This window comes from Talpa occidentalis, unplaced genomic scaffold (assembly GCF_014898055.3).
Source record: "Talpa occidentalis isolate TD23 unplaced genomic scaffold, MPIMG_talOcc4v2.1 talOcc4.15, whole genome shotgun sequence".
In the NCBI taxonomy this organism is placed as follows: Eukaryota; Metazoa; Chordata; class Mammalia; order Eulipotyphla; family Talpidae; genus Talpa; species Talpa occidentalis.
Genome location: NW_023601543.1, coordinates 33,065,931 through 33,131,533, shown reverse-complemented (window position 1 = coordinate 33,131,533; position 65,603 = coordinate 33,065,931). Strand labels below are relative to the sequence as shown.

The window sequence follows — 65,603 nt, the reverse complement described above, 5'->3', positions numbered from 1 at the left end:
GCTTCTTGTATATCAATTTCAGCTCCTTCTTCTCATTTGGGAAGTTTCTCTCAATTATATCCATGATATTTCTCTGTTCCTACATCTCTCTCCTCTCCTTCTGGAATTCCTATAACTCTTATATTTCCTTTCCTCATGGAGTCAGATAGTTCCCGAAGTCTTTCTTCTTCATTCTTTCCTTCGTACTTTCTCTTTCCTTTTCTGTTTTTGGTTCTTTTTATTTCTGTGTCTTCAAGATTACTTATTCGTTCTTCCATTTCATCTATTCTGCTTTAATTGCTTTTCCCAGAGTTCTTTAGTTCCTCCATTAATTCTTTGATCTCCTGCATTTCTCTTACTTCCCTCTTTAGGGACTCAATTTCCTTTTTCTGATCTATCACTTTTTTAATCATGGCAATTTTAAATTCTCTTTCTGGAAGCTCAGAAGTTCTTCAAGTCGCTGTCGTTGCCAATCTGGGAGTGGTTTTCTTTTTGTGGTGTGGCTTCTTTCTGAGGAGTTTTTAGGTTGCGTTGGTTCTTCTATTCTACTCCCTACTGTCTGTTTCTAATTTGTCGTATGCGTTGGGACACTGTGTTGCTCGGACTGACTGACATCTTTGGGTGAACTTCTCCGCTCCCCTCTGGCTCTTCCAGGAGCCATCTCTGTCTTCTGGGGGAGCTTTCTGCTGGTTTTAGGCAGTTTTTACTGAAGAAATGTCCTGTTCTCAAATGGCGAAGCGGGATGCAGTCCCTGCGCCTCCGGTTTCAGGCACACTCTTCTGCGCACCCGGTCTGCCCCGGACGTGGGTGCCTGCTCCCTCGGTGGGCTCAGACTGCTGGTCGGAAGGGGCCTGGCGTGGAATAACTTCCGGCTGGCCACTGGGTCCTCCAGAAACCTTCTGCCCTTTTCAAGCAGACTTAAGAAATGTCCTGTTTTATAGGGTGTTAGTGACTTTTTTTTCCCTGGTCGCTAGGTGGCGCCAGAGATCTCTCCTATTGTCCTTGGGGAGCTGTTTTTCGCCTCCCCCCACCCCGTGGGACAGAGAACAGAGCGGGAATGGTAGGGTACACCTCAACAGCTTTGGGGTGCTGTGTCTGCCTTGTGCCCCACCGTCGTGGAGAAACCACGCCCCGAATTTTCGTGCCCCGGGTCTCAGTTCAAAGCCCTCAGGTCCAGGACGCGGGCTGTAGCCCAGTTCAGTGGCGCGGGAATGGCGCCTTTTGCACCGCTCCCGTGCCTGGGCGCCTGGTTCCTGCTTACTCAGGGAGGGACCTTCACCTCAGTGAGGACCTCCGTGCGTCTCCCCCGCAAGCCTAGGTCGTCTCCCCGCAAGCCTAGGTCGCAGGCGCGGGGACCTGGGCAGCCGCGATCCGGTCTGCACTTGCTTTTCAAGCGCGCCAGGCGCGCCGCGTTTCCCGCGCAGGCTACCGGCAGCCCGGGCTGTGTGCGCGTCTCCCGGGGTCTTTGTTCTTCTCTAATGGCGCCCGGAGCCGTTCGCTCACCGCCGCGGCGGATCCTGCAGGGTTCGCCTCAGCTCCCGTTCACGGGGTGGTGGCTGCAATAGTTCCTTTCCGCTCACAGTCCCGCTTGCTGCGTCGTTTGTTCTTGTTGGTTGTTTTGGTTTGTTGTTTCCTCCTCTCTGCCGGTCGGAGAGTGCCGCCTCTGTGGGCGGGGGAGGGGAGCAGGGTTCTGCGCTTCCCTCCCTTCTCGTCCTCTTTTATGGCCACTTTCTTCTTCGGGCAGTTCGCTGGCGTCACCCGTTTATCTTCCGTGTCCCAGTTCTCACTGGACCTGCCGCTTTTTCCTCCCTATTCACTTTTTTTAATGGGAGATCTTACTCGCAGCGTCTCCTCGCCGCCATGTTGCTCCGCCCCCTCTCTCCTAGGAAGTCTTAAGAACCACTCTAGGCCCAACAGAACTTATGTGGACTTCTCCTGTTTGGAAATGTGGGCCCCAAGTGTCCCAGACTCATGAGCTGGGGCCTTCTCTTCTCTTTTTGTCATAGGAACCCTGTTCAGTCATCAAAACCCTCTCTAAGAAGCAGCAACGGTCCATCATTGAAAGTCTTCGTTGGCTGTTGGCTGCCATTGACAATAAATACGAAGAGCTGCACACACCACAGCAGCAGCCACTCACGTCGAGCATCTCAACCTCTAAGAGCATGAAAAAATCTGGTGAAAGATGCTCGTCAGATAGGTACTGTACTGCCTCAGCTATGTATACTGATAAGAATAGAGGCACGAGTCAGTTTTCAACATAAGCAGGGAGCTCTGGGAGGTACTGGGAGTCTATAGTGCTGAGCAACACTGTCAAGATGCATTGGCCCAAATGGGACTTGGGCAGTGACCACAAACATTCCAACATTGTTAAGTACGCCTCCCTCTCCCTACTTTCAGCACAATATGAGTGGCCATGTCAGTGGGGTGAGTTGTAGAAACATAAAGCTATTGGTATTAGCGCCTCTGCAAAACAAGGTTCTTACTCCCTGGCTTATACAAGGAAAAAGGAAGCGTGAGTCCCTCGAGGAGCTTATTCATAATATTCTATAGATTAATGTCCTGGAGCCACACCACATTCCCTGCTTCCAGTTCTCTGATCCTTCCAATAAGATGGGAGAGTAAAGGAAGATGGAAAAGAGATAGCAGGAGGTGACCACGGTTTTGAACAGTAAAAGATCTAAATGTCCTCTTTTCTGTTCTCCCTTTCATTGTGCAAAGGCATATGGTGCAGACTGGGTAATAGCTGCATTCAATCAAGGAGCTCGAAGTATGTCTTCTCACTCTGACTCTGTCCTTTCTATCTTCCCCAGCTTCTCCGCTAGGTTTCGGCGATTCAAAGGGAAAACACATCGTGCAGGTCAACACTCAGTCGAAGCTAAACCCCTAAAGCCAATCCTACAGGTAAACAGCTAGTGGTGGTAAAACTGCACAGGGACCACTCTGTGGCACCACCTGACTTTTTCCTCCTCCATCTCCTTGTTGTACAGAAAGAAGGTTTCAGATCAAACAAAAAGAATATATCCGTAACATTTGCATTGGATGAACTCATGGAGGAAGGTGAATGTAGTAGAGGAAAAGGTGTTTCCAACACTGTGGAGTTTTGCCACAATCAGAGTGGTGGTAACTTGCCAATCCCAGCTCCACATGCTGTGGATGATGATCTTTTCAAAGGTAATGATGGGTCAGTGGTTAGCAGGGAAGAAAAGATATATAGGCCTTCCCTCACAATTTATTTATTTTTTTAAGATTTATTTTTAATTTTATTTATGCATACAAGAACTGGGGTATAGGCCAGAGGTGAGGGGGTGGTGGGAGGATTCACCAGAGACAGAGTGGGAAGCAGAACAGGCAGACTGACTGAAATACACTGCTGAGGGGAGCAGCGGGTGAGACAGGAGAGGTCTGCTGTGCCATGTGGGTAGCTCCCTGGCTGGGGATGGAACTCGTGCTGCAGAGCCTGGTAGTAGCTTGATAGTGCTGAGACTCAACCCCTTGTGCTACCAGGCCATCTCTCACAATTTATAAAGGAGTATTATTTTGAGTTTGAAACTCTTTACTCGTACTGTGGCTGATGATCAGGACACAGTGTAGAAGAAGCAGAAGTGCAGGAAGAGTGCTTGGGAAACACTTTTTGGTAACCCAGTATGATGTCCCAGCAATGGGTGACCCAAGATCTTTAGATGACGATAGGGTAATGATAAAGGTTATGATTTCCAGTGTGAAAGCACAAATTCCCACAAGCTCTATGGAGTGTAGTTTAGTTGTCCCTCCTATTTTCCGAGAGATACTTTAAAATTGTGGAAACCTTTTAAGCCAAGCATCTCATAATCTTGAACTATATGCTAAGATAATGACACAAATACAAAGAAAAAGGATGTTCATGGTTGTTCAATCACAGCGTTGTGTATAATAGCTAAAACTTAGAAACAATCTAAATGTTCAAGAATGGGGAATAACTAAATAAATACGGTGCATCCACACAATCAAATAATATGCAGACCTGAAAAGAGCTGATGGTTAGCTATATTTACAGACAGGGAAAGTTATCCACAAGCTGGTATTTTACTAGAGAAAATAGCCAACCAGAGTACAACTTGAACAGCAAGATGTGGCTACATGCATAACATATCTAGAGGAAAATCACCAAAACATTAGCAGTTGTGATTTCTAGATGATTGGTGAGATTCTAGATGATTTTGAGAAAAGGCTTTTCTTCAGATTTTGTTCTATTTTTTATTTTACACAATTCTCATTTCTCCCAATACAATAAAGGCCACTCCTCAGTGTTCCTTAGGACCCCAGTCCCCAAGACCGTGGGCTGTTAATAGTATGTCACCTGATCTTCTAGGTGTCTGACCCTTCCATCCACCCCAGGAGCCTTGTGTTGTTCCACCAGAATGGAGGGGTCTGGACTTGGCGAGGGTCACTGAGGAGGAGAAAGATAGTGATGTGGGCATGGGAGATGAGGATGAGAGCTGAATAGAAGTAATCTAGCTAATAAGAGGGAAGGAAGTGTTTTTCTAGGTGTCAGAAACTTTCCCTAAATATCTGCTCAAAACTCAAATCCATGTCTTATTTCTATCACCTCAGAACCCAGGACAAAAATGATGGTGGATACCTGGGACGCGGAGGATATGTTATTAGAAAGTCCCCTTGAAGAAAGCTTTGGATCCTATGGCTAGTATGTCTTAAATGAAGCAGCAATGTGGAAGGGCAAAAGCGAAAAAGTATAGAGCCAGGGGGAAAAGGGTGGGTGCCTTGTGGGGTGCAGTCTACACCTCTTTAGAAAATCACCAACACCTTCTAAACCTGAAGTTATCTAGGCAGGACAGGTGCTTAGCTTTGCTTGCAGTGACTGGCTATTTTCTTTCTCTTGTTAGACTTAGCAGATTACTAAAGAGAAAATGAAGTCAAAGTAACATCTAATATCCTCCCTGAGTAACTGGCCTCCTCTCCAGATCCAGCAGGCCACTCAGTTTTTTTTATTTTGATTTGCCACATCTCAACAGTGCCCATGCAACACCACCTACTGTGATATCACATCCCTGAGAACTGCTACTGTTCCTCAACCGACATTCTAGCCATACACATGAATCTTACCACCAATTCCTGTGTGGGCATCACATAGATCCTGTGCCCATAGGAAAAATTAGCTGGTCTCTATGAGAATGAAGACAACGTTTACGTCATTACACCTAGATACACCTGATGACGTCGGTGATCAACATGTCCATCACCATCTGAAATTGAGCCTTGAAAATATGGGATCAACATAGAACTATGTTTTTCCTTAAGGTTCTTAGGCATTAGAAGGCTGGAAAAAAATAAATAGAACTCTTCTGCTGAGAATTATGCTCTATTGAATCACTTTCAGTCATGCCTCCAAATATTTTAATTCCCAGACACTGTCTGGGAATCCAAGCAACAATTTCTTGTCCCTTCGGGATCAACAAGGGCTGGTTCTGCTAAGACTTTGGTTAGGCATGTGTAAGGGGGCCGGAAGACACGGAGCAGGTTATCTATGACCCGAGCAGACGGGGTAAAGGAGGAGAGAGTCCTGGAGCCCTCGGTGGCTTTTGCAGGCTTTTATTAGGATTTACCAGGTACATGGCAGGCAGGGGTGCTGGGGGGCCGGGAGGCTGGCAGGCCTCCCAGCCCCCAGGAAGTCTTCACTCTGGGCTCTCCGGCCTTCTCTGGTAGTCTCTGCTTCTCTTTCGCTCTCTCTTTCACTCTCGTTCTCTCTGCTTCTCTGCTCTCTGTTCTCGTGGTTCTGCTGGCATCCCTGTGACGCCGCCCTTATAAGCACCGTCTCTCAGCCCAGGTGTACCCACTTACGCATGCCCATACCCTACTCCAGGTGCCCGCCATCAGGCATGCATTCAGGACCACAAGGGTCCATCATCAATCCTAATGGTGGGAGGGCAGAAAAGCCTGAAAATCACTTACCCTACAGCATGCAAAACCTGTAGACGTGTGAACACATTCAACCCTCCATCCCAAGGGTGACACTGGGTGGGAGTGGTGGCACTTATTTACTATGATACGACTATTACTTGCACCATCAGCTCCACAACCACCGTTGATTGAATGCCTTCTGGATGGGCAGACACAGCACTCAGGTCACACTCACCTGATTCACAACCGCCTTTGGGGGTAGGGAATGTACCTGACTGAATTTCACAGCTGAGGGAACTAAAGGGCACCAGAAGTTAAATCATTTGTCCAAGGTCCCATAACCTGGAAGAAGAGAGCAGGAAATTGATCTGACTCTAGAGCTACTTTAGGCCAGAAAGATTTACATATGCTTTTCTCAAACTCCACCCAGAAAGAAAAGCTATCTCCAGGAAAAATGCTGGAGCTTAGCCATGCCCATGTCAGGAAAATTACACTGATAGAAATAAGCGTGTCAATAGTAGTAGCAGACAAGGTTGACTGAGCACTTCCATTCTGCCAGGTGTCAGGCTAAGTGCTTTACATACATTATTGTCTTTCCTCTTCATGAGCCTACAAGGTCGGTTCTATTATCATCATCTTACAGAGGCAGTAAGTGATGTTTGGAGAGGGTATATTATGTATGCCCCCAGGATGCAGCAGAACTGATTTTCAAATGAAGGTCCAACTCCATAACTCATGCTCTTAACTCCTACCCTATATGGTCTTGCCTGACTATGTAAACCAACTAGCCCATAATTGTTTCTGAGGGATAGAAACTTTACACAGAAAGTTCAGTCTTAAAACCCCATCTGGAGGGCCTGATACTGGCTAAGGCTGCATGACTTGCTGTTATATATTGCACATGGCCTTATCTCCAAGGGAACCCCCCCATACATTTTGTGGGTCTTTGATGAGATTCTGAGTGAGGCTCATCTTATTAGCCATGAAGCTGGAAGGGGGCTTAAAACATCAGTTGTAACCCTGGTTGTGAAATGTATGAGGAATTTGCGGTACAGAATGTTTAAGTGACTTGCCCAAGACTGTACAAATAATCATGACAGGATACTCCTCAAATACAGATCCGCATGTCCCAGTCAGTGCTCCACTTTCCCTGTCCAAAAATACTACATTCTCCGAGGTCTTCTCTGGCCACTCTCCATCTACCTGCTTTCCACCATGTTGGGGAAGCATCCCAGACCAGGCAGGTTCACTGTGGATTTGGGCAGATGGAAGATAGTCCTGGAGCCGTCAATAGATTTGACAGGCCTTTTAATGCTGAAGCAGGGAAACAGGTACAACAGGCAGACCAGTGGGCAGACAGGCTGGGCAGGAAGGCCAGGCAGGGAGGCCAGGTGTCAGGTAGCAACCAAACCCCCCAGCTCCCACAATCTACACTCTCTCTCTTCTCTCTGGCATTCTCTCTCAGTCCCCCTCTATCTCATCTCATCTTGCTCCAGAGTGATGCCAACGTGAATGTGAGAGCTGAGGAGTTCCTTTAATCCCTTGCTTCTAGGCCCAGGTTTCTGCATTTATATATGCACACACCCCAGGCACTGGCTTCTTGACGCAGGTGTCCACAATCACAGGCCCCATGCTCACACCTCTCCGCCCCAGATATCTGTGCATGCCCTGTGCTCATGCTCCTAAATGCCTCTTGCACCAACGTGATATCATGTGTGGACAATGAAACCTAGGAGGAAAGCAAGATTGCAGGTGCAGGCCATAGAGGCCAGCAATGGGAAGGCAGACAAAAAGCCTGGGCCACTCCATTTTCCCTACATGCCAATTTGCCCAATCAATAATATTGGAAAATTCTGCTGACAATTATTCTCACCCAGCAAGTGTCTCTACTGAAGAAGCATTTTATCATGCAGGAGACTTGTAGGGGCAGGACTGGACACGGTGCAGGTTTTCTGATCCCATGCAGACCGGGTAAAGGAGGAGTCAGAGTCCTCAGTAGTTTTGCAAGTTTTTTATTTGGGGTTCACCAGGCATATGGCAGGCAGGGGTGCTGGCTGGGGGGCTGGGAGGCTGGCAGGCCTCCCAGTCCCCAGCAAGTCTTTACTCTATCTGGGCTCTCTAGCGTTCGTTCTGCTGCTTCTCGGCTTCTCTTTCGGTTTCTGCTTTGGCTGCTACTGCTGCTACTGGTGCTGCTGCTGGCGTCCCCGTGACGCCACCCTTAAAAAGCAGTCTTAGCTCAGCTGAATCCCATCTACCTATGCCCACACCCTATTCCAGGTGCCCGCCATCGGGCATGCATTCAGGACAAGGATCCATCATCTATCCTGATGGCGGAAGGGCAGAAAAGCCTGATATTTTCTTTACCCTACAAGACTGTAAACCCTGGTTCGTAGGAAGCATGGATCATCCACATTTCTCTTTACGGCACGTGTGTTTATGAGGCAAGCACTTTCTCAGTCAAGAGGGAAGGGGAAGTGTGGCTAGAAGGGGGTGGGAGTACTGCCTGTGAATGTGGGCAGGGTGGGGAATTTAACAAATACGAATTTCAGTTGTGTCCAATGTATGTGTTCCTGGGTGTCAGTCATATTTACCTACATAGACTCTACCCATCACAAGGTTATTTAAAGTCTATTCCCCCCAATATAGCCAGCATACTCTTATTTCTATAAAGGAAAAAATTCTATTTTAAAATTGAATCTTAATGTGGTTCCTGCAGGCTGTTACTTCAAACCCCTTTGCAAGCTGGGTGACTTCCCAGCAAAGCAGGAATAAGAGTACCTACCTCACAGGCTTGTTGGGAGGATCAAAAGAGACAATCTTATATAAAACCCCTAAGCATAGGGTCTGGCACATAACAAAGTAGCTCATTAAATGTTAGCTACTACTATTATGACTAGGGGAGGGGCTTAGTCAGATCATTAGACAGCTAGGAACCTCCCCTTTCTGGGAGAGGGATCCTTTTTTCTACAGAGAATAACCCGGAGATAAATGTCTTCAATTCTAAAGCACAAAGAACAGAGAATGTAGAGTGACTATAACCACTGCCAAACATTGCCTCCCGTATCCCATCTTTGAGGATCCGAAATCTGCCAAAGAGGTCTTAAAAAGCCATGTGTCAGCCCAGGAACCAAGATCAAGGGCCGCTTCTTGAGTTTGGAGGGTGCTGGGGAAGGCAATAAAGAGAATGTGACCCCTTGTTGACCCATGAGTTGAATCCGGGCAATTGGAGGCTTTTCACCGCTTCCCTGGTTCTTGGAATGTGTGTTTCCCTTGCTTTCCTGGCTCCCAGAAGCTGCCCAAGGATACATCCCTGAGATAAAAAATGCTGTTGGGACCATCTGGATAGTGTACATGATTAAAGGCAGTAAAGGTTATATATAAACTTTTAATACTTAGTGGGTAGTACAGAAAACTCTCGTCTTACAGCTGCCCCAGACAAAGCCTCATAAGTAAGTTCCCTTGGTTATTAAAATTGCCGCTTACCAATATGGAGTGGCCTGCCTTTCTCTTGTCTTTCCTTGTATGGGGTGGGAGGGAGGGCATGGGGGAGGGGGAGTTTCAGGTTATACCTGCGGATGCTCCGGAGGTGGTGACCCAAGAGAGGAAAATGTAGAGGCAGGGGAACACAGAGCAGGTATCTATGACCCAAGCAGACAGGGTAAGGAGGAGGGAGTCCTGGAGCCCTCGGTGGCTTTTGCAGGCTTTTATTGGGATTTAGCAGGTACACGGCAGGCAGGGGTGCTGGGGGGCCGGGAGGCTGGCAGGCCTCCCAGCCCCAGCAAGTCTTCACTCTTTCTGGGCTCTCCGGCCTTCTCTGGCGGTCTCTGCTTCTCTTTCGCTCTCGCTCTCATTCTCTCTGCTTCTCTGCTCCTGCTGTTCCGTTCTTTCATTCTCTTTGCTTCTGCTGGCGTCCCGGTGATGCCGCCCTCCCATCTACCTCTGCCCACACCCTACTCCGGGTGCCCGCCATCAGGCATGCATTCAGGACCGCAGGTTTCCCTCATCTATCCTGATGGCAGGAGGGTAGAAAAGCCTGATGCTTTTTTTTTTTTTTTACCTTACCCTACAGTGTTCTTTCAGCAAGTGATTGCCTAGGGGTCTCTCTCCCTCCGTTGTCAATGTCTTGACCTCCCTACTCCAGGACTTTCAGAGCCTGGTTCCTGTCCAAGACAGTACAGGCCTACGACTGGGTCCCATCACTCCACAAGTCCCATGTGGCTCTGGGTACTTGTCCATTTGATCTACAAGACAGGGCTGGGCTTCTGTAGGGGCAGGAATGGACACAGTGCAGGTTTTCTAGGATCCCATGCAGACCGGGTAAAGGAGGAGTAAGAGTCCTCGGTGGTTTTTGCAGGTCTTTTATCGGGATTTACCCGGTACACAGCAGGCTGGGGGACCAGGAGGCTGGCAGTCTTCCCAGTGCCCAGCAAATCCTCACTCTATCTGGGCTCTCCGGTGATCTCGGCTTCTCTTCGGCTTCTCCTGCTGCTCTGCTTCTACTGGCGTCCCCGTGACGCCGCCCTTAAAAAAAGCACAGTCTCAGCCCAGGTGAATCCCATCTACCTCTGCCCACCCCCTACTCCAGGTGCCCGCCATCAGGCATGCATTCAGGACAAGGATCCATCATCTATCCTGATGGCGGGAGGGCAGAAAAGGCTGACATTTTCTTTACCCTACAGCTTCTGACTAGAGAATTCAATATGATAGGTAGAGGGGTCCCTCTGCTCTCAATGGTTTTCAATTCCTGAGGTCTGGTCACCACTCTTGATCTGTTTTTTTCTACCCATCAGAGGCACACTACCCACAGGGCTGGTATCCTGTATGACCTGCAGAACACGGGTTAATTGGTACATGGGAAGGATTAAGGAAGAACAAGTTAAGGAAGAACAAATCTAGGGCAGGAGCATGGACCCCAGCAGTAAGTAGCCAGTCCAGCCATGAATTCCCTAGAGATTTGAGCGTTTGGTGCTTAAGCCATACCACTTGTATTTTGAATATCACTCTTCCTTCCTGGCAACCTACTAGAATCAAGGCAGTGGCTGCCGGCGAGACCTCAAGTGCACTGAACACAAGGGCACTCTTCTCAGGAAAAACCTGCCAACTAGCGTTCTCCGCTATAAAATGTCCGTGGCCACAGGTGGGGTAGGGGCCACGCCTAGACTCACTGCTTTGTCACTCACCCCTGTCAACTCTCTGCTAGATAGCCCAAACACGGTTCTCTAACAGGAAGGGGTGGAGAGAATGAGAGCTATCACACGACTTTCCAGGACTTGAAATCATCCCCTCGTCCCACTTCATTTTTCGAGTCACCTAAAAACCTGTAGCTCTGGCACTCCTGACCTATGCCTTAGCCCTTTGCCTAGAATGATCCATCTTCCCACTCCCTTTGTCTTTTCTGTCACAGCAATCTGTGTGGAAAATACAGGTGGGGCTATAATGCCAGGCCAGAGAGAAAGCAGCAGGAACTTCCTGTGGTTGGCAGGGAGATGGTATCAGCTGAGAGTTGTGGGAGTCGGGGAGGCTTGGACTTCTGCCCCTGTGCCCATGAAGTGCCCGGCTAAAGTCCAGGGAGCCCAGGAGTCTCTGCTGTCGGGTGGTGGGCAGGGCGATATTAACAACACACTCAAACTGCCTTGAGATGATGACTCAGGAATCCCACGCGATCCCACACTCATGCTAGTCGCCACTTCCAGAAACAAAAATAGACTTCTGGGGCTAAGAGACAGCAGTCCTTTTATACCTGCTCAGAAAAATGAGCCCAGTGCTAAGAACCATCATGCTGTTCCATACAATGGAATGTTACATAGCCATTAAAGACAACAGTTATATGCACAATGCAAGTGGGAACCAAAATGTGAGATAACTTTAAGTGAAAACAGCATCATACATGTGCTGATCGGAACTATGGGAATCATACTTGGAAAAGTTCATCCCTAAAGAACCTACAAAAATGAAGAGTGCCATAGTCCTACCAGATTCAACTCCCCTCCCCCAACACCTTTTGCTTTAAAACATTTGTTTTTCATTGCCATCCTGATCACACTAAGTTGCAGAGACACTTGTGTTTTAGCTGACACAGGAGTTAACCCCACAGATCATCTGACTCAGGAGTAAAGAAGAACTGAGTGCTAAGGGATTGGTGCTTTCAAGGTGGCTGGAGCTTTCCTTTACCCCTTCCCATCTCCAGTTCAGCACTATGATGAGAAATTCCTCTCAAACATCCAGTTAATCAAATAACACGAAAGTGGCACTTTAAGAAAACAGGTATTTGGGGACTCCACATAGATTCACTGCAGAAACTTAGTCCTTGGCCCTGCAAGGGCCCGAAACCCAAGGCCTTTCCTGCAACCATGCTCCACCTGATCCTTCGTCAGGTCAAGAAGCATCCTAGCTTGGTCCCCTCTTTGTCTTTATTGGAGGCGGTTATGGAGCAGTGCTGTATGTCATGCTACTGGTTTTCTTCAATCTAGATGTCAGTTGGGACAGAAAGAATAAACCTAGACCCTGGGAACAAACTGGGACCCAAAAGTTCAGTGCAAGTTCTACTCGGTGAATGTAGATGACAGCAAACTGAAGAAAGAAGGCCCAGACTGCTAAATGAAGTATCTCACTATAAAGATGCTTAAAATGAAGGTCTTCCAGAAGCCATGTGAACTGTTTTCCACTTAACCAGGAAATACTTCCCCTCTAAATGCATGAAATCATGCTGGTATATTGTGTTGGAGGTTACACTGATTAATAAATATCTGAAACTCAAAAACAAAACCATATTTGGACATTTTTTAAGTCAGGCTGCTGTGTTTTGAATGAGGCTAGCTTATACCAAGAGAAAAGAATTGTTTTTTTGATAGGCTGCCAGAAATTCCTTATTATAGAAGAACCAATACATACTACCCTCTACCCCTTGTCACGTTGTTTTGGTGACCAATGTTATTCCTGGTGCCCTGGCCTCAACACCTGCCCAGACCTGGGCTTCCAGAATTAACTTTCAATCGGTATGTTTAGTTTTCAAGTATTCTGTTTAGATTTTTTTAAGTTTGTATTTTGAAGTAATTTTAGACTTACAGATGAATTGTAAATTAGCGCAGATAGCTCCTGTATATCCTTCACCCAGCTTTCCCAAACACTAACCCCTCACATAACTCAGTCACTAACATCAACACAATACTATTTACTAAACTACAGACTTGAGTCCACTTTCACCAATATTTCTTCTAAGGTCCTTTTCCTGCTCAGGATCCAGTCCAGGATCCCATGCAGCATTTATGGTATGCACAGTTAAAAAAAAAAAAAAAGATCACCCCAGAAACAAGTTTCCTTTTAGGAGGTAGAAAGAGCAAGCCAGTAGATGCTTTGGGAAATTTTTAGTCCTGAGCTATTCTACCCTAAAAAGAATTCCACCTCTCCTGTATCAAAGCTCTTAATTCATGACACCTCATCGTGGTTATTTTCAGAAAACACGTCTTACATCAACACTTCTCACAGTAGTACAAAGGGATTTGACAAGTAGGTTATTATAGCAACCAATATTATGGAAGTGACAAAATGAGAGAGATGGCCTTCCTCATCTGTTTTCTGTTTCCTTTTCTTCAAACTGACTTTAACATAGATGCCAAGAAGCACATAACACAGTGATGGAGAAAGGACTCTTTCCTATGCACATTTGGTTTTGTTTGCCTGAAATGAAGTATTGAACTCTTATAGAAAGCAAACGGATAGGGTTATTTTTGCTAGTTCATCTCAAGCGTGGGAAAGGAAAGCAGGCTATGACATCCATTTCTTCCTTCAACAAATAATCAGATTATTAAAAAATGTCTCCCATTTAACTTGCACCAAGTACAGGCCAGGCAGTTTGCAAAGTGCTTTAGTAATATTTTTTTTTTAAAGTTTTTTATTTATTTGTTTGTTTGTTTATACATGCACTGGGTACAGTCAGAAGCGCGGGAGGGTGAGAGAATTCACCAGAGCCAGAGCGGGGAGCAGAGCAGGCAGAAGGACCGAAGTACACTGCTGAGGGGAGCAGCGGGCGGCAGGAGAGGTCTGCGCGCCATGTGGGACCCTCCTCCGGTGGCCGGGGAGCAGCCGGGGATCGAACCGGCGCTGCAGAGGCCGCGGGCAGCTTCGCAACCCAGCGCTCAACCGCTGCGCCACCGGGGAGGCCCTGCTTTAGTAATATTGTTTCACTAAATCAGTCACAACAATCCCATCAGGTCAGTGCTTTTATTATCTTTTAGAGGGAGAGGGCCAGGGTACAGAGGGTTGATGAGTTTCAGGAAATTTCCCAAGGTCACACAGCATGTAAGCGATAGAACCAGGATTCGAGGCCAGGTCAGCCTGGTTCCAAAGCTGGTCCTCTTGGCCAGTATGCTATACTGCCTCTCAGAGCACTTGCCCCATTTCAGACATTGTGCTGGGTGCCAGACAGCTACAACAGTGAGTAGGATAACAGCTCTATCCCTTCAAGCCTTACAATCTAGTTGGAGGAGAGAGATCCTTAAACAGCTAAGTATACAGCCCTCTTTTTCTCAAGTATGCCTTGGATTGGTTTTAACTTAAGGTGATCAGTAAATGTAATTTGTGAATGCCAGCATCTTTAATATTTTTTAATTTTTTTTTATTTTTTACATCATTGTTCATTTTAAAACAATATTTGCTTCCTCCCCACCCCCTCAGGTGTAGTCCCCATAGAATATCCTTCACCAATGCACCTGTGCACCATCAACATGGTCCCCTGTGCTCCTTCCTCCCCCCTCTGATCACCTCTCCCTCCTCCTCCCCTGCAGGATATCTCTGGTTTATAATCATCTGTTTTTGCTTTGTTGTGGTTTGTACTGTTATTATTTTTTTACACTGATGTCTTATTTGGTTCCCCTATATTCCTGTTATAAGTGAAACCATCCGATATTTTTCTTTTTCCTTCTGACTTATTTCACTGAGCATAATTCCTTCTGGCTCCATCCACATTGCTGCAAATGGCATGAGTTTATCTTTTTGATTGCTGAATAATATTCCATTGTGTATATATACCACATCTTCTTGATCCAGTCATCTATTTTGGGGCACTTGTGTTGTTTCCAGGTTTCACCTATTGTAAATAGTGCTGCAATAAACATAGGGGTACAGGTGTTCATTTGAATCAATGTGTTTATGTCCTTTGGGTAGATCCCTAGGAGTGGAATTGCTGGGTCATATGGTAGCTCCATTTTTAGTAGACTGTGTAACCTCCAGACAGCTTTCCATAGTGGTTGGACCAGTTTGCACTCCAACCAGTAATGTAGGCGAGTTCCTTTTGCCAACATCTGTAAATATTTAGATTCCTGTTTTAAGTCCTCAAAACCGAGGCCTCTCCCTCCATATAGCCTCAGGATCCTACCAGTTAGGAATGGACTCGGGATATTGACATGTTCTCCATCATGTGGCTCTGGGCTAGATATTGGCATTGCCACCCACTTAGTATCCTTTGAGGAGAAGCAATAGGAAATAATATGGAAATACATATAATAATGGAATGAAATCAGTTGCTGGAAAGTTTTTAAGTCTGGGACATAATATTAACATTCCACTTCAGCTATCTTTTCGCACTTGCATTAACTAGTGAGGGCAGAGGGAGCACCAAATCGTTCATGACTGCACTACTGTTATACAAACTTGAAATATATGACGATCCCGTAAATTGTAAATTGGTAATATGATTTTGAAGATGAGGGGTAAAAAAGGCTTAAAAATGTCAACCAAAGAAAATCATTCTCTTTTCCTGCCCAACCCCCAAACAATCCAGTGCCCTAACCCTGTGGTTCTCAACATTGGCTGTACATTGGCATCACTGGAGAAACTTCAAAACTACCAAAAGCCTGTGCATCACTCCCAGAGATTGTGATGACTGAATTGCTCTGGGGTGTGGCCCATACATGTTGAACCATTTTTTTTTTTTCAAAATCCCAGATATTCCAACATGCAATCAAGACTGGGAACAACTACCAGAGGTTAAACTCCAAACCTGCAAGGAAGATGACAAAATTTGCACCCAGAGTTTTGCCAATTCTAAGATGAGCCTAATGAGAAGCCAGTTCTGGAAGACAGGCAGGAAGCAGACTGCAGACCAACTCCTAAAACTGTCCTACTTGGCTAGCGTTACTAGCAACCGGTTGTTTTTAAGCACCTCTCTCTACCACACTGGCTAAAATAATTGCAGAAGGACTGAGAAATGAAATGCTTTGAAGTATGAAAACTGGGCCTCCCCAGTGGCACAGAGGGTTGAGCACAGCACTGTGAACCTGTCCGCAGCCTCTGCTGCATGGGTTCGATTCCCGGCCAGCCAGGGAGAATCCCACATGGCGCAGCAGACCTCTCCTGTCTTACCCGCTGCTACCCTCAGCAGTGTTTCCGGTCGTCTGCCTGTTCTGCTCCCCGCTCTGTCTCTTGTGAATCCTCTCACCCTCCCGCACCTCTGGCCTGTACCCCAGTTCTTGTATAAAGAAATATTTTTTTGGGGCCTCCCCGGTGGCGCAGCGGTTGAGCGCTGGGTTGCGAAGCTGCCCGCGGCCTCTGCGGCGCCGGTTCGATCCCCGGCTGCTCCCCGGCCACCGGAGGAGGGTCCCACATGGCGTGCAGACTTCTCCTGCCGCCCGCTGCTCCCCTCAGCAGTGTACTTCGGTCCTTCTGCCTGCTCTGCTCCCCGCTCTGGCTCTGGTGAATTCTCTCACCCTCCCGCGCTTCTGACTGTACCCAGTGCATGTATAAACAAAACAAACAAACCAGCAAACAAATAAATAAAGCATGCCTCTATAAAAAAAAAAAAAAAAAAAGAAATATTTTTTTAAAAAGATTAACTTCAAAAAAAAAAAATAAAGTATGAAAACCTCTGAAAAGGACTGCAAAGATTTCTGCCTCCTCCTAGTCAAGTAATTTGGCCTATGTATTGCCCAACTAGTTTTTTCATTTGTAACTTGGTGTGTACTTTTTGTCATCCAGCCAAACACTGGACTTGGAGACAAAATCCCTTGACAGTGATTTTTATCCTTGGTTGCTCATTAGAGTCATTTGGGGAGCTTTGAAAACACTGCTACCAGAGCCACACCCCAAAGGAATAAAATCACCCTGAGGGAATGACACCCAGGAAGCTCTGTTCTAAAAGGTCCCCAGGTGACTCTGGTGCAACCGGAGAAGGGACCAATGGTTCTCAGAATTGACAGTGCATCAAAATCACCTGGAGGGCAAGTTAAAACAGATTGCTAGAGGGTTGGGGTGAAGTTTGAAATTCTGCATTTCTAACAAGCTCCTAGGTGATGCCAACGCTGCTGGGGTTGGAGGGGGGTGGGGCCCCTCTTTGAGGAGTAAAACCTCCCCTAGAGCACTCATCTGCAACCTTGGCAGCAGTTGAGAATCACCAGGGGGCATTTTTAAAATAATGATTGTAGGGTAAGGAAAAATGTCAGGCTTTTCTGCCCTCCCGCCATCAGGATGGATGATGGATCCTTGCGGTCCCGAATGCATGCCTGATGGCGGGCACCTGGAGTAGGGTGTGGGCATAAGTAGATGGGATTCACCTGGGCTGAGACTGTGCTTTTTTAAGGGCGGCGTCATGGGGATGCCAGTAGAAGCCGAGAAAAGCAGAAGAAGCCGAGAGAGAAGCAGAGAACGCCGGAAGCCCAGATAGAGTGAAGACTTGCTGGGGGCTGGGAGGCCTGCCAGCCTCCCGGCCCCCCAGCACCCCTGCCTGCCGTGTACTGGGTAACTCCCAATAAAAGACCTGCAAAAGCCACTGAGGACTCTGACTCCTCCTTTACCCGGTCTGCTGGATCAGAAAACCTGCACCGTGTCCAGCCCAGCCCTCTGCAATTGGCATAGCCGGCAGGATGATCATGCAGATGGGTATGGAGCCCTTCAAAGACCTGGAAGGACTGAGGAGTAAGACAGTGTTTGCCTGTGATGACGCTGGAGGCGTCATGGCGGCACAGGAGATGGACAAGGTCTGGGAGCTGCGGAACAAGACCTCAGCTGGAGGAGGAGACGCCCGAGAGGACCAGCCAACAACCCCTGAGGTAGCAGAATTGTCAGAGAAGAGAGGACCACGATTCAGAGCTCACCAGTGCTGATGCAGGGAGAGGCCAACGAACTTGGCCTAATGGACTTGGACTGATGGACTCGGACTGACAATCCCGCCTGAAGGCGGAGGACCTTGGCAGGTTATTTATTTATTTATTTATTTTAGAATCTGGGGGTGGCCAGTGGGCCTTGATGGCCAAAAGCAGCCTGTGTATGCCCAGCAGCCAGGTGGAGGAGAAAAGCCAACTGAGAAGGCAAAAGCTGGTGCTGACACTAAGTTGAGAAGCCCTGAGCGGCTGTTAAGCAGCCTGAGTATGCTGAAGACCTGTGAGTCTCGTAAAATCACCTGTGGGTGATGCCCTGCTCGTTGTCGAGTGAGGGTGAGGAGCTGAGGAACCCGTCCTTGGGGGACGGGTGGGAATGTGGCTTGGGGTGGAGCCCAAGCTGAATGTAGAGTTTGTATCTAAGGATCCCCGACCCATGTGCTTGTGCAGTGGGTTGGCCTGAGTGCAGGTGTCTGCGAGTCGCATGGTGGCTATGGAGGCCGAATGTTGGAGCGACTGCAGAAACCCTGAGGGGTGGCGATTACCCCCAACAGAATAGAATCGCCAGTCCCTGAGTGAGTGCATCCTGGGGGTGGATGCGGTGTGTGGCTTGTAGCCGAGACTACAGCCAGAGAAGGCCAGGAAGCCTGACGGCTCCTGGTGTGTTACAGTAGATGCCGTGAGTGGTTCCCCTCCCTCGTATGAGCAGTGCCTTCGCAGCAGATTTGGTAGCTAATCTGCTGGTACCAATAATTGTCTTTTGCACTAGGTTGGGGCCCTGCCTGGACTTATTTGTGTTCTGTTGTATTTTGTTGTTATATTGTGATGTATTTGCTTTTGTGGGCCATGGCTGCATTGTTTATGTTTGCTAAGAAAATTGTATATATGAAGACTATATGGCAGAAAACCCTGAGGGGGTGGACTGTAGGGTAAGGAAAAATGTCAGGCTTTTCTGCCCTCCCGCCATCAGGATGGATGATGGATCCTTGCGGTCCTGAATGCATGCCTGATGGCGGGCACCTGGAGTAGGGTGTGGGCATGGGTAGATGGGCTGAGAGTGGGCTTTTAAGGGCGGCGTCACGGGGACACCAGTAGAAGCGAAGAAGCCGAGAGAGAAGCCGAGAATGCCGGAGTCCAGATAGAGTGAAGATTTGCTGGGGGCTGGGAGGCCAGCCAGCCTCCCGGCCCCCCAGCACCCCTGCCTGCCATGTACTGGGTAAATCCCAATAAAAGACCTGCAGAAGCCACTGAGGACTCTGACTCCTCCTTTACCCGGTCTGCTGGATCAGAAAACCTGCACCGTGTCCAGTCTAGCCCTCTACAATGATGCTTAGAGCTTTCCCTAAATGAATGAAATTGGATCTGTCCAGGGTGGGTATCAGGATTTTAAAGGGCTCTTCAGGGGATGGTAATGTGCAGAGACTCACTGCCCTAGACATACATGTTTTATAGCTGGAAAAAATCATTCAGTACAAATTCTTAAATCTCCTGGAAATTCACAGCTACTTTAGCTATTACTGCTCCCCATACCCCAACCCCAATTTCCACTATTTTTCCTTAACCTTTACTATTGTATTAACAGTGTGACTAATTTAGGGTGATCAACTTCTTATGGCTGTTTGCTTTGGATGCTCTAAGTTTCAGCATTGAAATTTCCAGGTTTAGGACAGTTGGTCGTAATACTATTTTACAGCTCACAAAATGGGCTACAGTACCATTAGATTTTGCTACTGACATCCAGCATCCTGATGTTGGCTTCTAAATACCAATCATTAATGGAACTGGGGCTCCTTGGAAATAATACCAGGACAGGAGCAGGGAAATGGACCGTGGGTCTGAGAGTCTTTTGCCAGAATCTAAGGCAGTGCTAAAGAGACATGGAACGCATGTCAAATGGTCATGTGATACAAACTGCAGTAGTTCCCACTGACTTAGAAAACTGAAGAAATGTGAAGAAAATTTGGATATTATAATGAAAATGGCTGAACTGAATGTAGAACATCGAATTTAATAAAAACATTGAATTGAATGATATTAAAAAATTAGTTTGCTATTACCAGAAGTATGACATTAACCTCTTGGTCTGAACATTGGCAGTCAAGGGCAAAGGCTTAGGCTTTTACCTCTCCTTTTTGGTTCATTTCCTATGAGAAAAATTACTAAGTCAGGAAACAGTAATCGATGACTGCTGAAATCTGTAGGTGAGAGGTTATTAGGCACCAGGGTAGTCACCTGGTACCAAAGTAACCCTCCCCCTCCTGATTTCTTGTTAATTATAAGGAGAAAATTACATGAGGAGTTCTAAGGGCAATCACCTTAATCACTGCCTTTACTAAGAGTGGACAGCAGACACGACACACCTCTTGGTGGGATGTGACCAAAAGCATTGCTGTCAAAAAATGGTTTAATCTGAATCTAATAGTCTCTAAGACCCATCGGCCAGTTGAAAGGAAATTCAGTGGCTTGAAGTAGCTCAGTATCGCCATCATGCACAAAACCATCCTGGTTTGTCCAGGATTGAGGGGCATCCCAAGATGCAGGGTCAGCAGCGTCCCAGGTTGGTCAACCTAAAATCAGACAGATACATGATGTGGGGTAGACCTGGTCTCTAAAATGCAGTGGCATGAGATAAAAGTGGGGAGACTGTTCTAGAATAAAAGAGATACAATGACCAAATGCAACATGAAAACAGGCCATAAAAGACATTTAGGGGACAGCTGGAGAAATCTGTGTATAGATCAGTGTTCCTCAGTCAAGTCCATAAATGTAAATGAACTATGCCACGGCACTGTTTAATTAGGCTCCCTTTTCCCCCCTTTATTGAGGTAACATTGATTTACAACACTGTCCACTATTTTTTTTAAGATTTATTTTTATTTATAAAAGCACTGGGTACAGTCAGAAGCGCGGGAGGGTGAGAGAATTCACCAGAGCCAGAGGGGGGAGCAGAGCAGGCAGAAGGACCGAGGTACACTGCTGAGGGGAGCAGTGGGCGGCAGGAGAGGTCTGCACGCCATGTGGGACCCTCCTCTGGTGGCCGGGGAGCAGCCGGGAAACGAACCAGTGCTGCAGAGGCTGCGGGCAGCTTCGCAACCCAGCGCTCAACCGCTGTGCCACCGGGGAGGCCCCGACACTGTACACTATTGAGGAACATAGGTTCACACCTCCTCAGATGTGTGTCACCCAACCACCCCCACCATCAAAGTATAGTCCTTTACCCTAAGCCATTGGGCCTCCTCCACACTTTGTTTCCACTTCCACCCTCCCTCAATTCTGCAGTCATATTTCCAGGGTTTGTTTTAGTTTTGTTTTGTCAGTTCCTTTTTCTTCTATATATTCCACATGAGTGAAAGTGCCTGAGAAGCAAGACTCTCTTGATAAGGGCATGGTGCACTGATACACACTCTGGTGCAAGTTCCTTATCTCCCTGTGGATCCCAAGGCAGTCTGCAGAACACACTTCAGGAAGCATTTGGGCTATATATATAGATGACCTCACTGGAGGTACTGCTAATTCTCTTATGTGGGCTTATAGTTATGTAGAAAAATGTCCTTATGCTTAAAAGATGTATGCCTTGGTATCTAAAGGTGAAGTGTTAGATGCCACAACTTACTTTCACATGATTTATCAAAGAACATAAACACATAGAGGTAAAGCAAAATGGCAAAATGTTAACATTTGTTGAATCTTGGTGGTTGATGTACCAGTGTTCATTGAACTGCTCTTTCAACTTTCCTGTGTGAAAGTGTTCATAACAAAAATGACAGCATTGTTCTAAAATTCTTATTTTTTTTTAAGATTTATGTATTTATTTATACAAGCACTGGGTACAGTCAGAAGCACGGGAGGGTGAGCGAATTCACCAGAGCCAGAGCGGGAAACAGAACAGGCAGACTGACGATACACTGCTGAGGGGAGCAGCGGGCAGCAGGAGAGGTCTGCGCTCCATGTGGGACCCTCGCCCGGCGGCCGGGGATCAAACTGGCGCTGCAGAGGCTGCAGGCACCTTCGCAACCCAGCGCTCAACCACTGTGCCACCAGGGAGGCCCTAAAATTCTTATTTTGATTTGCACTTCCCTAATAATAAGATACTGAGCCTTTTTTAAATGTGCCTAGTGGCCACCTGTATGTCTTCTTTGGAGATCTGTCTATTCATATCTTCTGCCCATTTTTTTGATTGGGTAGTTTGTTCTTTTGTTGTTGAGTTCTATGAGTTCTTTATATATTTTGGATATTAATACCATGTTGAATGTGATATGCAAATATCTTCCTCACATCTGTGAGAATGGCCTGTAATAAAAAGACTAGAAACCACAAGTGTTGGCGAGGGCATGGAGAAAAAGGAACTCTTGTACACTGTTGGTGGGAATGTAACTTGGTGCAACCCCTATGAAAGACAGTGTGGATGTTCCACCCAAAATTAAAACTAGAACTACTATTAGTTGCAGTAATTCTACCTCTAGGTATGTATCTGAAGAATACAAAAACACTAATTTGAAAAGATATCTGCACTCCTATGTTCATTATAGCACTATTCACAATAGCCAAGACATGGGAAAAACAGAAGACTGGATAAAGAAGTGGTGATATATATATATATACTCAATGGAATACCACGCAGCTATTAAAAAAGATAAAATCTTTCCTTTTGGGACAACATCGATGGAGCTTGAGGTGATTATGGTAAGCAAACTAAGTCAGAAAGAGAAAGACAAATATAGGATGGTTTCATTCATATGTGGAATATAAAGAAACAAAGCAAACTAAAAATACAAAAACAATTCTTAGACTCTGACAATAAGATAGTGGTGACTAGAGGGTGTGGGGTTGAAGGAGTGAGGAATGGGTAGAGGGGGTCAATTTGATAATGGTGAGTGGTACTAGAACTTTGGTGGTAGGTGGAATGTGGTGTATATGTTTATCGAGGTATTGCACTATACTCCTGAAATTTATGTATTATTTTAAAACGATGATAATCAATTCTTAAAAAGTAAAAATCACCTTATTTGCAGGATGTTACACTAGCTGAATTATCAGGAAGCCAAATATCCATACTCACTCCTCTATTCACTAGACATTTCTTAAAAACAGAAAGATGAGGGCCTCCCCGGTGGCGCAGCGGTTGAGCGCTGGGTTGCGAAGCTGCCCGCAGACTCTGCAGCGCTGGTTCGATTCCCGGCTGCTCCCCGGCCACCAGAGGAGGGTCCCACATGGTGCGCAGACCTCTCCTGCCGCCCGCTGCTCCCCTCAGCAGTGTACTTCAGTCCTTCTGCCTGCTCTGCTCCCTGCTCTGGCTCTGGTGAATTCTCTCACCCTCCCGCGCTTCTGACTGTACCCAGTGCATGTATAAACGAAACAAACGAACAAACAAATAAATAAATAAAACATGCCTCTATAAAAAAAGAAAAAAAAAAACAGAAAGATGAGTAAAATTAGTGAGCAGAGGGAAGAAAAAGAACATTCCAAGTGGAGAAACAGACTGTGAAAAAGACCAGAAGGACATAAGAGAGCTGTCCTTTCGAGGGAAAGGAATTCTATGTGGACAGGGAAATGAGGTTGCCCAGATTATGAAGGGGGAATTTGGAAAGCAGGAGGTCAATGACAAACAGATTTTAAGCACTGGAGAAACAACACTAGAGTGGCATTTTAGAAAACTCACCCTGGCTATAGAGAATGGAATCGATGGGAGTAAAAGTAGATCCAAGCAGCATCCATTGGGAAGACAGTCCTTCCAGTAATAATTTGGTAAGAGACAACATACAATGGGTGGAAGTAGGAGGTATAGGAGAAGGACTCAGAAATAATTACCAGCTTTTGGAGGCTGAGTAGATTAGGATATTCATCAAGATTAGGAATATAGGAGGAAGAACAGTTTGGGGGAAAGAGATGAAGCATTCAACATCAGATATGTTGAGTTTAGAGTACCTAGGAGATACCCAGGTGGAGACCACCTCGTAGGCAGTTGGACTAGGAATGATAACACTGGTTTCCTGCTCAAATAACTAATATCGATAGATGGGATTGCCTTTTAGAGATATGGGGAACAAAGGAAGAGGAAAAAAAATTAAGAATTTTTAATATATAAAAACAATATAAGCCTGTTATTTAAAATGAAAAATAGACAAATGGGTATAAAAGCTATCTGCCCACCATACATCCACACTTTTAGCACTTTAGATGATTCCCTTCCAGTCTTTTTTAAAATGGGTATTTATATAGTAGTTTTAACAGCCATATTTTTCTTAGAAGGAAGCTTCTCTGTAAGTATTTATGATTGAAAAGAATTAAACATACTAGTTGACCTAATATTTTGTAAATCAGACAATACTTGCTGAATTGCATGTCCTTAGCCTGTTAAAACAGTCAAAACAAGTTAAACAGCTGGGCAAGTGTCCAAGAACAACTCTGGATTCAAAGAAATCATGGACCAGAGAATGCCAGTTTCAATATGCAGTTTATTATAGTATATACTGGACCATTATAGGGTTCTGGAGATTTCTGCCTCCACACCACACAGCACAATTACAGGCATTCGGTCTCTTCTTTGAATATCTACTTTCCCATAGGTTCTTTCCTATGATTAATCCTCCTTCCTCGAGTGAGAGTTAATTGGTGCTACTGCTCCTAGGAGTAACTACTTTTTTTTTTTTTTTTATTTATTTTATAGAGGCATGTTTTATTTATTTATTTTGTTTGTTTGTTTGTTTTGTTTATACATGCACTGGGTACAGTCAGAAGCACGGGAGGGTGAGAGAATTCACCAGAGCCAGAGCGGGGAGCAGAGCAGGCAGAAGGACCGAAGTACACTGCTGAGGGGAGCAGCGGGTGGCAGGAGAGGTCTGCGCACCATGTGGGATCCTCCGCCGGTGGCCGGGGAGCAGCTGGGGATCGAACCGGCGCCGCAGAGGCCGCGGGCAGCTTCGCAACCCAGCGCTCAACCGCTGCGCCACCGGGGAGGCCCGGAGTAACTACTTTTTAAAGGAGATTCTAGAAGCCTCAAAGTCTCAAAAGCCCAAAGGAATAAAGCTCTACTGTGCTCACAGAGTCACCTGCAATCACTTTATAGCTTATTCTGCCAATTTAAACAGCTAAACTTGTTTCTAGTTCCAACCCTTGGCTACCTCATGAACTGGGAACAGCTCTAGTAAAATCTCTGGGCAAATATGGAGATCCTAATCCATGCGAAAGTATTACCAGCTGGTGAGGAAAGCTCTGTTGTCAGCCCAGCACAGGCAGAGTCAGAAAGGTAAGACAATAAACTAGGACCAAGGGCACAATAAGTTGATAGCAAAAGAAAGAAGCCGTCTAGATCCAGGGCCAAGTAGTGGTGCAAACCAGGGAAACACACATGAAAGCAAGGGAACGTGAAAACTAAGATTAGAAACTCGCTTAAAATAGCCTACTATATTCTTTCTGCTCGTGATCCAAAGACTGGTTTCCCAGGCAATGCTCTCAGGGTCTGCAGAGTAGCAATATGCCAGACCTGGGATTTACTGAAACTTCAGCCTGAACAAAGAGCCTGAAGCCTTGTAGGAGGTTGCTTATCGAGTGAAGAGGAGCACCAGTTCACAGTGTGGAGTGTGGGGGAACAGATCCACAGGCACAGCTTGTCTCAGTATGAAAGGCTCGCCTAGAAGCTTCTTAGTAGAGTTTGAAGGACAGCACAGCCTGTAGAGACAGATCAAAATATCATTTCTGAGAAACCAAGGACAACGTATGGGAACACAATTTCTTAAATTGAAGCCCTTTCTCCATGTTCCCACAGTCTCCTCTGATGTGCTCTATAACAGCATCCTACTTAATATAACTACCTAGGTTCTTTTTCACCACCTTTCTTACTGGCGTATCATTTTTTGAGCAAAGAAATGAGGCAGAAATTGCTTGTTATTCATCTCTGTGTTCCCAGTGTGTGCCCCAGAATAGGGGTTCCATGGTGATTGGAGCAATGAGCTTATGTCATATACTTTTCTCTGTGATTTGCGCCCAGAAGATAAGAAATGAATATTACTGAGTTAAATGTATTCTGTTGAACTTTTTCAAAAGAGATTACTTTTTCCCCTTATTTCAAGGTAGCCACGCAAAAATGAGCGCAGAGGATGACCTGTAAACTTAATACTCAGAGAAGGATCGCCACCGCTAACTTTTCTGGACATGTACATTTAAGTGGGCTTTTAAAAATGGAGTCACGCTATACATATTGTACATGCTACCTTACAGTCAGTTTCATCAGTTAACAATATTCATTATGAGCATCTATATTATATGCAAAGCCACCTCGCCTTTATTGACAATGTGGTATTTCATTAAATAAACATAACATGGTGTAGGGTAGGTAAAAGGTATCAGGCTTTTCTGCCCTCCCGCCATTAGGATAGATGAGGGAACCCTGTGGTCCTGAATGCATGCCTGATGGCGGGCACCTGGAGTGGGTACACCTGGGCTGAGAGACTGGACTTTTAAGGGCGGCGTCACAGGGACGCCAGCAGCAGCAGAAGCCGAAAGAGAAGCCGAGAAAGAAGTAGCAGAAGCCGAGAGAGAAGCAGAGAAGGCCGGAGAGCCCAGATAGAGTGAAGACTTGCTGGGGGCTGGGAGACCTGCCAGCCTCCGGGCCCCCCAGCACCCCTGCCTGCCGTGTACCTGGTAATCCCATGAACAGAAAAACACTGTAAAAATTTCAATTCTCCCTAAATTAGTAAATTCAGTGTACTTCCAGTCACAGTCCCAAAAGGGTATTTTTGATAAGTTCATTCTAGATCTGTTAGAAAATACATGAAAACATTAAGAGTATAGATGCTTTGCTCCAACTCCACAGTGGGTATTTAATATATACACATATGTGCAAAGATATGTATACAAGGATATTCACAGCAACAGTGTGGTAACAGAGTAGAAAAAACAACCTTAAATTCATTAGCAATAGGGCCTCCCCTGGTGGCACAGGTGGTTGAGCGCAGTGCTGTGAAGCTGTCTGCAGCCTCTGCAGTGCAGGTTCGATCCCAGCCGGCTGGCGAGATACCTACATGGTACAGCAGACCTCTCCTGTCTCACCGGCTGCTCCCCTCAGCAGTGTATTTCAGTCAGTCTGCCTGTTCTGTTCCCCACTCTGTCTCTGGTGAATCCTCTCACCCTCCCACACATCTGGCCCGGTTCTTGTATGCATGAATAAATAAATCTTTAAAAAATGAATTAAAAAATTCATTAGCAATGGACAAGTTAAATGACATAAGTTAAAACTATATAACCTATTTAAAAAATGAGTAGACCTATACTTCTTTTGCAGATTCCATATCATCACAGAACAATCTCTACAATCAATCATTCAGTGGAAAGCATGGTACAGAACAGAGTTTATAGTCCATTTCTATTTGTTTAAAAAAATGAGAAAAGAATGGTATGCACACATACATGTACACACGTATTGTCACAGGATATCTCTGGTGGGCTATGTAAGAATCAGGTAAAAGTGGTGACATCTAAAGGATTACAGGTCAGGAATAAGATTCATTTTCGCTTCCTACTCTTTCATATTTGAATTTTTTCCTACCATATGCACATACTGTCTTTTCAAAATATATTTGTCTCGCCAAAAAAAATATATTTTTTGTTGAACTATCATTATTTTACATCTTTGCTCATTATTTTGCCTCTTTTAAAGCCATGTTTTTATACAATATGAATGTTAGCAAAATCCTTGGTTTATTGTTAATCATTGCATTTTAATTTATCGTTTCTCATAATGATTATTTTCATTTTACTCAAGAAGAAATATTAAAAAGTATGCAGTGAAGTCTCCTTCCCACCCATGACTCCTGTCCCTGCATTCTCCCCAATCAGACATAGCTACTGTTTGCAGTTTCTTATAGAACTTGCCAGTTTCTCTCTCACTCTGTATATATACATTTATATACATACACTCATACACACATAGATACATATATGTACATAGATGCATGTGTTCTTTTCCTTTTCCTTTTTTTAAACAAAGATACTTTACTGTTACATAAACAGTCCTGTACACCTTGCTGATTCCATTTAGTAACATACCTTACAATCAAAATTACAAGCCATAAAAAAAATAGTCTGGACATCCTTGAAATTAAATATTCTTCTGTTTCAAAGGGCACCATCAAGAAGCTAAAGAGAACTCACAGAATGGGAGAAAAATTTTACAAATCATGTATCTCATAAGGGACTTATATCTAGAATATATAAAGAAGTCTTAAAAATCAGTAATAAAAAGAAAACCCAATTAAAAGGTGGTTAAAGGATCTGAATAGACAATTCTCCATAAAGGATATACAAATAGCCAATGAGCACATGGAAACATGCTCAACATTGTTAGTCATTAGAGAAATGCAAATCAAAACCACAGAGATATATCACTTCACACACACTAAAATGGATACAAGGAAAAAAAAAACAGATAATAACAAATGTTGGTAAGAATGTGGAGAAAATGCACCCTCATACACTTGTGGGAAGAGGAAATTGGGCAATCTCATTGGAATAGTTTTCAGGAACAGTCTGGCAATTCTTTAAAAGGTTAAAACAGTGTTACCATATGACCCAACAATTTCACTACTGGGTATAGACAAAAGAAATGAAAACAGACGTCCACACAAAAACTTGTGCAACCAATTGGTAGATAAAAAAAATTTATGGTATACCCAAACAATAGAATATTATTTGAGGGGCCTCCCTGGTGGTGCAAGGGTTAAGTCTCAGAATTATCAAGCTATCACCAGCCACTGCAGCATGACGATCCCATCCTAGTCCAGGGAGCTAACCCACATGGCACAGCAGACCTCTACTATCTCACCTGCTGCTCCCCTCGGCAGTATATTTTAGTAGCTCTGCCTGTCCTGCTCCCCACTCTGTCTCTGGTGAATCATCTCACCCTCTCCTCGCATCTCTGGCCTACACCCCAGTTCTTGTATGCGTTAATAAATAAAAACAAATCTTTTAAAAAGAAGAATATTATTTGACCACAAAAGGAATCAATTACTGCTACATGCTACAACACAGATGAAGCTTGCAAAGAACATGCTAAATGAAAGAAGCCAGATGCAAAGAACCACATACTTTAAGATTCTATTTATACAGCCAAATCTATAGAGACAGAAAGTGGACTAGTAGTTGACAAGGGCCAGGGGCATTGTGGAAAAATGGAGAGTGACTGCTAAAAGGTGCAGGGTTTCTTCCTGGAGTGATAAAAATATTCTGTAATTAGATGATGAGGGCTACGTAAGCCTGAAAACATACCAAAACCCACCAAATTGTAACTTTAAGAGGGTGAATTTTTTATGTGAACTATATCTCAATAAAGCTGGTATTAAAATATAGCATACCAATCATCGGATAAATGGATAAAGATGCAGTATATATATACACAATGGAAAACATTTTTCAGCTCTAAAAAAGATGAAATCCTGCCATTTGCAACAACATGGATGAACCAACAGCGTATTATGCTTAGTGGAATAAATCAGATAGAGCAAAACAAACATATGATTTCATTCATATGTGCGTACATAAAGGGATTAAACAAAAATAAACCTTTAGACTCTAAAACCAAATTAGGTTGCCAGAAGGGAGGAGGGACATAGGGTGAGCCCAATCAGGTAAAAGAGGTCAACTGTATGAAGGACATAATTGGACTTTTACTGGTAAACTTAATGTAGTATATACAGATGCTTATTTATCATGATGCACAGCTGAAATCTATATAATGTTATAATGTAATGTTACTTCAATAAAAAATTTAAAAAACAAGATACCTTAGAAATCTTTCCATATCAGTACTGAGAGAACATCTTCATTCTTTTTTAAATCCAATTTTATGCCTTTGCCATTTGTTTATAAAACAACAGAATTTTTGGAGTACAATTTCATACCCCAACATATGCACAGGCTTCACTCTCTCTCTCTTCATTTTTAGAGAAGTATAGTATTCCACCGTAAAGATGTAGCAGTTAATTTAACTAGTTCTTCACTGGACGGATATTTAAGATATTTCATTTGCTATAAGTAACTGAATATATGTCATTTTACACATCAGTATATTTGTAGGATTTGTAGGATAAAGCCTCAGGAATGGAAATACTGGGCCTCAAAGGGGATATATACATTTATAGTATTAATCTATTGGGTTGTTGGAAAAGTCATGATGCAATTTTCTATGTTTTTCAAAGAAAAAATACGTCATGACTTTTCTGACAACACAATGTATTGCTAAATTGCCCCTCCATATGGATAGCACCAATTTACACTCTGACCTATAAATCTTTAGAATTCATGTTTTCCGGGCCTCCCCTGGTGGCACAGAGGTTGAGCGCCGGGCTGCAAAGCTGCCCGCAGCCTCTGCGGCACCAGTTCGATCCCCAGCCAATGGCGAGGGTCCCACATGGCACGACAGACCTCTCCTGCACCTGCTGCTACCCTCAGCAGTGTATTTCTTTCTTTTTTTTTTTTTTAAAACTGATTACATGATTAGTATTTTTCCTGGTCCCTTATTTAGGTTTTCTAAATTCTTTTTTTTTTTTAAATAATAAATTTTATTTTTATATTCCCCCATACAATTTCAAACGCCCCATTCTGACCCCAATCCTTCCCCTCCGCCCCCACCCCCCTCAGCAGTGTATTTCATCAGTCTGCCTGTTCTGTTCCCCACTCTGGCTCTGGTGAATTCTCTCACCCTCCCGTGCTTCTGACTGTACCCAGTGCTTGTATAAATAAATAAATAAATCTTAAAAAAAAAAAGAATTCATGTTTGCCCATTGTATGGCTAACAATGCATTATCAAATTTGAACATCTGTCAATCTAAGATGTAAAAAGCAGTATCTCAGAGTACTTGAAATTTGCTTTTCAATGAAAATGGACGAGCCAAGGCATCCTTTTGTGGTTCATAAACAATTTATATTTTCTTTTCATAACTTCTCATTTTTCTATTAGCCTATTGTTTTTCTTATTGATTCCTAGAGTTTATTATAAATTAAGTAAAAACTCTTTGTGATATGAACAGCAAAATTTTTTTCCACTTTGTATGCTGTCTCCTCTCTGTTATTGGTACTTTTTATCATCAAGTTATTTTTATCTGTTTTATTGAGATATAATTCACATACTATACAGTTCAGTGGCTTTTAGTATATTCACAGAGTTGTGCGACTTTCACAAAAAATTAATTTGGGGATATTTTCATTAGTCCAAAAGATATCACCCACCCCTTAGTGGTCACTCCTAATTTCTCCCCAAACCCTCCAACCTCAGGGCCAGGCAACACTAATCTACTTTGTAGAGATTTGTCTAGTAGACATTTCCTACAAACTAAATCATACACTATGTGACCATTTGTGTCTGGCTTCTAGATACCAATCCTTGCATGATTTACAAATATTTTTCCCCACTATGGTTTGTCTTTTCACTTTCTTGATGGTATCACTTGTAGCACAAAAGTTTTTTCAATTTTGATGATGTTCAAACACACACACACAATCTGGACGTGTGTTATATATAAATATATAATATATATTGTTATTTATTGGGCTTTTGATGTCATACTTAAGAAGGCTTTACCTAAGCCACGGTCACAAAGATTTACTATTATGCTTCAGTTCTTACATTTACTTCTGTGATCCATTGAATTAATTTCTGTGATCATGTAACAAAGGAAGCTTTTTTAAAATATAGTGAACCTTAATGATATTGTATGTCATCTTTTCCAGAAGTTTCTGAAGAGCCTTCTGCCACCAGCATTTGTTAGATAGTACACTGTTTCCCCACTGAAGATCCCACAAAGATGCCACCTTTATCATACATTAAAAAAAAAATCTTAAACAGTAAAATAAAGATAAAGGACTACTAGGAGAGTATACGTATAAGAAGAGATAAGGAAATAAGACTATAAAAACATATGAACCTCAAGCTTTTTTATTTTGGGTGGGAGAAGCTCTTTCACAATTTTCTCATTGTTCTCTTCATTACTGGTTGTTCAGGTTTACTATAGCTTCTGCAATTAATATTAGTCATTTACAGTTTCCCAGAATATCACCCACTTCATTTAGGTTTTCAAATGTATTGGGAAAGGAGCTATAAAAAGTACTTTTTTATAATTTTTACAAAACTTCTCAAAATTCCTATCTGTACTTATGCTCTTTTTCTCACGACTTTGTGTTTTACTCCTTTATAGTCTTGATTAGGCTTATCTAGTTTATTTTCTTCGAATAATATCTCCTTTGTTTAATTGGCATGTCTATAGGTTTACTTTTTATTTTGGAGTTAATTTATCAAATTTTTAAAAACATTGACTTCATCCATCAGTTTCCTTTAGGTGTATTATTCTTTTTCTAGCTCACTGATATGAAAACTCAATTCATTTACTTTTATTTCTCACTTATCTAGCTATAGCTATACTTTATACCCACTTGTATTATTTAAATATTACAAATAAGTTCTATTACTCACGTAAAAAGAAAAGGAATATGTGTGTGTGCATGTGAGAGCAGGAGAGGGATAGAGAGAGAAAGAGAAACAAAAATAAAATACTTCAAAAATCAGGGCCTCCCCGGTGGCGCAGCGGTTGAGCGCTGGGTTGCGAAGCTGCCCGCAGCCACTGTGGCGCCGGTTCGATCCCCGGCTGCTCCCCAGCCACCGGAGGAGGGTCCCATATGGCGCGCAGACCTCTCCTGCCGCCCGCTGCTCCCCTCAGCAGTGTCCTTCGGTCCTTCTGCCTGCTCTGCTCCCCGCTCTGGCTCTGGTGAATTCTCTCACCCTCCCGCGCTTCTGACTGTACCCAGTGCATGTATAAACAAAACAAACAAACAAAATAAATAAATAAATAAAACATGCCTCTATAAAAAAAAAAAAAAAAACTTCAAAAATCAAAATAATTGGGCCTCCCCGGTGGCGCAGCAGATTGAGCACCGCACTGTGGAGCTGTCCGCAGCTTCTGCAGTGTGGGTTCGATTCCCCGATGGCCAGGGAGAAACCCACATGGCGCAGCAGATCTCTCCTGCCTCGCCTGCTATTCCCCTCAGCAATGTCTTTGGTCCATCTGCCTGTTCTGCTCTCCGCTCTGTCTCTGTCTCTGGTGAATTCTCTCACCCTCCCGTACCTCTGACCTGCACCCCAGTTCTTGTATAAATAAATAAATCTTTAAAATAAAATCAAAATAATTGACCAAGGCCAGAGCAAGAGGGGAGCAAGAAGCAATCCTGCCTTGGGTGAAAAATTTGAGGGTACCAATGAACTCAGTAACTAAGTAATCAAAAAAATAGTTCAATGTAATACTTTATAAAATCAAATTGGAAAACTACAGTCTGTGTACTGGCTGCCTACTTTAATAAAGTATTATGGGAACCAGGCCAGGATTAAGATAAGGAGAATGAGATGGGGTTTAGCAAGTACAGCACGGATCTCACCTTCTCAAAAAAACTTAATATTTTGTTCATCATGGATATTTGGGGGTTCATTTTGTTTTTTGAAAATACATTAAAAAACGTATCCTGATTATGGCAATTTGGGGCATCCTCTTAAAATTCTGTACCCAAACTGCATTGCCTAATTTGCTTTATTTGGGACCTGGCTCTGTAACTGATTCTTGATGATAGTATAGTGACAATTTTCTGTTTATGCTTGTCTGCATGATCCAATAAGCATGGATCACCTTACCAATCAGAAAAAAATAATTAAGAAAACAAGTCATGACTTACTCAATGATGTTCCTTGTGGTTTCACCATGGGTCTTGCAGGAAACAAAAACTAGTGTGCGGATAGCCCTGCAGTTTCGAATGGCTTGAACCACCCGGTGATCTGAAGGAAGAGACACATAGCTATTCATACCACTGAGCTATCATGATCTGAGTTAACACAAACTCCCAACTGGCCAGCACCAGTTGGGGTTGAAATTAGGAACAGAGGAGATGCATATTCAGTGCCAGCCCTTTGGGTGCACTCTTAGCAAGGTATGAGGATGAGGGACCAAAGCTAGTGGACATCAAAGGACTAGGGGAATGCCTCACTAGTTCTGCAGCAGGAAAGCCATTCATCCTTACGTAGTCCAGCCCGGGCTGGGTTCACCACAGCAGTAATGACCTGCCCGTCACCCTTGGACTTGAGTATTTGTGGCAGAATCTTCTCTGCTCGACCAGTGTGGAATTCACAGTTGGTGATGCCTGCAGAAGAGATGACCACATGACATAATTCAAGCCCAGAAGCAGGTGGCAGGGAACTTCAGCTTTCTAGAAATGTCCAGGAACCAGGGCACAGCCATCTTCCCTTCAGATCTAGTGTATCTCTGAAAAACAATTAAAGAACTACAGTGGACTTGCTTCAAATTTGCTAACGCACCTTCCCTTAGCATATGTCAGTAAGTCTTTCAGCTGGAGAGACCAGATAATGTCATTTGACAACTTAGTGACTCACACAGCACATGCGTATCTACTCCAAGAAGGGAAACTTGACTACTCAAGTGCTCCTTCTGCTATAGCAGAGGTTTTCACCTGGAGCTTAAAGAATTGTCTGGAAATGAGATGCAGGGAACAATAGGACCTGTTTTCCACACTGCAGTTTAGTATAAGATTTTCTTCAACATGTGCACATGTCAAGAGGTGAAGGATGCCCCCTAAAGTCTACAGATTTGTGAACAAATAGTGAATCAATAAAATTTAATTCAGTAAAAAAAGATTTTATTCAAAGAAAAGGTTCTGTGGCTAAAAATATTTTGAAACCTATTCCATTGTGTTATGATGCCTCAAGAGTCTTCTAAACTATCCAAAGTTTTGCCAAGTTTACTTTCTATCAGGCAGGCTTGTTCTATCCCTCAACTCTTCTTCTGGATAGGAAAAAAATGTATTGTTGACGGGGTGTATTGTTTCTGGTTTTTCAGAAAACCATTAGGTCTTAACTGTGACCTCTCTAGAACCTCTTCCCTTCCTCCCCACAAGTTGTGGACACAGTAGATACTCTTTCCACAGAACCTTTTCCATAGTGCACAAACTACAGCTCTTAACTCCTCCCCACACTGTGAGTACTGTACCATTGAAGGCTGCGGACCACCTGGCATCCTCTACTGCCTGCTCCAGCAACTCAACCCCAAGGACTCGGGACGTGCGCTGAGCCAGAGAGAGGCCGATCACACCTGAGGAAGGAGGACAGACTAAGAAGAGTGTGTTTTAGGGCTTTAACCCATTAAGCTTATGCCTGCACCACTACCACCACCTCCCCACCTAGGTTACAGGGGCCTGGGTACTGAGTAGATGGTGTTTGGGAGCTAATCGTCATGTAGATTCTACTTGGGCTGCCACTTGCCAGTTCCACAGCAGATGTCAAGGAGGATGGTGTTGGAGTCCACGCCACTCAGTTCCCCCACAGTCTGATACAGCATCTCTGCACCAGCAGTGTTAACTTGGAAAAAGGCATCTGGAGAGATGCGGATCTTCAAGCCCAGGAGATCTTCAAAGATGTGGGGTTCCCCAAATAGGAGCTGGTAAGGGGACTGCTGATGGCTACAACGGGTCATGGTGCTTGAAGAAAATGAAGAAGAAAGCATCTTGGAATGGCAGGTCATGCTATCTCTAGTAGCTAGTCGGATGGAGAGGCCACAGCACCTAGACTAGGAAATATAGCCTCTTTGCCACGGCCCTGGCAGCTCTGAAGGAGGTCACCTCCCAGGGCTGGAGGTACATGAACATGTCCCTTCATCTACATTCTGGCCTGGCTTCCCAGTCCTAGAGAGTGTAGGGGGGCGAGAACATCTTCACCCAAATCCTCCACGATCAGCATCCCTTACCTGTGGGGAGTACATTGTAAACCCACCAGTGGATGCCTAAAACTGCAGACAGTACTGAACCCTATATGTACAGCATCTTCCTGTGCATACACACATACTTATAAATTAGGCATGCTAAGAGATTCACAACAATAATAATAAAATAGAACATTTGGGACTATTGTCCTAGTAAATGTCGTATGTTTAATAAAACATATGAAACATGAATATGACTACCTCCCTGCCAATATATCTCATTATATGGAACATTTCTGCACCACAGCTGACCACAAGTAACTGAGCTGGAACACATTAACACCATGGATTAGGAATACGAGTATATGGCAAGTCATACACATTCTACTTGTTTGGCTGTCCCAGGCTTACCTTTCCTGGAAGTAAAGTGAAGTCAAGTCACAGACTGCTCCTGGCCCTTTGGTGAAAAACTCCTTTACAATCTCCTTCTGGACACAGAGCTCCTCCTGCCCAGACCACAAAATCAGGTGTCAAGCAAAGATTCATCTCTGACAAATTTCCTTTCCGCGACAAGAAGTAATCCTCCCTGCAGAAGTCAGACAACAAGGCACATTTCTCAAATCCCATTATAAATAACACTTAACATAAAGCAATATTCCGCAGGGCCAAAAAGAAGGAAAATAAGCTATTTTCATATCTTAGCAGAAGCATAGCTTTGCTTTATCGACTTTTGACAAAATCTATACAATAGATGTGGCACTTTCTCTAGTTGGAGACTCTTTAATAGTTCTCTAAAGAAAGTGTGAGAGTTACTGTTGCTGAAAACAGGAGCTAGGGCCTCCCCTGGTGGCGCAGTGGTTGAGTGCTGGGCTGCGAAGCTGCCCGCAGCCTGTGCAGCGCCTGTTTGATCCCCGGCTGCCGGCGAGGGTCCCACATGGTGCCGCAGATCTCTTCTGCCGTGCCCACTGCTCCCCTCAGCAGTGTGTTTCATCAGTCTGCCTGTTCTGTTCCCCGCTCTGTCTCTGGTGAATTCTCTCATCCTCCCGTGCTTCTGACTGTACCCAGTGCTTGTATAAATAAATAAATAAATTTTAAAAAAAAGAAAAAGAAAATGGGAGCTAAACTAAGCTTTTGTCCCATCAAGAAGAAGCAATTCAATTCCTTTTAATTCCTTTCAAATGTCTTCACTTCAAATATCCCAACCATCCACTCCAACACCACTCACAAGATTTGAATCCCAGGAAAAAGGAGAGACCCTGGAAGAAAATAATCCTGGTAACTCAATTTTTGTTTTGTTTTTGACCATACTTTAGTAAGAAAAAAGCAATAAATTACATCGCTCTAAATAATTAATGATCATTAAGGACATTCTTTATTCCATGAAATATCAGATCTTTCTTAGGAAACAGATCTTTCTTGCAGCCATCTCACTGAAGGTTGGGGGAAAAGTGCAGAAAACATCTCTGAAGCAGTGAAATGTACATGATACCTTATATCAGATTTCATATTTGGTGACATGAATTAATCAAAGTGCTCAGACTCTAAAAAGGTTCAAGAAAAACCACTAACATAGCAAAAAAACTGTCAGATATCATTACAAAAACACGAGGAACATGAATTGGTCACTTAAGAGTAAATTTTAAGAAATTCTTTATATGTTCTGGAATTCTATAATAAGATGCAGTGGTTCCTAGAGAAGAAAGGTTTATGATGAGAAACTGGAAATAGAAATGTTCATTTTTTTTTAAAGATTTATTTATTTATTTATTTATACAAGCACTGGGCACAGTCAGAAGCGCGGAAGGGTGAGAGAATTCACCAGAGCCAGAGCGGAGAGCAGAACAGATTGACGAAATACACTGCTGAGGGGAGCAGCGAGCGGCAGGAGGGGTCTGCGCGCCATGTGGGACCCTCATCCGGTGGCCAGGGATTGAACCGGAGCTGCAGAGGCTGTGGTCAGCTTCGCAACCCAGAGCTCAACCGCTGCGCCACCAGGGAGGCCCCCTTTTTTTTTTTAAATCTACTTCCTGGCAGCAAAACTTGAGCATGGTTTTTTTGAGGGGGCAGCTGATTTTCATGTCTAAGCTATTGGTTTTCTAAACCAAGATGGTTGCCATCTTCGTGTGCCTGGGATGCAGGGGTTTCCTGGGACACAAAACTATCAGCACTAAAACAACTAAGTCCTTCCTTTGCATTCAGAACATTTTAAGATTCTTATATCACTAAGAGACCCTGAATATTAGTTTGAGACATGGCTATACCAGAGTAAACTAAGTTGAAGCTATAGAGTTAAAAACGACCTGGGCTCAAGTCCTAACTTGGCTATTTACCTGCTCTTTACCTTGGGTATTTCTATGCCTCCACATGCTCATCTGTGGAACGGGGGGTGACAATACCTCGCCATCTTCTGCCTACGTCACACATTGGTTGAGATGATCATCTAAGATTAGGAATGTTTTCACATGGGAATGTTTGAAAGCTTAACTGCATTACAAATCTAAAGTAGTATTTGGGTTATGAAACTCTGGCTATATTCTGGTTTCTAATGGCATTTGGGTTCAGTAGAACACCCACTGATTTCCATGGGCAAAGTTCCTACTATTTCCATGGGCAAAGTTCTAGTGAAAATACTCTGAGTCCTCACAGGGTAATTTGGTAATCCAGCCTGCACCTACAGTTTGACTATGCTAACAGCATGGTTAAAGAGTATCCTGGCCATCTTCTCCTTACCCTCAACCCTAATTGATGACACACACAAATATATTATGTGTAGTTTCTGCTCTCTGCTCTGAAACTTCCCCAAAACAATCACAGCACAGGAGTAGTAAGGATGGCTACAGAAGCTGCCCCTTAGCAGCCTGTGGGTCTCACCTGCCTTAATTGCTGGGGATGGAAAGTGATGATGGCCATTGTGTGCCCTTGGCTATTGGTTCGCACTGTGAGCTCACGCCAGTACCCACCTTCATGAAACTGAAGGCAGGGCTCCATTGGGGACTGTCGAAGGAGTACTTCATAGCACTAGGAAGAAAACAGTAACATTACAGAGGGAAAACGAACAAGTTCAACAGCTAGTTATTTCTGCTGGATGACAATTCATGTTTAAGCTTTAACCCCTAGTACCTCAGAATGTAACCGTATTTGGACATAAGGTCTTTAAAGAGACAATTAACTTAAAATAAGGTCCTTAGGGTGGGACCCAGTCCAATCTGACCAGTGGACTTATAAGAGGAAGAAACTTTTTTTAGATTTATTTATTTATGCATACAATAACTGGGGTACAGACCAGAGGTACTACCTGACATGACCCCCATTAACCATTTACCTCCAAAAGTCCTCTTCATCTGGGCCTACTTTCAGTTCCTCCCAAAAGCTTGCCACATTTCTATCTTTTACAGTGTCTGTTCTCAGTCTAGAATGCTGCTCCCTCAGACTTACGCATGGCTGGCACCCTCACTTCCTTTAAGTCTTAATTCCAGGGTTTTTTCAGCCAGAATACTATTGACATCCGTGGCCAGATCATTCTTTGTTGGAGGAGGCTGTCTCATTCATTGTGGAATGTTGAAAAACACCCTTGGCCTCTGCTCACTACATGCTAGCAGTACTGCTCAGTCATCTCCAAAACTGTCTCCAACCAAAAATGTCTCCATTAAGAAGATCTGGTACATGGTCATGATGGAATACCATTCAGCTATTAAAAAAAGATGAATTCCTGCCCTTTGCAACATGGATTGAACTGGACGGGTTGTGCTAAGTGAAATAAGCCAGAAGGAGAAAGCCAAATATCAGATGATTTCACTCATCTGTGGAAGAAAGAAACAAAACAAAGGGACTGAGGAACTGACAGAACTAAACCAAGACAAAGTCTAGAAATGACTGTAGAATTGAGGACACTAGAAGGGAAAAGGGAAGGGTGGGAATACAGTGGGGAGGGAGCTCAATGGTATATCATAAAGGGATATGGATGCTCATGGGGTGGGTGGGGTGTGGTGATGCACATCTGGAAATTAGGACTAGCCAGCACTGGGGGGCGCTACTCTGCCTTCCTCAGGGACCAGTTTCAACCTGCTCCACCCTCTACACTTGTGCTCAGGGCTTAGTCTCTTGGGTTGGTTTACTTTTTTCCATTTTAACCATTTTTTACTGTACAGCTCAGTGTCCCTAAGTACATTTACAATTGCTACACAAACGTGACCACCACCTGCCTCTAGAAGTTTTCACCTTGCAAAACTGAAACTCTGTTCCCATTAAGTAATAACTGCCCTCAAAAATAAATAAAAATTAAAAAAAAAACTAAAAGATATTTGGGGCAAAAAAAATGAACTCAACTCTTAGCTCATGGGGAATATTGATTAATGTTTGACAGAGGTCTTAGAGCATGTGGGGGAAATAATCAACAGTAGGTTCATAAGAGGCTAAGCAATTAGAAAAATGAGGTATACATTCATGTCAAACCAAAAGTTGTGAAATCAGCATACTACATAGGACTATACAGCTATGAAAAAAAGCAGCATGTTACTATGTGGGGAAAAAAAGGTGATGCAGAAGAGTGTCTATACTGAGCTACCTTTTAGCTAAGAAAAGGGGAGGATGCAAGTTTCCTTCCATTTATTTTTTAATAAGCAAAATGAATAAATATCATTACCCATGGGAAGGAGGGACCTGGGTAGAAAGGTCCAATGTGAAAGCTAGACCTCTCTGAATGTACCTTTATTTTGTAGATTTGACTTTGGAATCAAGCAACTATTTCACAAAATGATATAACAAAATCAAATCGAAATGAAAAAGAAAAAAATCAATCCTTAAAATTTGAAAGCAAGCAAAATGAAAAAAAGGAACTATGTATCAAGTATCACATTAGTGGCTTAATTACAAAAAAAGGAATTATTTCAGAAGGTACAATAATTTGACAAAAAGAAAGAACTGAACAGAAATCCTGAGATCTTTTCAGTAATCATTAGTAGTAATATCAGTACTGTTTTTCAGAAATTCTATAATACATATATATTATATAATTACAATAACATATTAGAATAAAATATATAATTACATTAATGCTGTCACGATTCAAATTTTCATTGTAAGAGGCAGGATAAAAAACATAAAATCAAATGATTTTAAGTAAACTGTAACTCAAAATTTGATTTGGATATACCGCTACAAATTCATATTTTCTCTTAAAAAGAAAATATTTTCTAGTTCCACTAAAAAGGGCTTGACATATGACCAATCCAGTGTAAGCAAACCCCTCTCACACTCATACCATGGCCTCCAAATACCATTCTCCACTAGAAGAGAACAAAATTCCTCGAAAATGACTAAGTTCAGGTCTCATGCAGAAAATGAATTGATAGTGCTAGAAATATCTTACCATTCTAGAACTATCAGGGTCAGCTAGGGCTCTGAAGCAATGGAAAGCAGTTCAATTGGCCAAAAATGGAACAATTTGAGTGACAAAAATAACGTATCTGCATGGATTGAAACATATCATGTATGTCAAAAAATCCATGAGTTAAGGTTATAATAGCAAAACGAACAAATTTAACTCACCACTTTTTTTAAGATTTATTTTTATTTATTTATGCATACAAGAACTGGGGTGTAGGCCAGAGTTGTGGGAAATGAGAGGATTCACCAGAGACAGAGCAGAGAGCCGAAAAGGCAGACTGACTGAAATACGCTGCTGAAGGGAGCAGCGGGCAAGACAGGAGAGGTCTGCTGTGCCATGTGGGTCAGCTCCCTGGCTAGGATTGAACTCAGGCCACAGTGGCTGATGATAGCTTGATAGTGTTGAGATTTTAACCCCTGCGCCACCAAGGAGGCCCAATTACCATCTTTTGAGGAAAGTGAAAGAATTAAGGATTTACTCTGCTTTTCTTGTATGAGTGCCTCAGAGTAACCAAATATTGATAGTTGTAAGGGAAAGTTATTTTTAGAAGAAGCTCAGGTAATAAAGAAAGGCATGGGCAACACAGAATCCACCACACAGCCAGCCCTCCTGAAGCAACAAAGCTAGGCAATGATCATCAATGGTTGCTAAAACCAGTTGGTGAAAGCTGATGAGAAACTTTGGTTTTAATCCATAAATTTTGTTTTTGTAGCTTTTTTTTGAGGTTAACACTGGCTTACAGTGCTGTGTATGATTTATGGGGATAAATTCACACCTCTTCAGATGTATGTTACAGTATTTCGCCTACCACTAGGGCACCAATAATGCTCCAAATGGCCTACACCCCACCTCTTGTATGTATTAATAAATAAAATAAATCTTAAAAAATAAAAAAATAAGTTGCAAAGGCAAAATAATTAAGAGGTAAGGGTACTTAACATGAAAAACATGTTAATCAAATGCAAACTGAACATCTTGTCTGAATTCTGGTTTGAACAAACCAAGTATAAAAATCAAATCATTATGAGATAAATTGACATCAGTTCTGATCATTTATTGGATACGTGGTGATATGAAGGGAGAAATGTTTATTTCTAGGTGTGATAATGGAATGAATATGTTTTAAAAATTAAGTCCCTTCTTTTAGGGTTCACACTGACATATTTACATTTTATATGATGCAATTTGTGGGATTTGCCCAAACTAATCCAAAGGGGTTGGTGGAAAGGAGGTGAGAGTATAGATAAAACAAGATTGGTCAGACATTGACGGTTGTTGAGTTTGGGTAATGGGTACATGGGGCTTATTATTCTATTCTCTACTTTGAGATATTTGTAATTTTCCATAATATAAAATGAAAGAAATATGTATAATAAATGAAATGACATCTTAGTACATCTACTTGGCTCAGCAGTGATTATCATTATAAAAATATAAATATTAAATATTAATTTAACCAAAAATGATGCTTTAAATATATGAGGAGATGGATAGTCTGGGAAGGGAAACAAAGTAAGAGGGAAATGTTCTTATATATCCTAAGTGGAAGTTGACATATAATATGTACATTTGATAAGTCAAGATATGTCAATCTATTTAGAAATATGGAACACCAGGACAAATAAGTGTTATTGTTTCTGGGGAGCAAGGTTCAAGAGAGGAGGGGCGGCAGAGGACTACCATTTTTCTTTACTAAGTTTTTAGCACTATTTGACTTTTACAACTAAGTATTTGTATTTCTTGGATAATATTTAAAGATCTCTTCCTATATCTTGGCACTCCAGCTGACAACTCCCATAAAATTCTCATTTTTACTCAAGCCTCGAGAGTAGATATTTAAACCTCAAATTGGGGCAGAGTAGGTTATCCTATCATCTTTTTTTAAAGATTTATTTATTTATACAAGAACTGGGGTACAGGCCAGATGTGCGGGAGGGTGAGAGGATCCACCAGAGACAAAGCGGGGAACAGATCAGGCAGATCTACTGAAATACACTGCTGAGGGGAGCAGCAGGCGAGACAGGAGAGGTCTGCTGCGCCATGTGGGATTCTCCCTGGCCAGCCGGGATCGAACCCATGCTGCAGAGGCTGCGGACAGCTTCACAGTGCGATGCTCAACCACCTGTGCCACCAGGGAGGCCCCTATCCTATCATCTTTTTTTTTTTTAAGATTTATTTATTTATTTTTATAAGCACTGGGTACAGTCAGAAGCTCAGGAGGGTGAGAGAATTCACCAGAGCCAGAGCAGGGAACAGAACAGGCAGACTGACGAAACACACTGCTGAGGGGAGCAGCAGGCGCAGCAGGAGAGGTCTGCTGCGCCATGTGGGACCCTCACCCAGTGGCCGGGGATCGAACCAGCACTGCAGAGGCTGTGGGCAGCCTTGCAACCCAGCGCTTAACTGCTGCACCACCGGGGAGACCCGCCTAGCCTGTCATCTTAATGGAATAGAATGTCAGTACTAGTAACAGAGAAAGGGACATGAAGGTATGAAAAAACTGAGAACAGTCAGTGCCCTCTCTATATATGTAAGGTGCTGTTATTATTACCTACTTGATTGGATTTTAGATCTTGCATGCCTTTTACAAAAGGAGGAATTTGTCTGGATAGATGTGGAGGGTAGAAATTTGCCTACCCAAAGCTGGAAGGGCTAGAAACTTGGATAAACATTGCAAAGAGGTAATCATTCACTGAACATTTGAGGAACAAATGGATCTGTGTTAAGTGCTAGGTTACAGAGCTAAATAATGCACAGCTGCTACCTCACAGTCTCATGTGGGAAGCGCCAGCACTGAACTATGCGGTCTGGGATGACAGGCGCTACAACGGGAGAGAAGCCACAGGAGTACAGAGGACAATCCCCAACCAGTTCAGGGAGTTAGAGAAGGTTTTCTCCAGGGTCTGACGCTTGAAATGAATCTTAGGCGCATACACAGAAGCCAGGTGAAGAAGATTGGGTGCATTCTAGACAGAGGGCATCCTCAGGCAGGAGTAAGATGGACAGGCAGGGTAAGTCTAGTTCAATATGAATACAAAGAGGGAAGCAGGTGAGGATATGCAGAAGATGAGGCTAGAGGACCTATCATGAAGATCCTTAATTGCAGAGGGAAGGAATTTAACTTTTATTCTAAAAGCTACTGGGCAACACCTTAGAATTTGAAGGATGATCTTATTCACATTTTAAGGACGCCTTTGGCTGCAGTGAAATGAATATACCAAGGTACAGGGTGGGGATCAGCAAGAGCAGTTTGGAGACTACTGCAGTGGTTCCGGCCGAGAAGATGGTAGCGTGGACTACAGTGATGGTGATGATGGTGGTGTGTACGGTAGGGAGAAATGTCAGGCTTTTCCGCCCTCCTGCCATCAGGATGGATAATGGATTCTTGCGGTCCTGAATGCATGCCTGATGGCGGGCACCTGGAATAGGGTGTGGGCATAGGTAGATGGGATTCACCTGGGCTGAGAGTGGGCTTTTAAGGGCGGCATCACGGTGACGCCAGCAGAAGCCGAAAGAGAAGCCGAGAACGAACAGAAGCCAAGAGAGAAGGCCAGAGAGCCCAGATAGAGTGAAGACCTGCTGGGGGCTGGGAGGCCTGCCAGCCTACCGGCCCCCCAGCGCCCCTGCCTGCTGTGTACCGGGAAAATCCTAATAAAAGCCTGCAAAAAACCACTGAGGACTCTGACTCCTCCTTTACCCGGTCTGCTGGATCATAGAAAAGCTGCACCGTGTCCATCCTGCCTGTACAATTGGCGTAAGTCAGCAAGATGATCCATGCAGATGGGTATGGAGCCCTCCGAAGACCTGTAGGGACTAAGGAATAGCAGACTGAGCCTGTGACCGCGCTGGAGAGTCATGGCGGCACAGAAGGTGGACAAGTTCCGGGAGCTATGGGATAAGACCTCGCCTGGAGGAGGAGGAAGAGACGCCTGAGAGGACCAGCCAAAGACCCCTGAGGCAGCAAGAATCATCGGAAGAGAGAACCACGATTCGGAGCTCACCAGTGCTGATGCAAGGAGAGGCCAACAGACTTGGACTAATGGACTTGGACTGATAATCCCGCCAGAGGGAGAAGGACCTTGGCAGGTTATGTTTTTTTGAGAATCTGGGGGTGGCCGGTGGGCCTTGATGGCCAAAAGCAGCCTGTTATGCCCAGCAGCTAGGCAGAGGAGAAAAGCCAACTGAGAAGGCAAAAGCTGGTGCTGATGCTAAGTTTGGGAAGCCCTGAGTGGCTGTTAAACACCAAGTAAGCTGAGGAAGGACAGTGAGTCTCATAAAATCACCTGTGGGTGATGCCCTGCTCGTTGTCGAGTGAGGGTGAGGAGCTGAGGAACCAGTCCTTGGGGGACGGGTGGGGAACGTGGCTTGGGGAGGAGCCCAAGCCAAATGCAGAGTTTGGATCCAAGGATCCCCAACCCATGTGCTTGTGCAGTGGGTTGGCCTGAGTGCAGGGGTCTGCGAGTCGCATGGGTGGCTATGAAGGCCGAGTGTTGGAGCGACTGCAGACAGAAACCCTGAGGGTTGGCGATTACCCCCAACAGAATAAAATTGCCAATCCCAGAGCTAGTGCATCCTGGGGGTGGATGCTGTGTGTGCCTTGTAGCCGAGACCACAGCCAGAGAAGGCCAGGAAGCCTGACGGCTCCTGGTGTGTTACAGTAGATGCCGTGAGTGGTTCCCCTCCCTCGTATGAGCAGTGCCTTCAGCAGCAGATGTGGTGGCTCATCTGCTGGTACCAATAATTGTCTTTTGCCACTAGGTTGGTGCCCTGCCTGGACGTATTTGTGTTCTGTTGTATTTTGTTGTTATATTGTGATGTATTTGCTTTTGTGGGCCATGGCTGCATTGTTTATGTTTGCTAAGAAAATTGTATATATGAAGACTTTATGGCAGAAAACCCTGAGGGGGTGGACTGTACAGTAAGGAGAAATGTCAGGCTTTTCTGCCCTCCTGCCATTGGGATGGATGATGGATCCCTGCGGTCCTGAATGCATGCCTGATGGCAGGCACCTGGAATGAGCTGTCGGCATGGGTAGATGGGATTCACCTGGGCTGAGTGGGCTTTTAAGGGCGGCGTCACGGCGACACCAGCAGAAGCCGAAAGAGAAGCCGAGAACGAACAGAAGCCGAGAGAGAAGGCCGGAGAGCCCAGATAGAGTGAAGACCTGCTGGGGGCTGGGAGGCCTGCCAGCCTACCGGTCCCCCAGTGCCCCTGCCTGCCGTGTACCTGGTAATCCCAATAAAAACCTGCAAAAAACCACTGAGGACTCTGACTCCTCCTTTACCCGGTCTGCTGGATCATAGAAAACCTGCACCATGTCCATCCTGGAAACAGAAGAAGGTGGATTCAAGAGATTTTTTAGAAAACAAAAACAGGAGTTGGAGATTGATTAGATATGGCTGTTGAGGAAAGGGGGGATTGTGAAGGAGAAATCTAGAATGTCAAGTGTTTCTAATATGTCATGGTACCATTGACTAAGGTGAGGGGAAAAAGCACATTTGGAAAGGGAAGAGGATAAGTTTAGTTTAGGACAGTGGTTCTTAATTGAGGGCTATTGTGTCCCCCATTCCCACCCCAAGATTTATCTGGCAATGTCTGGACACATTTTGGTTTAATGGCATCTAGTGGATAGAAGTCAGGGAGGCTGGTGAACACTCTATAATGCATCTAACAGCCCCACACAACAAAAATTTACCCAACCCAAAATGTCAATATTATGTAGGCTGAGAAATCTTGATCAAGGGCAATGCTGAATTGCAGAACTATCCAGGAGAGCTAGCTAAGGGTGCTCAGTAGACTTTTCGAAATGCATCTTCCAAAGCTCAAGAGAGAGCCAGAATGCAAATATAAAGTTTAGGAGTCCTTATTGTTGGGTGTAACCTTCCATGAAGTTATTAAAAAAGTCCAGGAACAGTCCTGGGAGACACAACACTGAGTTGGAAGGAAAGAAGACAAGGAAAAGATACCATGAAAAAGATGAAGAAATAGCCAGGGAAATGGGAGGAAATTGATTAGAGAATATCATAGACACCAAATAAAGACAGTGTTTTACGTGGTGAAATAAGAATAGTAAGTGTACCACAGGCAGAGAAAAGTTGAGTAAGTTAAGGACAGAAAGTTTCCGGTGGATTTGGCAAAATGGAGGTCATGGATGACTTTGGCCAAATCAATTTCCATAGAGTGTTGGGGGCAGAAGCAAGAACCATCAGATTTTTTTCAAAGATGGAAGATATTTTATATGGTTTTGGACTGAAAACAACAGAGCCGACAGGGATGGGGAGGTGGGAAAGAAGTAAAGAAACAAGAGAAAGAGTGTGTAATGAAGGAACAAGTTTCCTAGGGAGGGAGGCAATGAGTCCAAACTGGAAGGATATAGTCTTGGATGGTGGGAGGAGGGGTGGCAATCACCTCTTTCACTGAGCTAGGAGGGAGGGAGGGATAAGATTTCAGTGAAATCGGTAGATGGTGGCAGAAGTGGCTAAGGGAGTTTTCATCTGATGGCCTTAACTTTCCAACAAAGAAGCAGGCACAGTCATGCGCTAAGTGCAAGGGCTTAAAGGTGATAGGGTAGGAAAACTGAGAAGAGTTTAGAACAAATAGTGACTGAAGAGGATGGCAGAAGATGATGAGGGCCATGTAGGAAGATTTCTGGCGAATGATCCTGGAAGCTGTGTGCTAGAGGGGGGAACTTGGAGGTTTTGTCCTATCATAAGGCATCAACCAAGTATCAGAAATCTGAATGATTAGGAGAGCAGGTGGCAGTAAGAATGAACAAGGAACAAGGGTGTCAGTTGGGAGTCCTGTTCAATTCTCACGAGTAAGGCTTTTGCTTTTCTTCCTCTAAATTCCACAAGGGCAGCACCATGTCTGAGTCACCACTGGATCCAAAGCACTTAGCACACTGCCTGCCACACAGTAGCCACCCAACAAGCGGTAGACGTGTGCAGTAGAAGAATAGAAAGCTGCCTCAGAGGCCAAACTCATGCTCTAGATGCCTTACCACCACTCCATCTCTCACCATATTTCCCAGTCCTGTTCTGCCGAAATACTAGCCTTTCAAATCAAGTATTTCAGGCACTTGCCACTTGCTATACTGCCCTTATCAGTACCTCTCTTTCCTAATACTTCTCTTCCATTAAATTCCTCTGATGCCTGACATTTCCAACAAGGGCCGCAATTCTCCCTCCTCCTCTCCATCCCCCCTGAAATGAAACACTAGTAATATTCTCTCCACGTTCAGAGGTATGCTTTCTGAACAGAGCCCTCCTCCCCTCTGCCACTGAAAGCAGCTCTATTATTAAAACGTCAGGGATGCTGCTGTCATAGACAGCAATGCCTGGGTCATCTCAGTCAGCCTTTGGCTCCTTGTTACCTGTGCCACTTGATTGTGTTTCTCAGGAATGTTTTTCAGATGACTAGACTGCACACAGACAATGTTTCGGTCTATGGAAAGAAAAAGATTTTGATGTATATGGCTTGCTTCCTAAGAGGTTATTCTTCCTAAAACATTATTTAAAAAATATCTGGTCACTCAGATTCCCTCTTTCAAACAGACACGGGCAGACATGAAGAAGCTAAATACCTAATTCAAGTTCAAGATCATTTTTTGGAGGAAACCTGTTTCCTGCTCTGTGCACTAAAAAGGTTGCTCATAATGGAGCTAGTCCTCAATATTTTCTTTCTGCCACAAATGCACAATATGACAATGCCTGCTTTCGGTTCAGATTTTAAGAAGGAAATAAAATATAATGGGTTTTGTTTTTCTGTTACTGAATAATAGAACACTGACGTCATATACTCCATTCAGTTCAGCACACAGGGGGGAAAAAAGCCAAAGCGTCTGCCCTAATGAACTGGAGTTTAAGGCATATGGATATTAAACAGTGTGACTAATATAAAATGATGGTGTTTCAAGTGGATTTATTGGAAATGGGCAAATGGAAAGTTCAGGAATGGAATTTGGGAATGGACACTAGAACTAAGTTTTAGCAATATGCTACCGAAAAAAAAAAAAATATATGCTACCGAGATTTCTCTCATCAGCACTCACCTCCCCTAAAAATTCTTCTAAGGCTTATTTATCATAGAAAAGTTCTAGTTGTGAGGGATCTGAGGATATGAAATAGAAATAAAAAAGGCAACTCTCTAATAAGGAGAACCACTCCCAGTACGGACAAAATGGTGACAACAACAATGATGATCAAAGAGCACAGCAGAACAATATTTACTAAGTGCTTACTAGGGCTCAGGCATAAGGCTTTTAAAGGAAGAAAGGGCGAGGGTTATGATCCCTAACACTATGTTACAATGACTAACCACATAAAGGTCTCCAGAATTAACCCTGTGATCATACTCTGCATAAAGACTTCCCATCCAATCTTCTCCTTTATTTTCCTGTATTTTCCACTCCTCTCCATTCCCATGGACACTATCCTCTGCACCCCTCCCCATTCTCGTAGTTCTTGGTTTGTTACTGCTACTAGTCATGGCCTTCAGCTCACCTCTCCAAGTTCCCAGGTAGTATCCCACAGTCTTTGGATTGCCATCTGGACCTCTGTTCACAGAGAAGGTAGACTTATTTCGGTAACCATTGATGACAGGCTGGAAAAGGCAGAAGGGCAGAAGAGGGACAAGTCAAATGAAACCATGTAGGACAAGAACATAAGGAGAGTAAAAATGTTGACTGGATGAGGACAAATAAATGGTGCTTGCTTGGGAGGTCTGGCATATGTGAAAGTCCTTGGAGGTAAAGATCAAGACATTACACAGTAGGAAGAAGGTACCATCTTACTATAAAGCAGGAGGAAGCAAACTTTCTCAGTAAGTGGCCAGAGAGTAAATTATTTTAGGCTTTGAAGGCCATATGGTTTCTGTGCAAGGACTCGCCTCTGCCAGTGGGAGTGCAAAAGCAGCCACAGACAATCCATAAAAGAATGAGTTCAGTGTGTTCCAATAAAACTTTATAAAATAAGTGATAGTACAGATTTGGTCTAGGGACCATAGTTTGCCAACCTCAGCCATAAATTAAATTCTGCCTCTCTGAAGCCTCATTAGACGATTTCCAAAGTCTGTAATCTTCCTAAAAAGGTAGTAGTGTAGTAGCTAAGAAACGGGTCAGATAGACCTTAGTGTGAATCTGCTCTGGCATTTTCTATATGTGAAGTCTTGGGCAAATTAAATTACTTTATCTCTCTGAGCCTCCATATCTTCATCTGAGAAATGACTGCCTACCATTCAAGGTGACAGTAAACAGTAAACAAGACAATGATGCATGTTCATGACTTAGCTATTAAGAACACATAGCAAATAAAGGCTGGGGGGGGGCGGTGCTTACAGAAGGTATAATGGGATGGAGAAGACAACAGAGCCCCTGGGATCTGGGGGCATCTGTGGTCACATTGACTGCATAATGCATTTGGAGGTAAGACTCCAGCCTTTGTAAAGTCTTCTTCTGAGCTTCAAATTTCACCTGCAAAAGAAAATCAGCAATGTAGCAAACTACTTTTACAGTATCACCTCAAAGAGTAGGAAACAAACAGGGTATGCAAAGATTGTCCAACAGATTCTTGGATTGTGGTCTAGCAGGTAAGGAATCCAAGAATGAGCTCCTGTGTAAGCTCATCACTTCATCTGACCTTTGCTAGTGAACATACAAGCTATATGTCAGGGATGCCCAGCAGCACTTGCTGAGATAATGGAAATGTTCTGTGTCAGTGTGATGTTCTCTGCAACATGGCGGCTACTAGCCACATGTGGCTACAGAGCACTTGAATGTGGCTGTGGCGACTGAGGAACTGAATTTTTCATCTTATTTAATGTTAATAACTTACAGAGTTAGCACAGCTATAAAACAACATCTGCATTCCTTCACCACACTGCAAAGCCGCACCAAAGAAATCACAGGGCTCCTGGGAAAAGGGTGATAGGGCACACACATTCCCAAATTATATGAGTAACAAACTCAGAAAAGATAGGAACCTAATGAAAAGGGTAGTAGGTTTTTTTTTTTTTTCACTTAAATAATTTAATGCAGAGGAAAATGATCAAGGCAGAATGCTGGATATGTATTTCCTATGCTATCATTATTCACAGGAGTAATAGCCTCAAAAACAGAGTCGCAGATTTTTTATTTGTTTTTGTGTGATTTTTCAAATGACTTAATTTTTGGAGCAGTTTTAGATGCACAGAAAAATCAAGTGCAATGTACAGAGATTTCTTACAAATCCTTGCCCCACACACGCATACAACATCCCCTCGCTAACAACATCCCCACCAGAGTGGTACATTCGTACAACTATTGAACTTACACTGACACATCATATTCACTCAAATCTTAATGAAATGTAAATCTTAATGTAAACTGTGGACTTTGAGTAGTACAGTTTTATACAGATTAAGTGGTTAAGAAACAAAAACTTTGGTAAGGATAGCACTTTCCCCTGACAAAGACCTGAAGCTTGCTTATGGATGTGGCTGTCTACTTATGAGTAATCACGAGGGAGTAAAGGGAGGGTTACATGAGTTGGACAGAACGTTCTAGCAGCAGATGTGAATGGGTGTAGCTCAAAACAGCAAACTGAATGAGCAGGTAGATGTTTGAGGTGTGTGTGCCTGTTCATTTTCTGTATTTTTATCCAGCTCAGTTCAGCTGGGTGCAGTTTCTTTCTTTCATCCAGTGTTTCTCAAGGACAAAATCACTCCTAAGCAAACGTGAAATTTGCATTATGTTCAAATTGTTCCCTAATATGTCAATCCATTGGAACAAATTTCCGTTTTCAAAACAAGCATTATCGCCGAATCGACTGCATTTCAATTTAAATAACCACATGCAGCTAGTGGCTACCAGGGTAGAAGGTGCAGTTCTATATGAAGCAGCAAGAGCGCTTGCTACTCACACACAGAAAGCTATAAGAAGAGCCACAAAAAGCAAGAAAGAAAACAAGCATTTGGATATATGGCTCTAGAATTTAGAACACATAACTGGTCTGAAATTAAAATTTCGCAGACTTGGGGGCCTTCCCTGGTGGCGCAGGGGTTAAAGTCTCAGTACGATCAAGCTATATCACCAACCACTACACCATGACTTTGATCCCTAGCCAAGGAGCTAACCCACATGGTGCAGCAGACCTTTCCTGTCTCTCCCCCTGCTCCCCTCAGCAGTGTATTTCAATAGATCTGCCTGTCCTGCCCCCCTCTCTGTCTCTGGTGAGACACCCACGTCTGGCCTACACCTCAGTTCTTTTTTTAAAGATTTACTTATTTATGTATACAAGAACTGGGGTACAGGCCAGAGGTGGGAGGGGGGTGAGAGGATTCACCAGAGACAGAGTGGGGAGCAAAACAGGGGGACTGACTGAAATACACTGCTGAGGGGAGCAGTGGGTGAGACAGGAGAGGTTTGCTGTGCCTTGTGGGTAGCTCCCAGGCCTGGGATCGAACTCGTGCTGCAGTAGCTGCAGATTGCTTCATAGTGCTGACGCTTAACCCCTTGTGCCACTAGGGAGGCCCCTACACCCCAGTTCTTATATTTTACATACATAAATAAAAATAAATCTTTAAAAAATTTTCAGACTCATTAGCATATGGAGTTTAAAGACCTGCTGGGGCATCTGGGTAGGGGTATCTGGGTAGAGGCAGCTAATCAAGCTTCCTATAAGGATAGCACCTTTCACCTGGTGAAATGGAGGACTAAGGGCTTAAGCTGGGCACCTACCTTCAGTTGTTCTTCATAGCTCAGCCTCCAAAGTGGTGTCACCACATCAGCCAGCCTTGAATAAAATAATTCAGGCACTTCATTCATTATATAAATATGTACTGAGCACCTATTTTGCATAAGTACTTCCTGCCACCATTTTCTCCAGCATTTTACTTATCATTCAGAAGACCTAACCCTCATGCCCCTCGGGAGATAGAGTCTGGGAGAAGAGCCCATTCTGGTGCTGTCTATTTAACAAAGCAGAACAGATGGGCAAACCTAATATAAGAAAAATCCAGATTTATCAGGAGGTAATTAATCATATTACAAAAGACTTCACTGTTGGGTTCCTTTAAATAGCTCACCTCCCTAATGCTTTTAAAGTATAATTTGATTTAGAAAATACATTTGCTGCATAAAATGAGGTATATTTGTGTTTGCAAGGCTGCAATGGGACTATTCATTTCTAATGCATCTAATCTCTCTCTAGGTTCCTGAGTTTCAGAATTCCTGCTCTGGACATTTTAGAGACAAAGTCCCAGTTTATTATCTCCTTTCTGAAAACACACTTAAAGGCAAGAAGCACATTTTCTGTGATCCCAAAACATATCTGCCAGCACTCGTCAGATGTCTCAAGTTTGCCCTGGGCATCCTACCTTCAGTGTCCTCAAATCCTTTCAGTGCCATGTTAGTTACATCAGGAATATAGAATCTCATTCAGTCCAGAGATTCGGACTTGCTAAGGACATCAGTTCGGGCCTCACCTTTCCTGCCAGGATTCACTTGGTGGTCCAAGATGACTCAGTTTCTTCTGACTTTTTTGTTCTTGTTGACACTTCTTGGTTATCACATGGATGAAGCTTCCCTTGTATGCTGAGCCCAAAAAGGCTGTGATCAACCTGGTGCTTTTCTGATACATCAAGGAAGCAATCCTGGTTTGGAGAAGAGACCCACCCTGGAGAGGAAACATCTCAGGCTGTGCACCAGGCTCTTCTCTTAATGCCTGTCATTCACAGAAACACTATGATTCACCTGCATGAAAGACAGACAAAGAGAAGTTGGAAAACAGGCATAACTCCCAAACCCCTCATTCATTTACAAATGCTTATGGAAGCTCAGCACCTGACGCAGTGTCTGGCACAGGGTGGACACAGGACTGCTGAGCAGAACTGAATGACTGTATGCTAGATACTGCCTTTGGCTCCCAAAATAAAAAGATAAGGAAAATATAGTCTCCATCTTCCAGCAAAGAGTTCAACTCTCAAGATATACTTCCATGATCCAGGTCTCTGCATAGTCTACACTCCTACCCAACAACCAATTAATTAACTAATATTTAGTGTTTTTTACGTGCAAGGCACTGTGCCCCACTAGACATGGGTGGAATTTCAAAGGTTATCATCAAGTGTAGACATAAAGGAAAAAAGATAGTAATGAACAGGATATGCTTGATTCCTGATGAATGCTCAGGAAAGGTTCCCCGGAGCAGGTGAGTCCTGCACCAAGTCTGAAGGATGGCAGGGAGGTGAATGAGATGTTCCCAGGACAGTGGCTAGATCAATCTGGCTAAGTGGACAGTTCATTTCAAGGAATAGAGGCAGTAAGACTGAAAAGTTACATTAGAGCGATAGCTGGAAGAACTTGACTGCCTGAATAAAATATGGATTTTATTGCAAAGGCAACAGTAATTTGATGGAGGCTTTATGTAGCGACATAAAGATGAAAAAGGGAGGTTGATAAAAAGCAAATTCATGTTTTGAGGCATGTGTTTGAAAAGGTAGGGACATACTCAAATGGAAACATCCACCAAGTTCGTAGAGAATCAGTACTACAAATGAGCGGAGAAGTCAGGACTAGAGATTTGATCAAGTGTCTATTATAAGAAGCACAAGTTGTAAGATCAAGAGAGCTTTGAGGAATGAGGGGAGCAAAAGGCCATTGACAAAACCTGAGAAAAGGCAATATTTGAAGAGCCAAGAAGATGGTTGTTAACCCAGAAGGACCAAGATAGGGTGGAGCTTGGAGGCCAAGAGAGATGCCTTTCGGGAAGGCACTGACTCAGCCAGTAAGTCTGGAGCCAAAGAAAGAAGAGGAATAGGCAATGGGAAGTGACAAGCAAGAGGGACAAATGAAGATTTGAGGTATTGAGAGTGTGGCCCCTAGAGTCAGGCAGACCTGGGCAGTTCCCTGGCTCCGCTTATTAGCTGGGTGCCTCTGGCGAATTAATCATTCCTTCTGACCTTCCTTTTTCTTCATCTGTAAAACAGAGATGATAATAGTACCTATCTCATATTGTGGTTGTAAGAGTTAAATAAAGGTAATTAATAAAAAGTACTCCACAGAAAATTTAACAGAGATGATGTTTGTAAAGCTCTTGCATCATGTCTAATACCTGCAAAAGGCTCAGTACGTGTTCATGATTAACTGTCACCATGGGCTCAAAGACCCTGGGACTGAGTGGAAGCAGCAATATCGAAGAAGGATGGGAGCAGGAGGAAGGGAGAGGGGGAGTAACTGAGGCAAAAGCTGGAAGACTTAGAATAGGTGGAGGGCCTCATTTTGGAAAGAGGAAGGAATCCCTCTTGCTCCAACACAGGACTCTGTGCTACTGTCTAAAAATATTTTACCTTAGGGTCCCTGATCATTGCTGTGTGTGATTTTTTTGTATTCCTAAGACATGCGAATCGACTTGGCCAGACACCTTCCTGAACTGCTGTGAAATTACATTTTTGGTCTTGCCTTCTACCTTAGATTTCATCCCAATGTTTAGACACACCTTAATTCACAGTGATATATATTTAAAAGTCCAATGTATGTAATAGATTGATGAACAGAGATTCCTCCCTGGTTTCTTCTACTTCTGTGAAATTAGTATGCCAATAGGTACCTTAAAGGATGCTGATATTGGTGCTACCATTTAGCTCATACACCAATTTGTATGCTTACAGTGTACTAAGGAAAAGAACTGTCACAGCATGAAGGCCTGAGGAACACTTCAAATTTCTAACAGAATAAGTTTCAGCTGGCCCAGAGTTCAGGTGTTGATGACAGCAGCCTCCACCCAACTCACAGGAGTGGGCTTTGGAGCCACGTTCTAATCCCAGCTCTGCTTCCCACTTGGAGCAAGCTGCTTAAATGCTATGAACCTCAGGGTCACCATCTACAAAAATAGAACTGACAACACCTACCTTTCAGGATTGTGGAGAGAATTGAATAGAGCTCATATATGTGAAGTGCTCTAGGTGTGAGCAGTTGGAGGTGGGAGGCCCATTCCCAATAGAGGACTTCTTCCTTCCTTACTCTCTGACTCGCAACATGTCACCTCCTTAAGCCTCAATGTGTCCAACCTGCAACACTGGTCAGATGTAATAATGTATGTATGTGGGAAATTACAAAAACAACTCACAAGGGGGAGGCATGACAGACTATGGCAGAGGATTGTGGGTGCTTTGGTGGCGGGAGAGCTACAGTGACCACACCTGAGGGGAGAAATATTGTACTGTCAAAATATAAAACAGGAGGTAAAACAATGGTACTTCGCTTAAAAAAAAAAGTATACCAAACAAAATAACACATGTCAAAAAAATCTTTTGTGTTAGGATCTGCTGGACTGTGGTGAGCTTAAGGCCAGCCCTGTCCTACCTGTATGGCATGTGATAGACATCTCTCCAAGTGAGACAAATGTCTGTATTTGATATGGAAAAAAGCAGAACCCTGAAAGAGGAAATGAGTGAAGAGGTAGGAGACAAAGAATAAATAAAGAAAGGCTGGAAGGGAAGGGGGCACTGAGGAAGTCCAGATACAGCAGGGAGGGAGTGCTGCTGGCTCAGCAGGGCCCTGTCCCTCAGGCTGGCAGAAAGTGGGAATGATTAAGGAAGCTGCAGGCCCAGCTGGGGGCTGGCAGAGGAGGGACAGGGGAGCTGAGGAATTTGATTCCAGCTCCCTATTTCACAACCTTTAGACATTTTTTTGGTGAGGGTGTGGGTGCTGTCACTGGTGACTGCCACGAAGACTGCTTCACTTTCCCTGTCCCCAGCAGGAGGGTCCTTATCCACGTAGGTTTCTTCCTCTAAATGATCAGCTATGACCTAAAATAGGACCCTACTATTTCAGGATGCCATCAGTCATCTCTCCTGGTAAAGTGCCTTTTATCACAGTTAGTAATTTTTGTGCTTATTTGTCAAGGCAGCATGGCAACACCAGTCAAAGTGAGTTATGTTTCTTCGTTTCTTGACGTCATAGAGGGCATTTGTGTACCAAAAAAAATTTCAAAACTATTTAAAGAATTTTACGTTTTTTCTGTTTTAAATAAATGCTTGGGTAAAAGGGGGTGGGGGTGGGGTAGGGAAAGCGTGTGACTTCGACCTAGACCTGCCTCAGGAATGGATCTGAAAGGGGCCCAGGATCCAGAAGACCGTCTCCAGGGCTGGAAGAGCCACCGGCTTCACCGCTAAGAGTTTAAGTGGGAGATAATGGAGCAGGCCGCCCAGGGTCAGGGCGTCCCTGGGGCCAAAGGTTATCTCCCGGGCCAGGGTCACGGTTACATTCCCTGTTTACCCTTCCTTCAGCGGGCCTGCCCCAGACTCCGTTCCTGGCTAAATCAAACCGGCAAGTAGGTATAGTGCGGCGGCCCGAGAGCAGCCCTCAGGCCCGGCACTCGACCCCTACACCAGCCCCACTACTCCTTCTTGGAGAGAAGGGGAGTTGTTCTGTTGGGAGGGTTCACAGAAGGAAACACTAGAAAGGGCAACCGCTGATCGCGGGCGGGGCCGGGGAGGCCGGGGCGCGAGGGAGAGGCCAGAGCACCGGCGGCCGCGGGCGGAACTCGACCTTGAGCCGCCGGCGTCGGTCCCGTCCCCGTCCCCACCTCCCCCCTGCCTTCCAGATCCCCTGCTCCGTGGGCAGTTTGGTGCAATAAGCAGTTTTCTGGACAGTAAGTGTTAAATCGGACTCTAATTACCCCCCTTACTTTCGTAACCAATAAATCCGTTTACAAACCTGAGTGGGCAAACAATAAGACCAGGGAAGGGCCCGGATCGCAGCCGTAGGGGAGTCACTTCCTGGTGCGCAGGGCGCCTCGATTCGCTACGCGCCGGCAGCTAGCCTCGGGCAGGTGCGGCGAAACCAGGGGCTCCCCCAGGTCCGCGCTGCAGGTTTGGGGAGCCCCCGCCCTACTTTGCCCGGCGTTCTTCTCTAGAGACCTTCCTCAAAAGCACTCGCCGCCCTATAGTCCGCCGCCCTCCTCCCCGCAAGTTTACAACGCACCCCCCCGCCCTCCACGCCCCTCCCCGCAACCCCACCCACAGCCTGCTCTTCTCACCGTCCCATTGGTGAATCTGGCTAAGCCTCGAAATCCACAAAGAAATTCGCACTACTGTGTCAATAGTTCTACCAGTATCTGGGGTGCTTTAGATTTAACTCTTTCAACAACAACAACAACAAATTTCTAATGGTAGAACTTCAGACAGTAAATCCTTAGCGGTTTGCAAGATTGGGAGACAAAGAATGGGGTGGCTTCCTCAAATCGCAACCTTTTGTAAGTCTGCACTATTCTGGGCCAAGGGTTTTTCCGATTTTCGTTCTCCTTCTATTTTAAATTGCATTAAAAAAGTAGTACGTCATTATGACAAGGTAAACCTGGTTTCTTAAGTGGATCCCACTCAGGACTCTGAATCCTAAAACCTCAAGGAAATACTTTTTCTCCATCGACTACAAAACTCAGGAGGTGGTTAGATACCATCGTTCATTTATCAGCTCTTGCACTACATACAATTATTTCTCTAATTTCTAGAAGATTAAGAGCCCGGGGAGATGAGTAAGAGAACATTGGAGGATGCACACATTGTGTGTGCTATAAAAAGAAATTTTGCTTTGATAGAATACAATTTACAGTAAAGTGAATCTATGTTTAATGACACTTAATTTTTATGCTTAATAGTAAATTGGGCTTAAATGGAAAGCACTTCATAGTCAATATTTCACTTACTCATTTATTCGAATCATACCATGCCTATTATGTGCAATGCAATGCATTAGTCCTGGTGAGTACAACAGTAAATTAAAGATAACCCAGTACCTCAAATAACAGCAAACATCAAGACAGCTGCACCAAAGTTCAAACCCAAGTCCCCGCACTTATAAGCTGTGTAAACAGGGGCAAGATACTTAATTGCTCAGTCCCTCAGTTTATTCATCTGAAAAAATGTCCATAATAATTGTACTTACCCTATAGGGTTGTGATAAAGATTAAATAAGCTAGCATTCTTATTTAATTCTAAGCATGCAAAGTGCTTAGAACAGATTAAGTTTTACAGTTTCAATAAATGTTCGCTATTATCATTCAAAAAGAATTGTATAGACTGTATGCATATATACTTTTTTTCAAAAAGGAAATCTTTTACTTCCCATTCCAAAAGCTTGAGCAGAAGCTCAATCAATATTTGATGGACTGAACTGAATCCCACTTTGTCCACTGAAAGGCAAAGGACATATCCTCCCTCATCCCCACACTCACATTTTCTGAGCATCCAAGCAACTCATTTAAAGCAAGTTTGTCATTTGAGAAGGCAAAACCCTGAGGGATAAAGCAAGAAAAGAAATTAGGAAGCTAGAATGTAGTTACTTGGCCATTAACCCTTTCATATTTATTTAATCTGATAAAGTATGTTCTTCTATAAAAGAGAAATCATTACATTTGTATGAGGAAAAATATCCTATATTTACAAAAGTTTAGTCTCTTTAACCAGAAAGTCAATAAGTGGACAAGTCACACATTGCTGTTTAAAAAAAAGCAATATTATTAAAATAAATTAAAGCAGAAATCAAGATGACATTTGCTTAACTTTGTTATCAGCAAAACAAATCACAGCAAAGTGAAGTCCCTAGAAAATGTGTCATACATTCTCATTGTGGCCTAAGGAAAAGATATATGAGATCTTACAACATTAGCTCTCAGAAATAACATGCTTTGAAATCACTCCTACTGACCACGTTCTTCGTGTGTGCAACCTTGCACCCAGTACTATGTTAGAAGCTAGGAGGGATAAACACACAGACCAGGCTCCTGATATTATGTGACTTGACAGGAAGACAAAATTCACAACATCACAATACACACCAATGGACTTTGGTAATTCTTTTTTTTTATCTTATAAATTTTATTTTTATATTCCCCATACAATTGCAACCCCCTTATTTTGACCCCAATCCCTCCCCTCCCCGCCCCCCACCTGCCATAGAGTGTCTCTGGTTCATAGTTGTTTGTTGATTTTGATTTTCACTTTCTTATAGTTATTCATTTTCCTGGTCCCTTATTTAAGTTTTCTAGATTCCTGCTATGAGTGAGACCATCCGGTATTTTTCTTTTTCTTTCTGGCTTATTTCGCTGAGCATGATCCCTTCCAGCTCCATCCATGCTGCTGCAAATTGCATGTGTTTATCTTTTTTGAATGCTGAGTAATATTCCATGGTGTATATGTACCACATCTTCTTGATCCAGTCATCTATTTTTGGGCATTTGGGCTGTTTCCAAAGCTTAGCTATTGTAAACAGTGCTGCTACAAACATAGGGGTGCAGGTGTTCTTTGGAATTGATGTTTCTGTGTCCTTTGGGTAAATACCTAGGAGTGGAATTGCTGGATCCTATGGAAGCTCTATGTTTAGTAGGTCAAGAAATCTCCACACAGCTCTCCATGGTGGTTGGACCAGTTTGCACACCCGCCAGCAGTGCAGGAGAGTTCCTTTTTCTCCACACCCTCGCCAACATTTGTTGTTGCTAGTTTTTTTAATATGTGCCATTCTCACTGGTGTAAGATGGTATCTCATGGTAGTTTTGATTTGCATTTCCCTGATTACAAGTGATGTTGAACATTTTTTCATATGCCTGTTGGCCATTTGCATTTCCTCTTCAGAGAAGTTTCTTTTTAGCTCTTCTGCCCATTTTTTGACAGGATCATTTTCTTTGTTGTTGTTGAGTCTCATCAGCTCTTTGCAGATTTTTGTGATCAGTCCTTTATCATTAGTGTTGTGTGCAAAAATGTTCTCCCAGTCGGTGGGGTTTCTCTTTGTTTTTGTTATTGTCTCTTCTGCTGTGCAGAAGCTCTTTAAGTTTGTTCAATAAATGGTGCTGGGGAAACTGGGTCGCTACATGCAAAAGAATGAAGCTTGACTACTACCTCACACCATACACAAAAACCAACTCAAAATGGATTAAAGAACTAGACATAAGACCTGAAACCATAAAATACATAGAAATACAAGGAAATATAGGCGAAACACTACGTGATATGCAAATCAAAGACATCTTTACAGACACATCACCCAAAGCAGTGATAGTGAAGGCAAAGATCAACAGCTGGGAGTACATCAAATTAAAGAGCTTCTGCACAGCAAAAAGGACTTTGGTAATTCTAAGATAGGCACGTGTCACCTTGGTACTCAGGGAAGTAAGAGAATTGCGTTGAATGCATAGGATTTAAATAATCTAAGAAGTGGTAGGGGCTGCAGCAAGAAAAACTGTCTGTGTGTCTCAGGCCCACAAAGGAGCAGGACTGGGGGGATGGGAGAGTGATGCCCAAGTCATTGGTGATCTGGGTTATTAGATCCATGGGTAAAGATGATGAAGGGTTGGGAGTGCTGGGATGACAGGGTTAAACTGTTTCCATTGATGATAGGCAGTTAATAAAGAATTTTTCATGAGATGTTTCTGGAAGAGATCTCTGGGAGTTGTGTGTAGGATGGATTTTAGGGTATAGTGACCTGGGAGCTGAGGGAGGTGCTAAGTCTCTGTACATGGCAGGCTACACTGCATTCTGCAAGTTTCTCAAAAATATCAGAAGCCAATCTGCAAAGTGATCAGCTGGGGTGACTAACAAATTAAGGTTCCTGAGCCCCATCCCACACCTAAGGAATCAAAATCTCAGCAGGTAGGGCTCAGGAATATCTGGGTTTGTGAGAAACAACCCGGGTGATGCCCATTAACATTTGAGCCTCCACTACATGCATCTTCTGAAATTCCAGATGAATTAATTGAAGGTCAAAACAAAAAAACAATCATAAAAGCCCTAGAATAAAATATAGATAAGTATGCATCTGAAATGTGGACTTAGGAGAATTTTCTAAGCTGAAAAGCAGTAGGAAAAAAACACCCTGTAGATTTTTTTTCACCGTATAGATTTTACTACATAAACTCCCATGTAAAAATATCTATAATTAACAAATTAAATCACAGAAATACAAAGTACTCACATGTATGGCAAAGAGCCATTAACTTTATTGCATAAAGAGCTTTTATAAACTGTTAAGAAAAACACAGTGACCCTAACAGAGACCTTCACAAAGGCAGGGAGAGAAAATTCACCGGAAAAGAAATTGGTCAAAAACTGCTTTGTCCTCTCTCACTACAAATGATAAAACATATGAAGTATATCAACTGGATAATTTTTACCTATCAAATTGGTGAAGATTAAAAAAGAACTGATATTCCTCAAAAGCAGATCATGGACAGAGAGGCAAAAGCTCTCACACCCTGTCCTACCGGGTTATAAATTGTTACAACTTTCCTGGAAGGCAAGTAGAATAATAAAAAAAAAACTTTAAAAGTTCATACCATTTGCCCCAGAAATTCCACCTCTAGAAATCTAGTCAAAAGAAATAGAGATGTGAACAAAAATACATGCGCAAAGAGTCTCACAGTTTATAAAAGAAAAGCGTTTTCAAGAGACATCAGAAAAATAGGGAATGGTTATATAAAATAAAGTTGCAAAGCCACTAAAAATTACACTCATGTTAGAAGTCAGGATGGCATTGCCTTTCTGGTATGAGGAATGCCTGGCAGGGGGCACAAGGGCACTTCTGAGGTTCTAATAATATTGTCTGTTTTCATCTAGGTGCTGGATATACAGGTGTGTTCATTTTGTGAAAATTTATCAAACTGTACTCCTGATAGATGCACTTTTCTGTATTTTATATTTCAGTAAAATTTTAACTTCAAATCATATCTTTGAAAAGTTTGTGATGATGTGAAAATATGTAGAGAAGGCAACCGTAAGTGGAAAATGCAGGATAAGGAATTGTGCGTTCACTACTTACAATAGCAAAGATATGAAAACAACCTAAATACTGCAAAATAGATGAATGGATCAAGAAGTTGTGGCACCACCCGCTGCTCCCCTCAGCAGTGTACTTCGGTCCTTCTGCCTGCTCTGCTCCCCGCTCTGGCTCTGGTGAATTCTCTCACCCTCCCGTGCTTCTGCCTGTACCCAGTGCATGTATAAACAAAACAAACAAACAAACAAAATAAATAAATAAAACATGCCTCTATAAAATAAAATAAAAAAAAAAAAAAAAAGAAGTTGTGGCACATATACAAAACGGAATACTACTCAGTGATCAAAAAAGATAAACTCGGGCCTCCCTGGTGGCCTAGGAGTTAAATCTCAGTGTCATCACTGCTGTAGCCTGAGTTCAATCCCTCCCGCCCTCTGCCAGGGAGCTACCCACATGGCACAGCAGACCTCTCCTGTCTCGCCGGCTGCTCCCCTCAGCAGTATATTTCAGTAAATCCACCTGTTCTCCTCCCTACTCTGTCTCTGGTGAATCCTCTCACCCCACCCCCACACCTCTGGCCTACACCCGAGTTCTTCTATGCAAATTTTTTTAAAACGTTAATTTATAAAAAGATAAACTCATGTCATTTGTGGCAACATAAATAGAGACAGAAGGGATTATGCTAGCGAAATAAGTCAGAAGGAAAAAGAAAAATATTAGATGGTTTCCCTTATAGGTGGAGCACAGAAAACAAAGGGTCAGGAAAAAAGACAAAACTTGCAGGCTGACCATAGACTTGCAAATAGCAATGGGGGGGGGGAGGGTGGCAGAGGACAAGGAGAAAAAGAAGAGAGAGGGAAGCACAAGGGACTACAGGTGCTATGATGGTGGGAGAACTACAGGGACTATGCCTGAAGCGAAAACAGTGATGTAAGAAAATAAAGAAAAAATAAAGAAAAAAGAGAATTGTGCATTCAGCATGCTCTTAAATGTGTAAAGAAAAGGGGGCATTGGAAGGAACCCACTGTTGACGGTGGCTGTCTCAAGATAGTGATCTCGGGCCTCCCCTGGTGGTGCATTGGTCCAGCGCTGGGTTGCAAAGCTGCCCGCAGCCTCTGCAGCGCTGGTTCTATCCCTGGCCACCAGGCGAGGGTCCCACATGGCGTGACAGACCTCTCCTGTCGCCCGCTGCTCCCCTCAGCAGTGTACTTTGTCTGTCTGCCTGCTCTGCTCCCCACTCTGGCTCTGGTGAATTCTCTCGCCCTCCCACGCTTCTGACTGCACCCAGTTCTTGTATAAATAAATAAATAAATAAATAAATAAATAAATAAATAAATAAATAAATAAATAAATCTTAAATAAATAAATAAATAATAAAGTAAAATTTATTTAAAAAAAAAAAGATTGTGGTCTCAGGGGGTAATTCACTGGCTTCCATTTCCACACTTGCCAATTTGCATACAATGGACTTGCATTATATTGAATATGAGGGAAAAAGTAAAATCTCAGAGAAAAAAGTGAATTGATGAATATTATTGAAGCTTCTAGAGTCCATACTCTGAAACAGAACTAGATTTTATCAGCTATTATGGAAGTGATTAGACTCTAAAGCACTAACTTACATAAAGCCAAATGCCAGCGAGGAATATAGTTTCTAGTGATAGAAATACTCTTATCTCCCATCTTGGGTCATACCCACTAATTAATAATGTACCTAAGACACCAAAATGCCATTTGAACATACAGAGCTGAATGGTTTTGAGGGAGTCTTTTGGGATATTTGTAACATGTCTACCAAACCAATGTTCCTGTACCTTGAACAGTGCTGGATAAACAGTGACTCTCCAATGTTTTTTTTCCATCACCTCTAACTCGTTACCAGAATTCTGTCATTACAACATTACCTGCCTCCTAGCCTCATTACATGTCAGTTTCCAAGGTAACAGCTCATCTTACATGAATTACATTCTAGGTTGGTAGCTCCCAGGTGAGATATTGGGACGCATCTTAATCTCATCTGCAGTATATCTACAAATTATATTTACAAAAAGTCGCTTCAGGGGAGTCACAGATGGCTAGTTTCATCCACTGTGAGCCCATTTTTAAAATTTTTTTTTTCAACTGAGGAGTCTATCATTTCCTGATTTATGTGTCTAATTTTTTCTAAGTTGCATTTCCTAGATTTGGAGGTATACATTACTTTGAGGGGGCCTCCTGTTCACTGATAAACATTAAAGGGTTTTGGCCACAATAATTAGGAGAATGGCACTGCCACTAACAAAGATAGGGAAGTCAGAAATGGAATCGTTTGGGAGAGGGAGGTGATAGTGAATATCAAGTGAAGGTCCAATGGGCACATAGAGAAAGAGTTAACATAATAGGAAAGTTCTTATGTTATATGTGGGAGGAATTACCCTGGAAACTGTCACCAAACTACCTAGCTATCTTTATGTTCTCGTTTCTAGGGTAACAAGATATTTACTACTTTACATTTATATGGCCAGGGCTGATGTTCATTTTCTCACTTAATAAGGTTCCAACCCTTTGCTTTTTATATTGTTGCAATTTGCAATTCAGTGTTAACAGCATTCCAGTATTGGTGCTTCATCTGTTAGAGGTAGATGTAGAGAAATAACATGGGGATGTCTCCCCTTGTCCTGCTCCACATTGGAAAGCCATCAGTATATGAACCTCACCTTCATCCCTGGGGCTCAGTTCCAAGGGCACAAATGTTACAACCACCTAGAAGCCATAATTTCATTCCTCTCCAA

General features: G+C 43.5%; 2 protein-coding genes across 3 annotated transcripts in view; one reads left to right on the top strand and one right to left on the bottom strand.

Moving 5' to 3' along the window:
* Positions 1-5,320, top strand: part of ARL13A (ADP ribosylation factor like GTPase 13A) — a 35,585-nt gene extending 30,265 nt beyond the window's left edge. Inside the window, exons 2-6 of the mRNA XM_037511617.2 lie at positions 1,986-2,176; positions 2,790-2,880; positions 2,967-3,150; positions 4,570-4,660; positions 4,860-5,320. Of these exons, the coding sequence (XP_037367514.1) occupies positions 1,986-2,176; positions 2,790-2,880; positions 2,967-3,150; positions 4,570-4,660; position 4,860 (558 nt within the window). The 3' untranslated portion in view covers positions 4,861-5,320. The remainder of the gene's footprint in view (positions 1-1,985; positions 2,177-2,789; positions 2,881-2,966; positions 3,151-4,569; positions 4,661-4,859) is intronic.
* A 19,590-nt stretch (positions 5,321-24,910) lies between these two features.
* TRMT2B (tRNA methyltransferase 2 homolog B) lies at positions 24,911-58,016 on the bottom strand. 2 transcript variants are annotated; one of them, XM_037512207.1, is made up of 13 exons: positions 57,784-58,016; positions 53,550-53,817; positions 52,804-52,858; positions 50,425-50,559; positions 49,592-49,691; positions 48,463-48,533; positions 38,576-38,722; positions 36,116-36,210; positions 35,269-35,483; positions 34,997-35,098; positions 33,981-34,133; positions 33,672-33,771; positions 24,911-25,631 (listed from the first exon to the last, which is right to left on the bottom strand). In XM_037512207.1, exons 2-13 carry the CDS (start codon positions 53,753-53,755, stop codon positions 25,505-25,507), a joined length of 1,506 nt encoding a protein of 501 aa, XP_037368104.1. In that variant the 5' UTR covers positions 53,756-53,817; positions 57,784-58,016; the 3' UTR covers positions 24,911-25,504. The 2 variants fall into 2 exon arrangements, with proteins under 2 accessions (XP_037368104.1, XP_037368105.1); XM_037512208.1 differs by having other exon boundaries at positions 34,014-34,133.
* Positions 58,017-65,603: the final 7,587 nt, after the last annotated feature.

Coding starts and splice junctions, on each gene's coding strand:
- TRMT2B (XM_037512207.1), bottom strand. CDS start 53,755: ATGTTTCCTCTCCAGGGTGGGTCTCTTCTCCAAACCAGGATTGCTTCC. Junction 50,560..52,803: donor GCTATGAAGAACAACTGAAG/GTAGGTGCCCAG, acceptor TTTCTTTTGCAG/GTGAAATTTGAAGCTCAGAA. Junction 38,723..48,462: donor AACACAATCAAGTGGCACAG/GTAACAAGGAGC, acceptor TTTTCTTCCTAG/TGCTATGAAGTACTCCTTCG.